Below are 70507 nucleotides of genomic sequence, written 5' to 3'. Positions count from 1 at the left end.
AAACCCAGAGCCCAAATTCTCAGTCCTTATTTCAATTCATGGGGCCCCTTAGCATAATATTTTGTTTCCCATTTTACATCTTATTTTCCTGTATAAAATATTCTCAAGGTTAGTTACATAACCAAATGCACATTTTCTTCCCTTCCTTCTTCCCTTCCTTAAAAATGTGTTGAATGTCCCACCACTTTATTGAAGACACCATGCTAGATTCAGATAATATAGACAAAGAATGTCCTATAAGGGACCCATTCATTAATTATGATAAAATTAATTACTTTTATCATAAGTAAGTATTATCATTACTAAGAATATCATTATTTAAAAAAATTTTGGCTTGAATGAATGATTTTTAGGTGTTATTTATTGAGTTATTCTGCTCTTTATTTTCATAACATTGTTCTAAAAGGGCTTTTATCTTATTCTGGGCACAGAATAAGAGCCAATTTATAATACACGACATTCATCTTTAAAAAATTATTATAACACAGTAGGGGCAGTAGGGGGATGCAAGTAGTTTGTGCAAGTCTTTATAGTGGTACAGGCCAGTAGGGGAGAGTTTGGCCAATAAAAAAATGACAATTGTGTCTCTAGATGTAATTTTTCCGTAATTACCCCTTGCTGTCACTTACATTTTTTGAAAACTGGTGAATACATAAAGTAAATATGCATGTGAGGTGTTGGATGAAAGAAGACATTTAATCAGATCCAGAGAAGGTACATTTTTCAACTGTCTGATGTCTTGGGACCCAATCTGGCAGTAGGATCCCAGAACAACAGAGCTAGGGCATACCCAAGGCCTTTGGAAAGGGTGGAACAAGAACTCTTGGGCACGGCATAGAGCAGAGGTGAGCGCTAGCCACCACAGGCAAGCAAGCCTGGAAGGTGCCATTGTCCAGTGCCTTGCTACAGTGAACAGGCGGCCCTTATTTGCAAAATTTAGCAAAAGTTTAATTAAGATTCATGTCTTAATGGTTCTTGGAGTCCCCTGGACTCCATATGTCATCCTAAGCCATTGGCTCATAGCCTGCCACATTTAATGATTTATGAAGTATTTGGCAATATTCAGTTTGTATCAAGGTTGCATTTGAAAACTTGTGAGGTAGAACTATATAAAATTACTGCTATATAATCATTTTGACCCACAAAATGGCAATTTGAGGCACAAAATGCCTCAAGCTATTAGTTTGCTGGTCAATCCTTTGGAATTTAGGAAAGATATTTCCCTATATAAATAGGTTTATGCTGATACAGCCATCAGGCCAATCACAGTAACATATTATCTCACTATCTGAAATATTGCACATCTATTCATAAAACATTAGAATACAAACTGTTATAATGCCAGCAGTGTAATGAAAACAAGCAAAAGAGAACACAATTTAATAAGAATCAGCTTTTATTGTATTTTGTCAGTGCTTAAGGAAAAGCAGCGTTTTTAATTTTTAATTTTTTTCATTCTCTTCTGCCAAAAATCCAGATTTTGATGGGAAAACAAGGAAGTACATGGAACTAGTAAAGGAAACTTACAGGCATTCTGAAGACTTTTAAAGGACATTGACCCTGGTTAATTAAAAAATAGATTGGCTTCACCACCATCCACTTGCTCCTCAACTCTTTGCATTCCGACTTCCATTTCCACACCTTGAGAAAACTGTTTCCTCAAAGGGCACTGTGAATTTCTGGTTGTCAAGGTCACAGCTTTTTGGTCCTCACTCTCCTAAGTCTGTTTGAAGCATTTTACAGTGTAGGGCACCCTGTCACCCTCTTTGACAGAATCTGCGTTCTTGGCTTCTGGGATATGGCCTCATCCTTTTACTTCTTCTGTCTCTCTCCCGGACCATTTCTAAAGAAGCTAGGGAAAAAGTTGAAAGAGAAAGAAAGAAACGGGTGAAAAATTATGAGTAATATTGTGTAAAGTGTAGTTGAGCTCTCAGTAGTGAAAGAAAGAACCGAATTGCATTTTGTGCATAATGAAGACAATGGAAAAAATACTTGGGGTTAATGGTTCTGTCTGCTGACCACCAATAGCTTGATTGCTATCCAGAGAAGCTTCGAAGTAAGAGAAAAAAAAGTATGTAGGTAGTTATTCGAATATTAAATGACTGGTTGCTTCACATAGTGAAAAAGAGCATGAGGACCAGAGGAAAACATATCCACAATCCCTTATATGCAACTCTAAAATCCAAAAACCTCTAAAAACTATTTGGTGGCAACACTTGACCTGAGCAGACATAATGCTCTTTATGATCTTCATTTGTTATGTGTAATGGTCTTTATTTATTGTACTAAATGATACCATCATATTACTGAATGCGGAAATATTCAAGTGTTTGGTGTTAGGATGCTATCCCAGATCCCACTGGGAGTAGACGAATATACAGCATATGTACAGCACTACCTTGCACTGCCTGAATTCTAATACTAACACTACCATTTACTAACTGGCCCCTGGTGAGCAAGGTTTCATAAAAGTGGAGAGGAGGCAATCTAGTGAAAGAACTAGTTCCCATTTCATATCAATAGACTATCTTTAGAAAGGAACTAATAGTTGTTCTATATGCCCAAAGAGTTATTGTGAGAGTAGGATGAAATAATATTAAACCATAAAATTAGTAAAGAAAATGTGATCTGTAAGTGAAAATTTTCTTTATTAAAATTGATATTGAAATTATTCAACCTGAGGCCATAAAGAATAAGGAAAGGGTTTACATAAGGGAAATACTTTGCTATATGAATATATAATTGTTCCTATGATGACTAAATATTTAGAAGTAGGATAACCTATCCATCTGGAAAAATGCAACCACACATCGATCTGCTCTGCTAGGGAGTGTAATGTATCTATTTGAATTTTCAACACAAAGAAATTAAACAAGACACTGCAAAACTCTACTAGTATAGTTGCAAAAAACAAACTGCAGAGAGAGAGAAAGAGAGCACGTGCGAGAGAGATTGAAAAGCTAATTATACCAGTATTAACTTCCATCCAATCAGGTAATGACGCATGTTTTAAAATGATTGCTTTTTTTTCTGACCATGACTGTCGTTGCACCAGTTGACATTTATTGAATCAACTGGCTTCCCAATCAATTCAGTTAAAAAACAGTTTATCTGATGGATGGACAAGCTATTTTGTTAAATTAACTAGTCAATATGGTAAAACTTTGTGGATTGGTCAAATTCTAATGCTACTTAGACTGTCTTATACTGAGGATTGGTGCCTCTGACTTAATCTGCCAGGTATGTGGGGGATGACTCACCTGTTCTATTTCTTCATTGCTTGGGGCTCCTGCAAGCAGGAACTCAAAGGTCCTTGAGAGGACAGAGCCATAAGCCAGCAGGGGAACAATTTATTGCTATGATAAGCCTTTTGGCTTTCATTTGGGACAATTCCAGGTGATATAATGTGCTCTTTTTAGAGCTAAAGAAAATTTAAACCAATGAATGTAAGAACTAACATCTGCTTGCTCAAAAGTGACAGAGGTTTCCCAATGTTAATGTCTCTGCCATCATTGCAATAGCGATCGAGGCCCTTATTAAATTCCCATCACATATTATATTTATTTACTAGATTATCATCTGCACAGCTATAAAGGGGGAATACCAAGGTTCATTTTAGTAGTGCAATGATTGCAGAAAGCCTCAGGTTACAGTTTTGAATGCGTTGCTTTGACACAGCACATTTCAATAGATACAGCAAACAAAACACAATTTACAAAACTTCCCCAAGGATTATGCTAGAGTCCTTTTGTGGGGAGAGAGGTGGGAAGTTGAGGGTATTGTGAGGGGTTAGAAATCAACGTACCTGGCAGTTTTTTTCATAGTTTCATAGTTCTTTTTATCTTTGTGCTAAGAATTAAAATAGATACCTGATATATCTACGTATTCCCTTCTACCACCTTCCTGCGAGATCTATGTGTCTTTCCAGATGGATAGGTTATCTAACTTCCAAGGTTTAGTCATTGAGGATATGAATATTTATATATATATATAAAGTAAAATATGTTTCCTAAATAAATCTTTTTTTTCCTTTAGTTTGTGGACTCGAGTAGTTTCAATATTACTTTGTATAAATAACATAAAATTGTGTTCACAGGTCTCATTTTATTCATTAATTCTTACTGTTTTTCATTATTTCATTTAACTCTAACTACAATTAGTAATACTTGCTTTATCCCTTTGGATGGATATCGTATCTTTTTGGATCTCCATCCAAAGGGATAAGGCAAGTATTACTAATTGCATTCAACAAAAGAAGAAACAGAGGCTAAGCGAATTTAAATATGTTGCCTGAAATCATACAGCATTTAAAAATGTTCATAGGTTGTGTTATAGGATTCATAGTGATTGATTGTTTTTGTTTCTATTTTAAATTATTATTGTTCTATTTTTACCTTATGCCCATTTAAAAAATACTTTGTCATTGACATGATTTGGATGCTTGTCGCTTCCAAATATCATGTTGAAATATGATCCTCAATGTTGGAAGTGGGGCTTAGTAGGAGGTGTTTGGGTCATGGGGTCAGATCCCTCATGAACGGCTTGGTGCCTTCCCGCACGGTAATGAATTCACGCAAGACCTGGTTATTAAAAAGAGCCTGGCACCTCTCCTCCTCCTCTTTCTTGCTCCCTCTCTTGCCATGTGACACGCCTGCTCACCCTTCCCCTTCCACCATTTGGGTCGGGATCCCAAAAGCTTTTACTTCCTGAGAGCCTGGCCAGAAGCAGATGCTGTTGCCATGCTTGCACAGTCTGCAAAACCATGAGCCAACAAAACCTCTTTTCTTTATAAATTACCCCGTCTCAGGTATTCCTTTATAGAGATATAAAATGGACTAAGGCAGTCATCAACTCCTCTTCCTGGAATAACTTGAAGATATCATCTTCACCATACCAGGTGTATACTCAATGGAGAATAAGAACTGGGATTGGAATGTCTGCAAACTCATGACTGAATAATGTGCAGTGGGGTCGCCAGAGTGAATATTGATCCAAACCAAACACAGAACCATGGGCAGTGGCATAGAGAGAAACCAGAATCTTAGACAATTTGGGTGTATTTCACAACTGGACATTTTAAAATGCGGATTATAGTTGTGCTTTAGCATTTACATAGCACTCTGGTCAATTGTTTGTTGGCTATTCCTGTGCTATACCTTGATTGAAGCCATTTGTTGTTTATCATTTTTTCTTTTCTTTTCTTTTCTTCTTTTCTTTCATTTTTTTTTTTTTATTTGAGTCAGAGTTTCGCTCTGGTTGCCCAGGCTAGAGTGCAATGGCGCAATCTCAGCTCACTGTAACCTCCGCTTCTCGGGTTCAAGTGATTCTCCTGCCTCAGCCTCCTGAGTAGCTGGGATTACAGGCACATGCCACTATGCCTGGCTAATTTTTGTATTTTTAGTAGAGATGGGGTTTCACCATGTTGGCCAGGCTGGTCTTGAACTCCTGACCTCAGGTGATCCACCCACCTTGGCCTCCCAAAGTGCTGGGATTACAGGCGTGAGCCACTGTGCCCGGCTGTTTATGCTTTTCTTGTGAGTAATGCAGGGTGTATTTCAGAGGCTCTGGCAAGACTATGTCCAGAACTACAACACTCCTCATCCTCTCGGTATTGAGCCAGGTTTAAGTAGAGAAAGAAAGCGCTGACATATCACGTTAAAACAGAAAACCAGACCATATTATTTCTTTACTCAAACTTCTCCATATCTCCTCATCTCTCCCAGGGTAGAAGCCAAAGTCTTTAAATAGTAACCAGGCCCCACACAATCTTTTCTCAACCCTTGTGAACCCCCTACTATTTTTCATTATAAAAGTTGTCATACATAAAGAGAAGTTGGATGAATAGTACAATGAACACCCATATATCTACCAATTTGATCTAACGATTCAAAACTAACATTATAAAGGGCTTGGAGAGATGGAGTCCTGGGAGGGTTGGAAATGAAAAGAGAGAGGACCTACCAGGTCAGACTGTTAGAGATGGAATGCAAGGTGGGCTAGACTGCCTATTGAACTGAGTTCCTCACAAAGTGGGAGTGGGCATGGTGGAGGGGCGGGGGAAGAGGCCACACTGGGCTGTGGTCAGGGATTATTCCCAGAGAAGCAGTTGAGTGGAGCCCTGGCAGCCCATGTCCTTGCCCTTGGTCAGGGCCACACTCAAACCCTCCCCAGCAGAGCATCTATTCTATAAACCCTCCAGAGACGCAGATTACACAACATCCTTCAATAGTCTGCGTCAATGTTTCAAACTGTGAAGTGATTCTCCCTGAAGACTAAACATGAGGTTTCACTGTGTTCTTTCAGTACATTTCCTCCTGTTCTTTTCTTGCAAGAAACAGCTATCTGGGCAATATCTCCTATGTATTGACGTCAACAAATTTCAAGGCAAAAGTACTCTGTCATTTTCATCTGTTTTTTAAAATGATAATTATTTTCTTCTTTAATAACCTTACTAGTTCTTCTGAACCTTTACCACATCCCATAGAAAAAGGCAGGGGTTGCAATTGAAAACACACTGACAGATTAGACCCCAGTTCTCTTGCTGGATGACGCAGAGCTAGTTACTAACCTTGATGAGGATTTGAAAAATAACAACTTCCTCTAAGGTGGTTGTGAACACTCAGTGAGGTAAGGTACATTTGTGCCCTGAACGTAGTAAATACTTGAAGTTTTAGTTATCCCCACCGTGTTGTTCTAGTCAGGGCTAATTACCTGGACTGACATTTTATGTTTTATTTCGTTATTTCTGATTTCTTTCTTTTTTTTTTTTTTTGAGATGGAGCCTCACTCTGTCACCCAGGCTGGAGTGCAGTGGTGCAGTCTCAGCTCACTGCAACCTCCGCCTCCCAGGTTCAAGCGATTCTCGTGCCTCAGCCTCCCAAGTAGCTGGGATTACAGGCGTGTGCCACCAAGCCTGGCTAATTTTTGTATTTTTAGTAGAAACAGGGTTTCACCATATTGGCCAGGCTGGTTTCGAACTCTTGACCTCAAGTGATCTGCCCGCCTCAGCCTCCCAAAGTTCTGGGATTACAGGTGTGAGCCACCGTGCCTGGCCTATTTCTGATTTCTACTTGTTATGGAGACCACAGCTTATACATACATATACGTGTCCAAAAGGATTAGCTATTTGGTGCTTGAATGCCTTGGGAGCTTTGCTACTAGGAATAGGTGATTTACTATTCTCCTTGGCCCTGACTGAGATGTGGGGAGGTGGAATCATGCACACGTTAGTTGCTGAGACCACTATGTTTGTAGCACTATGTAGATCAGAGCTCCTCAATCTTGGTACTTGACATTTGGGGCCAAATAATTCTTGGTTGTGGGAGGCTGTTGTGCATACTGTATAATGTTAAGTAGTATCCCTGTTCTCTACCAACTAGATGGATGCAGTAGTACTCTCCCCTCAGTGTGATAACCAAACATGTCTCCTGGGAGACAAAATCACCCTGGTTGAGAACCCCTGTTCTATATCTCTGATACAGTGCTTTGAAGAGCACAGATTACTGCCATACCAACTGAGGTTGTCATCTGTGAGTCTGTGATCTCTAATTATTCTCTATCCTGAATATTCTGACCTTACTGAGAAAAACATGGCCTATTACCAAGATAGCATAGAGCACTAGTTGTCTCCTTTCAGTGAAAATCAAGAAGAAAAAATGCAGTATAAGAAATGCAAGGACAAACTATGTAATTCATGCAAGTTTGATGTCATCAATGGAACCAAAGATTTTTATGCTTCCTTATGCTTTAACTGTCCCTCTCTTTCATGCCTCTGATAAGAATTCTCTCAAAAAGCCCTTTCTGACTACAAAGATTCGGGCCTGAGGACAGATTGCTAAAGTTCAAATCCCAGTTCCATTGATTTCCAGCTGTGTGACCTTGATTCTGTGCCACGGTTTCCTCATCTAAAAAATGGGAATGATGCTATTACTCACCTCTTAGGGTTTTGTGAGGATTTAGTAAGGGAGAGCATGTAAAGCAGTTAAACTCTGTTTGGCACATAATAATCACTCAACAAAGTTTGGATATTATTATTGGTAGAAGTAGTAGTAGTCTCTATAATTCAGAGTCTCATCTCTGTCACAAAGCCTGCCGGACTCTTGGAGCCCACTTTGACCTCTTATATCTCTGAAATCATAAAAGGTCTTATAATTTTATAGATCAAAACTTATTCACATTATCTTTTATCTGGGCCATCTGAATAAAATTTCCCAATAGCACAAGGATGTATTAGCCATAAATTACATGTTCTACATGATTTGCATTTTCTCATCCACCTCATAAATTGGGTAAGTAGTTGTTAACACCATTTAGGGGGGTCTATATACCTGTACAAAATTGGATAGTGGTTTGGGGAACTCTCTCCTCTCTTATCAGAATTTCCTCCTCCTCTTGTCCTCTCTTAGTCTAGTTATTTCATATGTAGTCAGTAGGTAGAGACATCAGCATGATATTGGTACTAACATGGAAGCTCCCCTGAAGACTGAGGCAAAATTCATAAAGATGATCTAAGAAGGTCAAAAAAGCTTTGGACAATACCAACTACCAAATCCAGTGAAAAGGCTAAGCAGAGAAAGACACTCACTATGAGAGTTCCTCCAGGTATGTTCTCAAATTTCCAATTTTTATAATTGCTTCATGACTTCATCCTTGTAGAGGTTGCTCAGTCCTTGTCTGCCCTTCAACCAATGTTGAAAAACACTGGTAATCACCGAGATCTAAAAATAACATCTTGTAGCATGATGGCAATATCCAAATTTCAAGGCAACAGGGCCCCAATTCCTTTCTGCATTGAATCCAAATTAATATTATTAAGACCTACCACATTTTGACTGTCCCCAGAAAAGATGCAAGGCTTCCCTAGAATTTGCACTGTGTAATTTCTAGGCACTGAACATATTTTGCAGCCAAAGAACACTCCTGATGGGATTGAAGACAGGTTGGTAAATCTTAGGAAGGTCTTTGGTGGCAAAGAATGAAGTAGGAGTAAAGCTCTTATACAACTTAGCTTCTAGTTTTTATATATTCATTGTGACATTATCAATGTGACATTACATCTATGACATCATCAAAACCAAGGGATTTTTATTTAAAATATGATACACTATAAGACCTCAGAAAAGTTCTTACAATTTCAAGGGCATGTATTCATGTGGCATAAAATTGAAGCCCTTACCCTTTGACTTTTGACTTTCAGATTGGTCCTCTTTGAAGTTCAGATATTAAGCACCTGAAAATTTACAAAGTAACTTACCCATTCCATATGTCTGTAATTTTTGGAAATGAGATGGTTCTATGACCTCTCATATCTTCCCCCACATCTCCCTCACTAACCACTTGCTTAGGTTCTATATACAGAGAAAACAAAGGGGTCCTTCAATCAAATAAACAATAGCATCCTTGGGCAGGGGACCAGTCTTATAGAATAATCTAGAGCAAAACTTCAAAGCCCCAATTAAGATCCCTTCTCTTACTATAGACCAGACCAGCAAGCTTCCCTCTGAGCCTCACCGGAGTCCTTCTACCTTTCCAGAGCTCTGATGTCTCCAAAGTAGTTCCCAGCCTTGAAGCTTACAATTTCTCATGCACCACTGGTGTTAATAAGTTCTTATCTGGGACATTGTGTGTCATAGAGGGGCACAAATGGAAAGAGAATTTTATACCTTGTAGAATAATTATCATATATTCTGCCATGCCATTCTGTCTTTGCAATCATTATTTTTTTCTCTCTCAGGACTTTAGGCATATTATTTTTGTGATGTACTAATATGACGACTTGTTAACAAGAGTGGCATGTCTGAGAACTCCAAGTCATAATCATCTTATCCTAATTCTCTTGATACATTGTTTGGGAAAAAAATGCATCCAACATGGCTGCCAAAACAGCTTCTCGGTTTAGCCAGTATTCTGGCCTCTTTGCATGTGTCTGTGACTACTTGGCTATCTCATCTTTGCTGAAGTTAATGGCTGGTTATTAGGACCACACTTAATAAATAGCAGCTCTTCAAGGAATGACATGGACTCTTGATAGCATTCTAACCTCTTGAATTCAGAGCCCTCCAGATTGTGGAATAAATTAGCAATGCTGGAATTACCAGCCCTATGTTTTGCTGTTGGAAGAATCAATATCGTGAAAATGGCCATACTGCCCAAGGTAATTTATAGATTCAATGCCATCCCCATCAAGCTACCAGTGGCTTTCTTCACAGAATTGGAAAAAACTACTTTAAAGTTCATATGGAACCAAAAAAGAGCCCGCATCACCAAGTCAATCCTAAGCCAAAAGAACGAAGCTGGAGGCATCACACTACCTGACTTCAAACTATACTACAAGGCTACAGTAACCAAAACAGCATGGTACTGGGACCACAACAAAGACATAGATCAATGGATCAGAACAGAGCCCTCAGAAATAATGCTGCATATCTACAACTATCTGATCTTTGACAAACCTGACAAAAACAAGCAATGGGAAAAGGATTCCCTATTTAATAAATGGTGCTGGGAAAACTGGCTAGCCATATGTAGAAAGCTGAAACTGGATCCCTTCCTTACACCTTATACAAAAATTAATTCAAGATGGATTAAAGACTTATATGTTAGACCTAAAACCATAAAAACCCTAGAAGAAAACCTAGGCAATACCATCCAGGACATAGGCATGGGCAAGGACTTCATGTCTAAAACACCAAAAGCAATGGCAACAAAAGCCAAAATTGACAAATGGGATCTATTTAAACTAAAGAGCTTCTGCGCAGCAAAAGAAACTACCATCAGAGCAAACAGGCAACCTACAAAATGGGAGAAAATTTTCGCAACCTACTCATCTGACAAAGGGCTAATATCCAGAATCTACAATGAACTCAAACAAATTTACAAGAAAAAAACAAACAACCCCATCAAAAAGTGGGCAAAGGACATGAACAGACACTTCTCAAGAAATTTATGCAGCCAAAAAACACATGAAGAAATGCTCATCATCACTGGCCATCAGAGAAATGCAAATCAAAACCACAATGAGATACCGTCTCACACCAGTTAGAATGGCCATCATTAAAAAGTCAGGAAACAACAGGTGCTGGAGAGGATGTGGAGAAATAGGAACACTTTTACACTGTTGGTGGGACTGTAAACTAGTTCAACCATTGTGGAAGTCAGTGTGGCGATTCCTCAGGGATCTAGAACTAGAAATACCATTTGACCCAGCCATCCCATTACTGGGTATATACCCAAAGGACTATAAATCATGCTGCTATAAAGACACATGCACACGTATGTTTATTGCGGCACTATTCACAATAGCAAAGACTTGGAACCAACCCAAATGTCCAACAACGATAGACTGGATTAAGAAAATGTGGCACATATACACCATGGAATACTATGCAGCCATAAAAAATGATGAGTTCATGTCCTTTGTAGGGACATGGATGAAACTGGAAACCGTCATTCTCAGTAAACTATCGCAAGGACAAAAAACCAAACACCACATGTTCTAACTCATAGGTGGGAATTGAACAATGAGAACACATGGACACAGGAAGGGGAACATCACACTCCGGGGACTGTTGTGGGGTGGGGGGAGGGGGGAGGGACAGCATTAGGAGATATACCTAATGCTAAATGACGAGTTAATGGGTGCAGCACACCACATGGCACATGGATACATATGTAACAAACCTGCACATTGTGCACATGTACCCTAAAACTTAAAGTATAATAATAAAAAAAAAATAAAGAGTGTTTACATCTCCTGAATCTTGATCTACAATACTTATTTTTATAGGCCATTTTATATTTATATCCTAGAATACTATTATTTTATGGAATATTCCACTTTGATATCCCAATTAGAACAATATTCCACATCTCACCATCTAGGGATTCTGATAACCACAGCTATGGGAAAATCAGTGCTAGTTTATGGCCACAGATGGGCCAGCATTGGGTAGGAGTGAAGAATTAATGTCATATTAAAATAAAAAGTAGATGAATAAATTTCAGAATACATTTTTATAAAATGAAAATTATTAATGAAACCAAGTGGAGGGATTTCCATTGCTGTTACCTCATTCCTTGACACCCACTTTCAGTCATCAATGAGCTTTGGCATCATGGTAGTTGCAACATAAATATGGTTCTTTTCATACAATGCTTGAGTGTCCTCATTTCCCTTGTTGCCTAAAACATGAATTGTGGGCTGAGATATCTGGCTCAGGGAAAAGACTAACCAGTGTTCAACATTTGGCTTGGCTACTTAGTAAATAATAGTATGACCTTGGGAGAAGAAGCAGCTTGATTGAGGTAAACTTCATTTATGCTCTCACCACCCCCGCTTTTTTTTGAGATGCAGTCTCGCTCTGTCACCCAGGCTGGAGTGCAGTGGCACGATCTTGGCTCACTGCAACCTCCACCTCCCGGGTACAAGCGATTCTTCTGCCTCAGCCTCCTGAGTAGCTGGAATTATGGGCGTGCACCACCATGCCCGGCTAATTTTTGTATGTTTAGTAGAGACAGGGTTTCACCATATTGTCCAGGCTGGTCTCAAACTCCTGACCTCAGGTGTCAAACTCCACCCACCTCAGGCTCCCAAAGTGCTGGGATTACAGGCCTGAGCCACCGCGCCTGGGCCTTTCATTTTCTTCATCTATAAGAAAGTAGTAACAATACCATTTTTACAGGATCATTTGGTGGATTCAGTGACAACACATGTAAGACATTTAGCCCAGTGCCTGACTTACAGTAATCATGCTGTTTTTCTCTCATGTCTTTTACCATAGTAACGTGAATCATAGCTTCCAAATCTCATTTTGTTCTAGAAAATTTTTCCACCTTTTTTTCAGTTGATACTAATCTCTATCCATCACATTCTGTGGATGGGCAAAGAAACAGATGAAATATGCCATATGAAAATGAACTATGCTACACACAGGGTAGACAACTGAGCTTCTTTCCCTCTTCTTCCTCCTTACTACTGAGTTGCTGAACAATGTCTGTATTCAATAAATATTTATTGTGTGTACCTATTATGCACCAGCCACTTTTCTAAGCAGCTGAAGATATAGCAGTGAACAAAATAGAGAAAAGTTCCTGCCCTCTTGGAGCTTATATTTTAGTGGGGAGAGACAGATAATAAAGGAATACGTTAGTAAAACATGTAATTATGAGTACAGTGTAGCAGATGGTGGTATCATGAAAAAAAAAAGGATGGAAGTTGTATAAATAGTGCCACTATATGTGTATGCAGTGGTGATAGGGAGGATAAATTTTAATTAGTTGATTGGGTAGCTTGAGCTCTACTCCTTGACTCATTAAAAAAGGGAATTATAATATTTAAAAAAATTCAAGTCGTCAGATTGACAGGAGGCAAAAACAGTGTTTGGTAAAATTCAGACTTTATATCCTTGACCGGCATTCCTGGGACCAATGCTGGACTTAGTAAAACTGGCTCTATTGAGTTACTGTTCTGCTAGTTCTCTGTGAGGTCTCTTCTTCCAACTTGATAGAAGGGACTCTACGAGTGAATAGGAAGGTTGAGGTTGGAGTCTGTAACTAGCCTTGACCAAGCTGCACTGATGGCTCAGACCAGACAAATCCCTTAGAAGATGAGGAGAGAGGAATACAATGAGGTCTCCAAGATGAGCCTGCTAGACCTCAAGAAGACAACTGCTGTTGAACATTTCCAGTTGGATCAAAAAACATGACTCTTACACACAATCCATAGACTGAGGTGGAGGCCAATAAAATAAAGGGGTATTCTAAGATATTTAGAGTCAATTAGGAAGCATTGACCAAAGTATAAAATTCTTCGGTCACCCTCAGACTCTAGCTGAGATGCCAGAGCTGGTTCCACAATAAGTCTTCTATGCCTTAAATTCCCACCAATGTTGCAGCCTTGACCTGGATTGGGTCTAAGCCCTTGACTTTGACTATCTGTCATGTCAGCTGACTTTCCTGAACTGGAACCTTGCCTCAACTTAACCACCCTATTCTTCTGAGATGTTTCTACTTTGCCATAAACCAGTGAGGACTACAATGCTCTGGCCAAGATCCTGAAACTCCCGATTCTCCTTCCTGTTCATTCCACAGATGGCTTTTTTTTTTTTTTTTTTACTCCTGGGATACATGTGCAGAACGTGCAGTTTGTTACATAGGTGTACATGTTCCATGGTGGTTTGCTACACCTATCAACCCATTATCTAGGTTTTAAGGCCCGCATGCATTAGGTATTTGTCCTAATGCTCTCCCTCCCCTTACCCCCCACCTCCCAACAGGCCCCAGTGTGTGATGCTCCCCTCCCTGTGTCCATGTGTTCTCATTGTTCAGCTCCCACTTATGAGTGAGAACATGCGGTGTTTGTTTTTTTTGTTCCTGTGTTAGTTTTCTGAGAATGATGGCTTCCAGCTTCATCCATGTCCCTGCAAAGGACATGAACTCATTCTTTTTTATGGCTGCATAGTATTCCATAGTATTTATGTGCCACATTTTCTTTATCTATTCCATCATTGATGGGAATTTGGGTAGGTTCCAAGTCTTTGCTATTGTGAATAGTGCTGCAATAAACATACGTGTGCATGTGTTTTTATAGTAGAATGATTTATAATCCTCTGGGTATATACCCAGTAATGGGATTGCTGGGTCAAATGGTATTTCTGGTTCTAGATCCTTGAGGAATTGCCACACTGTCTTCCACAATGGTTGAACTAATTTACACTCCCACCAGCTTGTAAAAGCATTCCTATTTCTCCACAGCCTAGCCAGCATCTATTGTTTCCTGACTTTTTAATAACTACCATTCTAACTGGTGTGAAATGGTATCGTATTGTGGTTTTGATTTGCATTTCTCTAATGACCAGTGATAATTAGCGTTTTTTCACGTTTGTTGGCCACATAAATGTCTTCTTTCGAGAAGTGTCTGTTCATATCCTTCGCCCACTTTTTGATGGGGTTGTTTGTTTTTTCTTGTAAATTTGTTTATGTTCCTTGTAGATTCTGGATATTAGACCTTTCTCAGATGGATAGATTGCAAAAATTTTCTCCCATTCTGTAGATTGCCTGTTCACTCTGGTGATGGTTTCTTTTGCTGTGCAGAAGCTCTTTAGTTTAATTAGTTCCCATTTGTTGAGCTGGGCGTGGTGGCTCACGCTTGTAATCCCAGCACTTTGGTAGGCTGAGGCAGGTGGATCACCTGAGGTCAGGAGTTTGAGACCAGCCTGGCCAACATAGTGAAAAACCCCGTCTCTACTAAAAACATACAAAAAGTTAGCTGGCCGTGGTGGTGGGCACCTGTAATCCCAGCTACTAGGGAGGCTGAGGTAGAAGAATCGCTTGAACCTGGGAGGTGGAAGTTGCAGTGAGTCGATATCGAGTCATTGGACTCCAGCCTGGGCAACAAGAGTGAAACTCCATCTCAAAAAAAAAAAAATAGATCCCATTTGTCAATTTTGGCTTTTGTTGCAATTGCTTTTGGTGTTTTAGTCATGAAATATTTTGCCATGCCTAAGTCCTGAATTGTATTGCCTAGTTTTTCTTCTGGGGTTTTTATGGTTTTGGGTTTTGCATTTAAGTCTTTAATCCATCTTAAGTTAATTTTTGTATAAAGTGTAAGGAAGGGGTGGGCTTTCTGTTTTCTGCATATGGCTAGTCAGTTTTCCCAGCACCATTTATTAAATAGCGAATCCTTTCCCCATTGCTTGTTTTTGTCAGGTTTGTCAAAGATCAGATGGTTGTAGATGTGTGGTTTTATTTCTGAGGTTTCTGTTCACAGATGGCTGTTTTAAGGAGAGTTGTTTCAAGTAACTTTCCCCTACTATTTATCCTTCCAATTTCCCTCCTGAGGTCTAGACTTTAATAATTTTCAGTACACTGGGATTTTGAAGAGGTAAGATCTTTTCTTTTTAGTTTTAGCTGAGAGACAATATTTGACTAACCATCTCTAGCTGACAATTCTCAAATTTGTATCTCTATTCTTGACCTCCCTGCCAAACTCCACATTTGTATATCCAATTGCCTTCTCAACATCTACACTTGGGTTGCTAATAGATATCATAAACTTAACTAAACTTCCAGTCTTCCCTTTAAGCCTATTTTACCAGCAACCTTTCTCGTCTAAATTGATGTTAATTTCATCCTTCTGGTTGTTCAATCCAAAAACCCTGGAGTGATCTTTGACTCTTTCTTTCATAGCCTACATCCAATTCACCAGCAAATCTTGTTTGCTTTACTTTTTTTTTTTTTTTTTTTTTTTTTGAGATGGAGTCTCGCTCTGTCACCCAGGCTGGAGTGCAGTGGCGCGATCTCGGCTCACTGCAAGCTCCGCCTCCCGGGTTCACGCCATTCTCCTGCCTCAGCCTCTCCAAGTAGCTGGGACTACAGGCGCCCGCCACCACGCCCGGCTAATTTTTTGTATTTTTAGTAGAGACGGGGTTTCACCGTGGTCTCGATTTCCTGACCTCGTGATCCGCCCGCCTCGGCCTCCCAAAGTGCTGGGATTACAAGCATGAGCCACCGCGCCCGGCCTGCTTTACTTTTAAAATGTATTAAAAATCCAATCACGTCTCATCAACTCTACTGTTACCACCAAGCCACCATTATATTTCATCTGGATTATTCCAACAGCTTCCGCAGTGGTCTCTCTGCCTGTAGTCTTGCCCCATATGTGGTTTGTTCTTCATATAGTGGCCAGAGAGATTCCTTTTTTTTTTTTTTTTTTTTTTTTGAGGCAGGGTCTCACTCCTGTGGCCCAGGCTGCAGTGCCATGGTGTGATCACGGCTCACTGCAGCCTCAACTTCCTGGTTTCACATGATGCTACTACCTCAGCCTCCCAAGTAGCTGGGGCTACAGGCACACACCACCACACCTGGCTAATTTTTTGTAGTTTTAGTAGAGACAGTGTTTAGCCATGTTGGCCCAGGCTGGTCTTGAACTCTTGGGTTCAAGAGATCCTCCCGCCGTGGCCTCCCAAAGTGTTGGGATTACAGGTGTGAGCCACTGTGCCCGGCCCAGGATTTCTTTTAAATGTAAGTGATATCGTGTAACTCTTCTGTTCAAATTCTACCATGCATCCCATCTCACTTAGGATAAATGCTCATGTTTTGCTTCTAAAGTCTTAGATGTAAATTTATACTAGTAATTTCCTTGCTCTAGTGCTATCTGATATTTTGTACAGTGTAGGTATCAAAATAAATTACGGTTACTGTGGCAAGCACTGTACTATCATAAATTCAGGCCAGTAACAATCAGTATAACCTTCTTGGAATCCAATGTTTATTCTCACAAATTTGAACTCTGTCTATTGAAACTGTTTATCAATTTGGTTAATGAAGATTATCTTTGCTGTATCTTTAGTGTTTGAAATGTTTGTTTTCTGGTGCCATAAAGAAATAGTATCTGAACATAGATTTATTTTTTTTAGTAAGGCTATTTTTATACTTTCTGTAGAAAGGGTCCACTTGCCAGTAGTTTTGTTACGAGAGTATACCGAACAAAGGAGATAGGGTTATTTATAACTTGACGTATCTACCCTACTGTTGTGTCTGGTTTTTATTGGCTGGAACGGGACCTTACATTTTGTATTTGTCTTGATTGGCTAGAAACTTAGAACTTTTTAAAAGAGGCAAAGGCAGAGGAGAACAAAGGAAGGAGGAAGTAACTTGTGGAATGTTGAGAAAGGTAAAAACCCCTTTAAATAAGGAAGAGGAACAGGCTATGACCTAATGCTTGTTTGGAGCAGTATTAAGGATGCCAGGGCAAGTATTTAGGTTAAATTGTGGGAGCTAAGAACATAACGTACATTGTTATTTTTTATTATGGCTAGCAGCTATTTAAGAATGTTAGCACAGATTTTTTAGTGAATTTTGCTTCTAAGAGAAGCTATTATTTATTCCTAATTAGACAGGGAGGAAAGTCTTTGAAGAGGAACCTCTACTTTACTTTTTACATTTAGGAAAAAAGGGACTGCTATGCAACTGAAAATGTAAACAGGAAAGAGCTTTAACTTTTCCTTTGGGCTGAAAGCCCAACTAGTTATTTATTTTCTGTAAAGCACGTATAAATTCACTTTGTGTGATAAACATGTGGTCAAAATCAATTGTACTGAATGCAAATAGTTCTTGACCATGCAAAGTTTTGAATTTCTCAATGCATTGTATTCCTGCTACCCTTCCTTGTTCTGTCAGCAATATTAATCAATAAGAAATTGAACAAAACATCCTTTCTTTTCTGATGTTTACCAAAGTTATCCACCCAACTTGGGGAACTGGAAGAGGTTTCTCCTATAGCTATTTGGCAACCTCACCATTTGTGACTCAGTTGGAAGGATATAAAAGGTTGAACAGTAAGGGAAATATGGATTTCAAAGTCTATGTACTTTGCTCTAGCAGAATAAAGACCCACCCTCAGATTTCAGCCTATGAAAAGGGAGGTTTCTAGTTGAACTCCATGGTTATCTAGTTTCCATTTAGGTTTTAGCAGATAGCAGATCAGAAACAGGGAGGGGACTTGTGGAGGGCAGGGCTACTGAAAGTTGATACTGTGACTGTGAACTCAGAATGTGCAGAAACAGCAGAATTAATAGCAGTAAAGCTGTTGAACCATTTAATGTAAAGCCTTGAAGACATTGTCACGTTATAGCTTAGCCAGTAAATTTTATTTAAGATGATGACACTGAGTCATCTGAAATATAACCCTAAACTAATGTCCAGGCAACATCCCAATCAGGATGGACTATATTGAAGAAAAATTTCTACCTAAAATGGTTTAAAAATGTATAACTGGTGTAATCAAAGCAGTACATTTTAATTTTGCTTATGGGGGCCTGCTTATTTTCAGAATATGACAGATTGATGAGGACTTATTAGACATGCATGAAGTTAGCAGATAACTGAACCCATGACTCTGTGGAGAGAAAAGGTGTCTTAAGCAATCTGGGATCAAAGTGCAGCCCCATTGCCTATCAATTGTGGAAGTTTGAATTAATCATGGGAACATTTGGTTTCCTTAATTATAAAATGGATCTCACTATTTCTACCTGTAAAGTTGTTGTGAAGAGTTTATATACAGGACCAGGTACAAAGCATATGCAACCAACAAATACAACATCTGTAAATATTGAGAGGGAGTCATTTACCTTTATGACTTTCCCCTTCTTCCTCAAGATAGCGTTGACAGACTCAAGTTTTCTCTTCTCTGTATGTAGGAAGTTTTATACCAGGACCTGACCATGATTGGGTGATGAAAGCATGCTGAGAGGTTCTCCATGGCCGGGCTCATGTAGACTACTGGCTGACTCCCCTTTCCTTTCATATATGACTCTACTCATTCCATTGGTGAGCTCCTCCATCCTGCTGTTTCAGCACAGACTAGCAGACTTCTCCTACAATGCAGGATCCTACAGTCCAAATAGACCTTTGAGTCAAACTCCTAGCCAATCTCTGTCTGCTGCAGTGTCTTTGAAAGATGACCTTGCAGATGGTTTGATTAAACATTCCAGTGTGGAAGTTCTCTAATTATTACACAGCTCCTTTCATTTTCAGTGGCTTTTATTACTAGGCTTACAGCATTACTCTCTGTGTTCTTATGTATTAATTCATGTAATATGACATCCCTATGAAATGGATATAAAACTATCATTGGCTTTGAAATAAATTAGGTGCAGGGAGGATATTACCTGCCTAAAGTCACACAGCTAACAAGTGGCAGAATAAATCCACTATGCTAAGTCTTCTTCTAAATGACAGTACCATGATGGAAGAAAGCTGTCCACCCTGTCTTCTCTTCCATATCTAAACCATTCTCCAAATTATATTATTTTAGATCCATCTGCTCTCTTATTTATTTTCCTCTGGATACTCTCTTGTGTGTCTCTAAAATTGTAGTTCACAGAAATGAATGTGATAGTCTAGATTATTTTGTATCTAATGCTTATATTAACAAAGTCTAATATAGTATAAGATGTAATTATAGGCCCAGTACTTTTTACTGGGCCTCCTAGTTGGATCTTGAAGCTCATACTAAGCTTTTATTCAACCAGCTTGACTGGGCTGCTGCAGTAGCTCATTAACTAGTCTCCCTGCTTCCATCCTTACCCCTTTGGTGTCCATTCTCTAAGCAGCAGCCAAAGTGACCCTGCTAAAGCTTCTACTAGATCACTTCTCTGCTTGAAGCCTTTCAGTGTCTTCCCATGTTGCTGAGAGTAAAGCTGAAGTCTCACAGTTAATTGTCTTTAAGACCCCCCTGGTGTGACCCTAGTTTCTTCCTTGACTTCACCCCCTGCCACTTTCCCCTGCACACTGAGCTCCAGTCACAAAGACCTCTGATGTTCTTGAAATCTGCCTACATCCTTTACGCTTGCTGCTCCCTCTCCCTAGGAAAACTTCTTCACCCAGAGATCCGCACAACTTTCATCACTTCTTTCGGGTCTTTGCTCAAACGTCACCTTCTTAGAGAGGCCCTCCTTATAGAAAATCCCTCTCCCCACCCCATAATTCTCTATCCTCCATTTCTTGCTTATTATAAGTCATGGCATTTATCACTAACTATTTTTGTCTTCCCTCTATTCTCACCTCACATAATACAATATTTATTAGCTTATGTTCAATATCTGGAATAGTGTTTGGCATATAGTAGATAGTCAATAAACAATGATTGAAGCAAGATTTTTGTTGTTTTGGACATGAATTGTTGTTTATCAGAGGACTGTCTAATCTTGTACTGTGTGATTGTTTCAGGGGACATTTGGATCTAGTCATAGCATTTTACATTTTGTTAAATCCCTTATTGAAAAGGAAGATGCACTATGTCTTTGGATATATTTTTTTACTATTATATTCTATCAGAGAGGAGATAGGGCAGGCAGCATCTGACTTATTCCTAGTGAATTCCTAATGGACCAGAGATATATTTTTCCAAGTGCAAATCGCATTCTAAAAATTTTACTTTAGGCCGGGTGCGGTGGCTCACGCCTGTAATCCCAGCACTTTGGGAGGCCGAGGCGGGCGGATCACGAGGTCAGAAGATCGAGACCATCCTGGCTAACACAGTGAAACCCCGTCTCTACTAAAAATACAAAAATATTAGCTGGGCATGGTGGCGGGCGCCTGTAGTCTCAGCTACTCAGGAGGCCGAGGCAGGAGAATGGCATGAACCCGGGAGGCAGAGGTTGCAGTGAGCAGAGATCGCGCCACTGCACTCCAGCCTGGGAGACAAAGCGAGACTCCGTCTCAAAAAAAAAAAAAAATTTACTTTATAGCTTTACTAGGTGTTAAAGTCAAACTTCCCTTTACCGTTATGAAATCCACCCCCTCCCCCAATCTTTTTGAAACACAGAACATCTTTCCTGCATCTTTGGTCTTCTAATTTTTTCTGATTCTCCAGTTTTTCTCAAAGACAATACATTCCTTTAGACCAATTGTTTTTCTGGGTCTCATCCCCCGAATCTTCAGTGAATTCTTTCCATTCTCGGAATGGGCTCAGAGAGAACGCTTCTGGGGAACTATCAGACCATTGACATCTTCTCAAAAAAGTGTGAACAAAAATTCCAATAATTCAGTCAGTGCTTGCAGTTGGCCATTCTGGGCTAGTTTTTCTACAGAATCACTGTAGACAATTCTCCCTTTTCTCTTGCTTCTCAAAGTTTCTTGGCTTCTAGCATTTTCCTGCCTCACTGCTGTCCCAGGCTCCTTGTTCATTTATTCTTAGCTTTCAGATTTTATATTTGCTTTCTCCGTTTTAGTTTGATCAAGTTAATCGTATTTTCTGCTTCAGCAAATTGAATTTGGACTACTCCCATTTTTTCCACTAAACCCACGTGTTTCATTTAGGAACTTACCTGTGTAGAAATTTATTTCCACTTTTATTACAGTAACATTTCAACTTTTTCTTCAGATACTCGTGTGCTGTCCTCTTTCTTGCCTGTTTTTTCTCCTAATGTGTGCAAGGAGTGAGTGGATCTAGGCTTCCTGGAATGTGAGAGGAGCCTTTCTGAAATTTCTGCACTGATTTTTTTTTTTTACCCTCATCTCACTTTCATTTAAAATTCTTTATTATTATTACTTATATTTGTGAACTGCTTTATTTCTTAAAAGGAGAGTATATTTTGATTCACATCAAGGGAAGTAAGAGTCCACCTCTTTTTGATGCAGTGTAACTAAATCTATCATCTTCACTGAGGCACAAGGCCCTCTGTCACATTTTATCTATGCCTCCACTATTGCTTTTAGACTGTTGACTACAAGTTAGTTAAGAGCCTATACTCTAGAATCAGAGTACATAGATCCATGTTCTGATTCCATCATTTGTTAGCTGAGTGAGGTATAGCAATTTACTTAAACTTAGTTTCATAATTCATAAAATGGTGAGAAAATATTTGCCTATAGGTTTCTTGTGATGCTCAAATGAGATATTATAACACAAAGCACTTTAAATAGTTACTTATAATTGTTTTTTTCCTATTCTACAATAATATACACAACTTTGGAATAAGGAAAAGCAGCGGACATTTTTTTAAAGGCTTGATTATTGCAATGTCACCTGAACCTGGAAGACTTGTTTTTCTAGGTGAAGAAATATTTTCTCTGTGTCAAAGTTTCACAATCATCGTCAAGTAGGCCCTTGAACCCTGCCATTTAAAGTGCTTCTCTCTTTGATCTGTGGCACTCATACATACACTCTGGCAGTGAGGACACTGAGCTCGCTTCTGAAATTTGACAAGATAACCACTAAAATCTCTTTGAATTCTATGTTGTGATCCCATGGCTAGAGAGGATCAGGAGTTGACATAGACACTCTTTGGATTTCATACCATGTGGGGGCTTTCTTACTTCCACGTGACCTTGACTGAGTTTTGAATAGGTAAGTGAAAGAGAAGGAGGCACTCAAAGCAGTCAGCCACAGAACCAGCGTGAGAAATAGGAAATGAGCCTTTTTAAGTTTTGCAAAGGCAGATCAGGAGAGTTGACCTGTGGAGTGGAGAGTAGTCATAATTTTAAAAAATGGCCATGGAAATTAAAACTGATCGGAAATGGCTAGGCACGGTGGCTCACGCCTGTAATCCCAGCACTTTGGGAGGCTAATTTGGGCGGATCAGGAGGTCAGGAGATCGAGACTATCCTGGCTAACACGGTGAAACCCCGTCTCTACTAAAAATACAAAAAATTGGCTGGGCGTGGTGGCAGGCGCCTGTAGTCCCAGCTACTCGGGAGGCTGAGGCAGGAGAATGGCGTGAACCTGGGAGGCAGAGCTTGCAGTGAGCTGAGATTGCGCCACTGTGCTCCAGCCTGGGCGACAGACCGAGACTCAGTCTCAAAAAAAAAAAAAAAGAAAAAGAAAACTGATCAGAAATATAATTCCATAAAGACAAGGGCAAAGTCATGTATTTGGAAGGGAAAATGTTACCCAAGTAGAGAGTTTCTGGGAATATGATCTTGAAATAAAAATAAATGAGAGAAAACTATTAATGAAATTGTCTGAAAACCATACAAACACCAACATTATCTTCATGATCCCTAATTCTAGACCTCTTTGGTCACTGTAAAATTATAACATTTTCCGTGTATCTTTAACAGCTTTCTAGGAAAATATTAACCAAAAGTACCAGTTTTGATTTGGCCATAAAGTGACAGGAGAGGTAAGGTTCTCTAGGATTAAAGAATAACGTTTTCTTATTTGATGTACTTTAAAAAATTATTCTAAAATCTGTTACATATCTGTCCTCTCCAGGATGAACTTTATATTGGCTCAGCAGATTGTTTACTGTGTTCTTCTTCTTTTTCTTTTTTTGGTCTTTCCTGCTCAGTGCCCAACCCAAGTTCAAAGGCTGATAAGAGAGAAAATCTCATGAGGAGGTTTTAGTCTAGGGAAAGTCATTCAGTGGATGTGATCTTGGCTCACAGGGGACGATGTCAGGCTCTTCCTGGCTCCTTCTCAGCCTTGTTGCTGTAACTGCTGCTCAGTCCACCATTGAGGAACAGGCCAGGACATTTTTGGACAAGTTTAACCATGAAGCCGAAGACCTGTTCTATCAAAGTTCACTTGCTTCTTGGAATTATAACACCAATATTACTGAAGAGAATGTCCAAAACATGGTGAGTTCTCATGGCTCTATTGGGCTATTTGTTGCCTCTTAAAGATTAGATTACTGCCCATGAAACTGAAAAGGGAAATCAAAAAAATGCTCTGAGTTGTGAGATTAGATGTTTGCCTCCATATGCCTGATTTTGGAGTCCCAGATAACTAAACTTGATTGACCCTGGGGTTCATTCAGAAAATCGTTACAAAATAATTCACTGGTGTCAATCCAGATGCTTGGAAACAAGTGAATATTCTTTATAAAGTTACCACCATAATTCTCATCACAGTCAGGATTTCAAAGCATTTCATGGAAATGCCATAAGTTATTGAGTTAATAATTTCCTTTAGCCTACAATATCAATAGGAATATCTAAAGATTCTCTACAAATGATATATTAACTGAAAAATGCAGCTGGAGGCTTAGTGAAAGAACTAGTAATTAAGCTAATCAGGGCTTGGGTGAGGCTGGACTTGGGAATTCCTTTCCTCTTTGTCACAGACCTCCAAGGGACTTCAAAAGGTCACAGAATCCAGGCAGAGCCCTCCAAAACAAAAACAAAAACAAACAACAAAAAAACTATGATTAAACCAGTTCTGACAAATATCAGAATGCTATGGGAAAGCCAGATGCTTTAACAAGTGCAAGGATTTAGGAATTTCTTCTCTCACAGATCCCAAAACAGTATCTTTAAGTGGTGATCCTTATGTCAAGCTGTGAGAATATACCTCAAAATAATAGAAGGCATCAAAACTTGATCAGTATAGTGTCATAAAGCTGCTGATGTAGAAGTGTGGAGAGGTCCATCAGATAGAGATATGGAAAAAAAAGCTTGGTTAAAACAGGTTTCCAAAGCTCTCTCCCTTTCTCTGCCATTGTGGTATGTGTGGTTGACTCCATTTCTCATCATGTTTGGTTACAAGACTTTCAGGATCAAGCAATTCCTGGCCAAAAAACAAAAGCAAGGACACGTTGTAGCTATTTCTTGGTGAGTTATCAGAAGCCGTGAGGAGACAGCATGAGGCCTATACTTTTTTTTTTTTTTTGAAGGGTCTCACTCTGTTGCCCAGGCTGGAATGGAGTGGCATGATCATGATTCATTGCAGCTTGACCTCCTGGGCTCAAATGATCCTCCCGCATCATTTAACATTTTTTTTGTAGAGATGAGATCTCACTTTGTCTCCCAGGCTGGTCTTGAACTCCTGGGCTCAAGCGATCCTCTTGCCTCAGGCTCCCAAAGTGCTGGGATGGCAGGCATGAGCCACTGCACCTAGCCTACCACACTTACTCTTTGTGTGGTCTCTAGAGCTTCTTCAGCCCCCCTGCTGCCAGGGCCCCTAGGGTCTTGGGCATGCCCCATTTCTGAACCTATTCCTGTCTCCAGGGATAGAGTCACAGTGAACTCAGAGCAGGGTAGTTCTAAACTGCTATTCTGTATATACCCAAGGAAATTTCATCCCTGTCTCTAATGAGTCTGTCCCATGCCCCTTAATACACACGAACACCTACACACAGGTACAAGTCGGGGAAGATCACTGTGCAGCACATAAAATAAAATTCAGGGGCAAGCACTTTTTTTTCCCATGAGACAAAGTTAGGAAAAAATAAAAATGTTCATACAGATTAAAAATTTTAAATGTTAAAATATTAAACCCCCAATCTAAAATAAAGAAAAAATAATTTCTTAAATCCTAAGCTTGAGTTATGGAATTCACATTCTTATAATTTACATTACCTATTTTGTTAAATGGAAGACTTTTTTTTTTTTAATATGCAAGTACCTGGGTATATTTAGAAAGTAACCAAGGCAGCTTTTGTCTTTGAACCCGATGTGGTTTTGACAGCTCTATCTGGAAATTGAGCCAGCATATGGGAGCCAAGGGTGAAAGTTTTCCTGGGAGATTTTTGGGCTCCAAGGTACTGGATAGATGCTAAAGATTCCATTCAGTTTTTCATTTTCTGTCTTCATGGAACTCTCACACCTACAGGGGAAGAAATGGTTTAGAGGTTACTAAAAGTATATAGCCTGGTTTAGGTGATAGTGAGCTATAGAAAAACAGAAAATAAGTTGTCAATATTTTAAATCTCAAACAACTTCTTACAAAAGGATTTTAATAGTTTAAATACAATTATCACAAGTTGGGTAAAGACCGCCAGACCTATGGCCTGATAAATCACATATTTAATTTATGCATATAGTTAGGGCCAAAAAGAGCAGAGTATGTTTTTGAATGCTTTAAAATATAATTTAGGATTTTACGCCTACAGTCATTGAAATTACAAAGGATCTCTCTCAAGTTGGGAATATGCTATCCATTGCAGTTATAGATGGGGTTTAGAGAGTGTTTTAATTTCTTGTGATTATCTCAAACAATGTGTGCCTTACTCCCAAAACTCCCTTGTATGGCTACAGAAACTGTTACAGTTTTAGTTGCTTCTCTCCTGCCTTTGTCCAGAGGTAGTGTGGAATGCCACCAATTTTATCTGTAATGGTTCCTTTCAAGCCTGGGGCTATGTAAGCTGCTATATATGCTTCATTCCATTCATCATTCAGCCTAAATATAGCTATCAACCACTAAATTATCTGATAGGTATGCATGAACTGACTGATTCTTTGCATAACTGCTAAGCTGTCTGTTTTATTTAGGCTTGGGAGCCCTAGGGTAAGGATACGGAATAAATTGTAAATAATATTAAAAGAATAACTTGGCAAGGAATAATACCTCTTCAGGGGCCAAAATGCAAGGCAACACAAAGTGATTTTTTTGGTGATATAATTATAACACACGTAGGATGGTAGTGATAAATAAAATAAAATTGGATAGCCTCAAAATTCCTACATGTAGTATGATAAACAATGTTCTAAGACTGAGGCCTTTGGGAGGTTGTGAGTTATTTCCTGTAGATTGAGAGTAAAATTATTCCTATAATTTGGTATGAAAGTTTTACCAGAAATTTTGCTTCACAGTAAATCATCTGGATTGGGTGAAGCCAGGTAGGGATTGAGAAGTGAGTCAGGTGGGTTGCACAGATGAGTCTGTGCTGCAGACCAAACTCCTCTTCCCATAGCTCACTTCTTCTCACTCCTGCATGTTAGAGAGAAGACTAGAATGTGTCAAATACAACCTATAGGATAATAGTTGAGAGCATTAGCTTCGGAAGTAAACACTGGGTTGATGCCCTGGTTCTTCTAATTTCTAGCTGTGTGACCTAGGGAAAGTTACCTGCTGTGTGCCTCATTTCCCTTATTTGTAAAGTTGAGACAATAACAACTCCCTCACAAGGTTGTTGTGAAGATTAATCAAAAAGCAGTTTCTGAGAGGTTGTGAGTGTTCAGTAAAGAAAGAAATTGCCTTCTTTTTTTTTTTTTTTTTTTTTGAGACAGATTCTCATTCTGTCATTCAGGCTGGAGTGCAGTGGCACAATCATGGCTTACTGCGCCTCGACTTCCCCAAGCTCAGGCAATCTTCCCACCTCAGCCTCCTGAGTAGCTGGGACTACAGGTGCGAGCCACCACACCTGGCTAGTTTTTGTATTATTTGCAGAGATGGGGTCTCGCCTTGTTGCCCAGGCTTGTCTCAAACTTCTGGGCTCAAGCGATCTTCCCACCTCAACCTCCCAAAGTGCTGGGATTATAGGCATGAACCACCACACACAGCCTATTTTCCATTTTCACTGCCACTATTTTCTCTATCTCTTGTGTGGCTCATTACTGCCACCTCTGCGCACCATTTCCATCATGTCACATGTGTAGTCAAAACCCTCAGTGACTGCCTAATTCTCAGAGGGTAAAAGTGAAATTCCTTGGCCTGGAAAGTGCAATCATGCCTGAAGTTCTACCTGTGGGAGCTGTACTAGTTATCTATTGTGTAAAAAGTTACCACAAGCTTAGCAGATTAAAACAACACATATTTATTATCCCACAGTATCTGTGGGCTAGGAGTCCAGGCACAGTTCAGCTGGATCTTCTGCTTCTAAGTCTCATATGGTTGCATTCAAGGTGCTGGCTAGAGCTATGGTCTCTTCTGAGGCTTGACTGGGGATGGATCTGCTTCCAAGCCAATGCAATAACTCAGAGGCCGTCTTTAATTATTTGCCATGTGGCCTTTTCCATAGGGTAGCTCACAACGTGGCATCTTGCTGCAACAAGCCAGCAAAGGAGAGAGTCTTCTATCAAGATTAAAGTTAAAATCTTGCATAACATAAACATGAACATCCTGCCACCTGTGTTGTATGCTATTGGTTGAAAGTAAATCACAGGTCTGCTCATACTTATGGGGAGGGGATCACACAAGGGTGTGACCACCAAAGGCAGAGATCATGGGAGCATTCTTAGAGTCTGTCTGCCACAGGGCCAGGATCAAATGCTGGTGGCTGATAGCCAGCTCCACTGTTTATTTCTTTCAGCCCCTTTCTGTATGTACAAAAAAGGAGAGAGAGTGATTTTCTACCTCATAGTGTTGTTAAGAAAATCAAATGAGGTAAATTATTTTGCAAAGTATTCTCTACTCATCTGACTCCTACCTACTTTCAGGTCTGTCTTAAGTTGCAACTTCTGCATGAGGGCTTGGCCAAATATAGTCACCTGCATGAATTTCCTCTTTCTTGTAACAGAAACTGCTTGGCCCACTCATAATTTATACATTATTATATACTCTTATGTTTCATTAATGAAACGTTTATAATGCATATCTTATCTGTCTGATAAAATTGAAAGCAATCTAAGGACAACGATTTTTCCCCTATACATAACAAAATATAAAATAAAACATAACAAAATATAAAATAAAACAACATAATAATAAAAAATAAATAATAAAATAACTAACATTTGTTGAATGATTAGGATGTGTTAGGCACTCTTGTAAGCATTTCATTTTTTTGTTACTTCTTCGAATCCTTACAACAGTCCTTGGAGGTAAGTCCTATTATTACTTTCATTTTGCAGATAAGACAACTGTGGCTCAGAGAGGCTAAGGTACTTGAGTCCAGGAGCGGAATTCTCACTTTCCTCACACGTTATCTCTTTTGTGTGGTCTAGAGCAGTACAATATACCAAGTAGTTGCTCATTTTTGTCTTTGGTAAATGGAAATGAATTTGTACATTGAGAAAAGACTACACTAGAGTAGTTTGGAGAAGTCCACTTTCCAACTGATGTTCAAGATTCAGGAGGAGGGGAAATGTGTCCTGGCATCATCACTTGCTTGATGATTTCTTTTGCTGGTAGAAAATCACCATAGCTACCAATGGCCATTTTCTGGGAAGCCTTTATTGGGAATCCTAACTTAAGATCAAAATCCCTGGGCTAAGTCATGGCAGCTAGGAGGTTACTGTGAACCGGTTCTCATTTCTTATGGTTTCCATTGTTATTAGGGGGCTGTATTCTCATTAAGTCCACTCTGAGCTTTACTGGATTCTCTTTTTAGAGCACTCATCTTTGAATTCTTGGCCAACTCATCTATGTCACAGCACTAAGGCTATAAATTCCAGGGCCCCACAATGTGAATTATCTGTGAGAATTCATTTCCAGTTCTGGGGACAGGACCCTTGGGAAAACCAGGCAATAGGCCAGAGAGAGAGAGAGAGAGAGTGGTCAAAAGTGGCCTGGTCACTCTTAACCTAAACGTTGACCTTCAGCAGAGTAGAGGACTAAATCACTCAGGAAATATTAAATGTTTCACCAGATATTCTTTCAACTATATCTTCTGTTCTATCTCTTCAAGCAATGCCATTCCAACTTCAATTTTCTTTTATGTCATTTCAGAATAATGCTGGGGACAAATGGTCTGCCTTTTTAAAAGAACAGTCCACACTTGCCCAAATGTATCCACTACAAGAAATTCAGAATCTCACAATCAAGCTTCAGCTGCAGGCTCTTCAGCAAAATGGGTCTTCAGTGCTCTCAGAAGACAAGAGCAAACGGGTACGTTTGTGAACATTTTAGCATTGATCCCAAGAGTTGAAATATTTGGGAAATATTAAACATTAATATCACCCACAGCAGCTGCCTTTATTTGAAAAAATAGTAATGCTGATGTTAGAAAAAGCTCTCTCTATGCCTAGGTAAGGTGTCCATATAATTTATTATTCAAACTGGAATCTTTCTGAGAGTGAAAGACACTGGTAATAATTATATTCAAACACAGAGTTAAACTGAGATTGTCCCTGGCACTGTGGTGTGTATGGACACCCCCTAGTGTTAGGTCACCTTCCTGAAGGATCAGGCGGCCTGAAGAATATAGTTAGTTTATGTCAATGGTTCTCAATTGGGGGTGATTTAGCCCTCCGGGGATATTTGACAATGTCTGGAGACGTTTTTGGTTGCCACAAATGGGGATACTGTTGACATCTAGTGGGTAGGGATGCTGCAGAACATTTCACAATGCATGGGTTGGCCCCCAACAACAAAGAATGATCTTGTCCACAATGTCAACAGCAAACTATTTTTTCTGTAAAGGAACAGATGACAGTAAATATTTTAGGTTTTGTGTATTTAGGTATTGTCTGTGTTGCAACTAGTCAACTGTGCTGTTGTATCAGGAAATCAGCTGTAGCTAATATATAAATGAACAAGTATGGCTGTGTTCAAATAAAACTTTACAAAAACAGGCAGCAGACAGGATTTGGCCTGCAGAACACAGTTTGCAGACCTCTGATATAGCCTATTGAAATATTTTTAATCTAAAATATTTAGCTATTTAAAAAGAAAGTCTTCTTTCTCAGTTGCTTGTCCTCTGGAACTTTGTATGTTCTAATCTGTGAATATAAAAATAAAAGTGCATCAAAAAGGCAAAGATAAAACCATGTGAAATGTATCTTTCTACAAGTTAACATTTATTTTTCTGCATTCTTTGGGTCCAATTATCCAACTAATTATCAATCCACTTTACCTTATCCATTCTATGTTTCTCCATTTTTTCCCCCAGCAAGGACACTATGAGAAACCTTGCCCATTCGCATATAGACAGCCTGGTCTAGTCTAGGTGGAACCTAGAAATTCTATTTTTTTAAAAATCCCCAGATAATTCTAATGTACAGCCAGGACCGAAAACCACTGAAATGCATGTAAGAGCTTAAAGTGTTTGGGAAGAGGAGGGACTCAAGGGTGCTTAGATTCGATGGAGAGGAAGCAGTGGAGATTGAAGAAGAGGTAGAGAGAGACCATGAGGGGTTTTGTGCCATGGTAAGGAATTTAGGTTTATTCCTTTGGACTATGGGATCGTGTGGAAGTTTTAAACATAGGATCTATTTCATGTTTTAGGATGACTCTCAAGGCAGAACCAAAGGGAAATAGGAGAAGGAGAAACATATCCTTTAATCCAGTGCTTCTTAAATCAATCTGAGGGAGAGAACCATTTCCTTCCTTCTTTCCTCCCTTCCTTCCTTCCTTCCTTCCTTCCTTCCTTCTCTTCCTCCTTCCCTCCTTCTCTCCTCCCTCCCATCTTTCCTTTCTCCCTCCTTTATTCCTTTATTTCCAATACATTGCAGATCAATACTTGCTTAAGTTCATTGATTACATGATTAGATGTCATGGAAATATCAAATTGTTTTCCAAAGTTTATAAACTTTTATTCTCTTAATTCCTGTACTTATCACAGAATGGAAACGAACTATTTGCTCACTTGCACTGGTCCACGGATTACACCTGGAGTAGCACTGCTTCACTCTATCACCTTCACTTTATCTGCAGGGTAAAGTTTAAAAACTTTAATGTGGCATAGATGGTCCCTCGTGATCTGGCCCCTGCTTATCTCTCCATTCTCATGTCTTTCATTTTCCCTAATGAACACCATTGCTCCAGTTTCATTCAACATCTCACTGTCCCCTGGGAATGCTTGGTCTTTTCCAACCTCCTTCCATCTTTTAGACTCTTCCCTCTACCTCCCTTCTCTACATGACCAATGCCTACTTCTTCTCCAAGACACAGCTCTTATCTTCCCTTCTTTTTGGACCCATTCTTGAATCTCCAGGTTATTAGTTATTAATTTCTCCCTGCTCCTATACTACTGCATCACTTTTTGGTGACAGTTATAGCACTTGTCATTCTGTTATGTATTAATAGTTATTGATTTCATGGCTGCCTCACTGTCCTATGACTTTATGGTCTTTGACTTGTTCATTTCAGAATTGTCAGAGTGTAGGACATATTACAGGTTCAATAAATGCTGAATGAAACAAAAAATGCACTTCTCTGTGTATGTGTAGATAAGAAAAATTCTTTGGGTTTTGGTAGATCTGGTTATTTCAATTACTCCATATATATTTATTATGTGCTTATAGCACTTTGTGCTAGTTGACAGTGGGGAAATTTAACTGGGCTATTCCTTCTCTACGTGCAGAAAGATACATGGCAAAGAAGTAAATTGCTGTATTTTGAGTAATCAAAAAATCATGTGGCCTAAAGGATATCTTTATATTAGCATTCTCTTCAGCAAAATTTCCATTGTTAACATTGTTTATTATCTTAAATTTGCAGTTGAACACAATTCTAAATACAATGAGCACCATCTACAGTACTGGAAAAGTTTGTAACCCAAATAATCCACAGGAATGCTTATTACTTGAACCAGGTAGGCTACTAATTTTGAGTAGTGATTATGAAATTTACTTTTCTCCCAAGTTTTATAAATGATTGCAGATATGTGTGCTTCAACACATAGATGCTCTTTTAACTTTTAGTAAAACTTTCTTGTAAATTGTATCATATTTACTTAATTTAATCAAGTCAATAAGCAAGTTATTTCAGTGGTTTATTTTCTCTGCAGACATATTTTGGAACTATAAGGGCAAGGAAATGAATGAATCATGAGATTTTATTTAACCACTTCATGACCTGATGTCTGCCAACCTTTTAATTCTTTAAAGTTCATGTAATTCTTTACAAATAAAATTTTTACAAATGCATCTTTTCTTGTCTTTGTGTGCTTTGGGATAACAGGTTTGAATGAAATAATGGCAAACAGTTTAGACTACAGTGAGAGGCTCTGGGCTTGGGAAAGCTGGAGATCTGAGGTCGGCAAGCAGCTGAGGCCATTATATGAAGAGTATGTGGTCTTGAAAAATGAGATGGCAAGAGCAAATTGTAAGTTTGCTGATCTGTAGCGGTCCTGAAGCTCTCTGTGTGGCCGCGGGGCTATTTCTTCTGCATTACCAAGCCTGCCGTTTGATATCAGGGACACCCCTCCATTAACAATCATTTCCTGAACAATTCAGATTACCTGTTTTCAAAAGAAATTACTGGGGAAAAAGAAAAGGTGCACTGGCATTCTACAATTCAAGAAGCTCAAGAATGAGACTCAACTACAAGGCCTAAAATAAATTATCGAGGAATTATGAATTATAAGTAATCTAGGAAGATCTCAGGCCCCTAAAAGTTCCTGAAGGAGTCTGGGGATTAAGGAGGGGATCCCATTTCTCAGGATGAAAGACAGAGTCACTGTCTGTTGTCTAAAGCCCCCACAGTTCACTTTCAAAGGTCATTTGTATGTCTACCTTAGGGCGATACCCCAGAAAGAAAAAAAAAATCAGATTAATTTAGGCTGGAAATGTATTATTTTCTGCAGTTGTAATTATATCTCAAATTATGTGGTCATAAAAAATCTTAACATAGGAAGGAATTTCCATATCTCTTAACTTACTCTCTTCCCTGAATAGTGAGCTGAAGTCATGGAATCATGATTCACATTGTGCTTTGATGATTTACTGCCCACTGAGGTTGAAGAATTTTTTCCCGCATTTGTTTTAAAATTTCTTTCACTGCCACTTAAATTCAATATTCTTAAGCCTTAGGCAAGCTGGAGACAATAGCTTATCACCATTTTTAAAACAATATCCTGCATGTCCTTTCATCCAAATATTTATTTCTCTCCTCATCTTCCTGATCATTAATTGCCAATGTGAATGTAAAAATAAAAATTATTAAATTATGTTTACAAACTTTATTAGCTAATATCCTAACAGAAGCTTGTGTTTCCTGGTGGTGAAATACTAAAGGAAGCACACAGAAACATGCTATTGATACATATAATTTGCAAACAAACACAGGTTCACTGTGGCAAAGTCTAAGATGAGTTGGGTCTGATCTAAAAATAAAAGGCCCTGAACAAAAGAAGAATTTAAAAACTTAGAGATCCAGTCATATTTTTAAAGCTAAAGATACAAACTGATGTATCAAGAGAGTACACACCCAGAGTTAAGAGACTAGGAGTGTGCTTCTTTGGCTTACCAGCTGTGTGATCTTGGACAAGTAAGATTTAACCACTCTAAGCACAGGTTGTTGGTGGGAATATAAATTGGTGAAGCTGTTATGGAAAAATAGTATGAGGATTCCTAAATAAATTAAAAATAGAATTACCATATGATCCAGCAATCCCTCTTCTGGGTATATACCTAAATTAGATGAAATTACCACTTAATAAGGATATCTACACTGCCATGTTCACTGCAGCATTATTCTCAATAGCCAAGATAGGGAAACAACCTAAGTGTTTGTCAAGGGATGAATGAATAAAGAAACTGTGGTACGTATATGGAATGGAATATTATTCAGCCTTAAAAAAGAGGATATCCTGTCATTTGCCTCAACATGGATAGACCTGGAGGACATTATGCTAAGTGAAATAATCCAGACATAAAAAGAAAAATATGGCATCATCTCACTCAAAAGTGGATTCTACAAAAAAATCAAATATACAGAGAAAGAGTAATAGTGATTACCAGGGGTGAGGTGGAGCGGGGTGGGATATGGGGAGAAGTGGGTTAAAGGATACTAAGTAGCAAATATGCAGTATGAACAAGTCTAAAGATCTAATGTGCAACATAAGGACTGTAATTAGTAATAATGTTTTGTATTCAGGATTTTTGCAAAATGAGTAGATTTTAGCTGCTCTTCCATGGGGGGATAATGCTTAACTATGTGAGATGATGGATATGTTAATTTGTTCTACTATAGTAACCATTTTATTATATAAGTATCTCATAACATCATGTTGTACACCTTAAATATACGCAATAAAATTTATTTAAAAATAAACATAGGCTGTTACTCTGCACAGTGGGAGTTATAATAATGACAATCTTGTATGGTTCTTGTGCTTATTAAATAAAATAATACATTTAAACTCCTGGCACAGAGCAAGTGCTTAAACAGAGATTACTTAGTGTTATTATTCGTTTGCATCCCTTTGAGTTGATGTTTATTACAATAAAAATGTGATAAGCCTTTAAATTTCTTTTAACCTCCCAGCAAGGCTAATCTATGTATATTGTGCTTTCTCTCTTTCTTTCCCTTATGTTCTTCCCTTTCTCTTTAAAAAAAAAAAAACAAACAGATTATGAGGACTATGGGGATTATTGGAGAGGAGACTATGAAGTAAACGGGGTAGACGGCTATGACTACAGCCGCGGCCAGTTGATTGAAGATGTGGAACATACCTTTGAAGAGGTAAGCAAGGAACTGTACACAGAAACAGTTGTGGGGCAGTGTATGGGAAAGAGGGACAGTGACTAAAGGCATTCTGGCTCATTCTTAACACATTGGTCAGCCATTCCCAGGCCTCATAAAGTTATGGAATATTAGAGTTTGAAAGATTTTAGAGAATAATAGGACAGCCCCTACAGATGATCAGAATTGCGCTAATCAGTCACTGACCATTAATTACCAATAGAAAGACTATAAGAATGAAATATTATAAGAAGAAATGGTCCTTTAGATTATAAGTAGGAATGATCTTCTTGAGCTACCTGGGGCTGGCACTGTCTTCCTGTGTTAGCAGAGCTGTAGACTTTGCTTCCTTCCTCAGGACAATTGATACTATTACTTTGAGTAAGCTAGTCTTCATAGGGAAGAGAGAGTTTTGTGAACAGAAATGTCCCATGGATGTTTTTCCTTCATTTTGTCCCCATGCCTCCCCTTTACCTGAACCTTCAAACTTCTGATGTGAGTTACCTTGTCACAGCCATAGTTTGGCAGAGCTATCAAAAACGGAAGTAAGCCAAACAACTCCCCAAAAAGGAAATTGGGAGAAGACTTGAATAAGTACATCATCAAAGAAATTACACAAATGGCAAATAGGCAAATAAAAAGTTATTAGGGAAATGCAAATTAAACCTATGATGAAAATCCACTCCACACCCACCAGGATAGCTATGATTAAAAAGACAGACAATACCAAATATTGGGGAGAATGTGGAGACGCTGGAGCCCTCTTACACTGCGGGAAGAAATGTAAAATAGGACAATCTCTTTGGAAAACAGTTTGGCAATTTCTTAAAAAGTTAAACACACACTTACCATGACTCTTAGGTTTCTATATGAAATAAATGAAAACATATGTCCTTATCCATAGAAAGACATACATAAATGTTCATATCAGCAATATTCATAATAGCCCCAAACTGGAAAACCCAGCTGTCCTTCAACTAGTGAATGGATAAACAGACTCTGATATACTCAGAGTAGCCGGAGATAGGAGTGGAACTGACTACAAGAAACCTTTTGTGGTTATAGAAATATTAAAAAACTAGATAGTGGTGATGGTTTCCTGGTAGTTTTAATTTATTGAAACTCATGGAACTACACACTTGAAAATGGGTGAATTTTATAGTATGTAAATTATACCTCAATGCAAAAACAAAGGAAGTAGGTAACAATCTTAAAAATGAATATATACTTTTTGCATCTGCTTTTATTTTGGGACCTGTGTTCTCCCAAGTATGTTTATTGATTTATGCAGTGGAGTTATCATCAAGTTCTAGGAAGAAGGAATACTTTTAAATTTTCCAGAAATTTGAGAGAAGAAGAATTATAATTTGGGGAAATTCTACTTGTTTAAAGAATCTCCTATTTCTAGTGTTCTGGAATGGAAATTAGAATTGATTACTCTTGGTCTTAAACTTTCTTCCTGGGCTTTTCAGATTAAACCATTATATGAACATCTTCATGCCTATGTGAGGGCAAAGTTGATAAATGCTTACCCTTCCTATATCAGTCCAATTGGATGCCTCCCTGCTCATTTGCTTGGTAAGAATCCCCATGAATTCTTCGTGTACTTGGCTCTTTGTTATTTCTAACAATAAAATTGCCTTTTTGAGTGAGACTTAATATAAAACTTTTGAAAAATTCTGTAAGTGGTTAGTAACATTGTAGAAACCGCATTTTGAAAGCATTTTCTTCAACCAAAAGTCTATTTTAAACAATTCTCTATTGTATTACTTTTTTGTACATAAAGAGTTATTATTTTGGCTGCAATTCAAATGATAAAGGGTTTTTTCAAGATAACTAGAGAAAGAATTACAGGCTCAAATGAGAGTGGAAATGGGGAAAATAATTTTTAGTATTCAAGTTGGTTGGCTAAGCTCTTAAGGTGGAATTTGAGATTTTAGTATCATATTGTCAGAGCTTGGTTGGCTGGGGGTGGTCAGGGGTAACAGAAGGTTATATCTTGGGCAAAAGCTTCCTAAGTTCATTCTAGACCTCACCAATTACTCTTGCTGAAAAGTGCTTGGCTTGGAATCGTATGAGTGAACAATGAATGAAAGTGACCATCTTCTCCTCTCCCACCGCAGCAGCTGAGGCCAAATAAAATATAAATATTTGAAAATTTCATGCCATGCATACATAGCATTTCTACTGTAGTCAAACTAAGTTGCTGGAAGCTAATCTCCTTCACAGCCAAACCTCGTGTCTGTCAGCAGGAGAGAATGCGGAGAAAGGACCTGTGGAGACTTTTTAACTCTAAAGTAATATGGAAATCCTTCCTACAATGTCGATGGCAAGCATTATTTAGTAATTCAGTTTCTGCTTAAACCTGTCTGGTGTGATGGGATAATTTCTTCCTTCCAATGTAGACTAATATACTGCTACATAGAACCAATGTAATACAATTCTACCTTATGTGGAACTTAAGCAACACCCCTCTGATGCCTTCCATTCATTAGTCCTATTTCCATGCTGTGAGGTTACCCGGAATGTCAATTCTTATTCTACAAGATGACCTTCCAGATATTCATAAAGAACCATCATATAAGATACAGCATAGTACCTGGTGCAATACATTTTAGTGACTATTATTGTTATTGTCATGTTTACACTATTTTCTTTTGTCAAGTTAAATATCTTATACATTATCAAGCATTCCTTAAAACCTCACTTTTCTATAATTGTTCTCATTTCGATGAGCTATACTTTGTCAATGTCCCTCCTCAATTTTCATGCTCAGAGATGAACAGTTACTCTAGATGAGGTTTGACCAACATAAAGAAAGACATGGTACCATGACTACCTTTGTTCTAGACACTATACTTCTATTGATTTAGTTCAAGTTCACATTTATGCTTTAGAAGCCAGGTCCTACTATTTGTTGGCTCATTTTTGGTCTTTTACAATGTGGACTGTGCTTTAGCCTGATGTCACATATATGTTTTTATGATGGATAGGTTTTTCTTTAAAATTTAAGCATAGGAGTTCACATGTATCACTACTAAATTTTGTGTTTCAAAATATAGGTTTAGGGAGTACTTTTTTTTTTTTCAGACAGAGTCTTGCTCTGTCGCCTAGGCTAGAGTGCAGTGGCTGAACTCAGCTCACTGCAACCTCTGCCTCCTGGGTTCAAGCGATTCTCCTGCCTTAGCCTCCTGAGTAGCTGGGATTACAGGCTCAAGTCCCCATGCCCAGCTAATTTTTGTATTTTTAGTAGAGACAGGGCTTCACCATGTTGGCCAGGCTGGTCTCGAACTCCTGATCTCAAGTGATCTGCCTACCTCAGCTCTGCAAAGTGCTGGGATTACAGGAGTACTCTTCATGAAGTTTGTTGCCCCATTTTTTTGGCACCAGGATTCTGGTCCTGCTCTTAGATTGACTTTTTCTAAATACATCTTCTTTTTTATGGTCCTTGGCCTTGGAATACAACGTAACATTTGTTTGAGATGTTTACAAAGTCACCAAGTTAAGTACACGAATATAGGAATAAAAGTGGAATTTAGTTACCAGTTAGTAGAAGTTCCTGAATGATGATCTTATATGATCTCTTTTGAAGCCAACACTAGGAATTACTAACAGCTTAATTTGTAATATTTTGTACCATGGATGGTAGATTATAGAAATCTCTTTCTAATTTACAGTATCAATGATGGTCCATGTATTTAATGAATTATGTCTACATTTCTGCTGTGTTGTCATATACTAACAGATTCTTTTTAAAAAATAGGTGACATGTGGGGTAGATTTTGGACAAATCTGTACTCTTTGACAGTTCCCTTTGGACAGAAACCAAACATAGATGTTACTGATGCAATGGTGGACCAGGTAGGAAAAAGAGCCCTTAAAAACTAAATCTAAATTCTCAACTTCATTTATTTTTATGTCATCCTATTTTTATTTTTATGTGAAACCATGTAAATAAAAAATTTAAGCTAATTGAAGTTTATTTCTTATGTAGCTATATTTTCATGGAAAAGCAGTTTACAATGGCCTCAGATACCTTGAATTGCAGGTGTAGTATTGATCTCATTGGAAGGTATTTAAAATGGAGATTACCTGAGTTTTCCATTAAGCAGTAAGATGTAGAATTGTCAACTGGTTGGTATCACTCTTTCCAAAGTTTGTCATTGCTAAGTAACCAGCCAGTAATCTCTATGGATAGTAAAAACAAGAATATTATGAGGGGATTTTTGCATATTTAAAAAGTTATTAGTGTTAAAAATATTACAAGAATCTTTAAAACAATTTTAAGTAACATCTTCATTACTACTTTGATTTAATTATTTAAATGTGCTAGGTTCCTCAAAACACAAGTAAGTACATAGCCCATAGACCCAATAAAGCAACTACACAATCGAGACTACAAAGCAACCAGCTAACAACAGCACGACAGGAACGCTTTACCTAACAGACAGAGAGTGGCAAATTGGAGAGAAAAACAAAATCTAACCTTCTACTGTCTTCGAGATTCATCTCACGTATAATGACACCCATGGGCTCAAAGTAAAGTGATGCAGAAAGATCTATCATGCAAATAGAAAACAAAAAAGAGCAGGGGCTGCTATTCTTGTATCAGATAAAACAGACTTTAAACCAACAACAGTAAAAAAGGACAAAGAGGGTCATTACATAATGATAAAGGGTTCAATTTAACAAGAAGACTTAACTATCCTAAATATATATGCACCCAACATTGGAGTATCCAGATTCATAAACATAGCAGTTTTAAACCTAGGAAAAGACTTAGACATCCAGAAAATAATAGTGGGGGACTTCATCACCCCACTGGCAGTATTATACAGATCATTGAGGCAGAAAACTAACAAAGAAATTCTGGAAATTCTGGACTTAAACTTGACACTTGACCAATTGAACCTAAGAGACATCTATAGAATATTCCACCCAACAGCTATGGAATATACATTCTTCTCATCTGTATACGAAACATACTCTAAGACTGGCAACATGCTCAGTCATAAAGCAAGTCTTAATAAGTTCAAAAAATTAAAATTATACCAATCATATTCTCAGACCACAGTAGAATAAAAATAGAAATCAATACCAAGAGGAACTCTCAAAACCATGAAATAACCTGGAAACTGAACAACTTATTTCTGAATGACTTTTGAGTAAACAATGAAATTAAGGCAGATATCAAAAAATTTTTTGAAGCAAATGAAAACAGAGACACAGCATACCAACAACATATCTGGGATGTGGCAAAAGCAATGTTAAGAGGAATGTTTATAGTGCTAAATGCCTACATCAAGAACCTAGAAAGATATCAAATTAATAATCTAACACCACACTTAAAGGAACTAGAAAAACAAGAACAAACTAGTTCCAAAGCTAGAAAAAAAGAGATAACTAAAATCAGGGCAGAATTAATGAAATTGAGACCTAAAAAATAATACAAAGGATCAACAAAATGAAGTCAGTTTTTTAAAAGGATAAACAAGATGGAAAGACCTCTAGCTAGATTAACAGAGAAAGAGAGAAGATCCAAATAAGCACAATCAGAAATGACAAAGGTGACATTGCAACTGATCCCACAGAAATACAAAGGATCCTCAAAGACTCTTATGAACACCTCTATGCACACAAACTAGAAAACCTAGGGAAAACAGATGAATTCCTGGAAACACACAACCTCCCAAGACTGAATCAGGAAGAAATTGAAACCCTAAACAGATCAATAATTAGTTCTGATATTGAATCAATAATTTAAAAACCTACCAACCAAAAAAAAAAAAGCCCCAGACCAGATAGATTCACAGCTGAATTCTACCAGACGTACAAAGAAGAGCTGGTACTAATTCTACTGAAACTATGCAAAAAAATTGAGGAGGAAGTTTTCCTCCCTAACTCTTCTATGTGACAAGTATCATCCTGATACCAAAATCTGGCAAAGACACAATGAAAAAAGCAAACTACAGGCCAATGTATTTGATGGATATAGACACAAAAATCCTCAATAAAATACTAGCAAACTGAATCCAGCAGCACATCAAAAAGTTAATTCACCATAATCAAATAGGCTTTATTCCTGGGATGCAATGTTGGTTCAATATACACAAATCAATAAATGTGATTCACCACATAAATAGAATTAAAAGCAAAAACCATATGATTATCTCAATAGATGCAGAAAAAGTGTTTGATAAAATCTAACATCCTTTCATAATAAAAATCCTCAACAAACTAGGCATCGAAGGAACATACTTCAAAATAATAAGAGCTATCTATGACAAACCCACAGCCAACATCGTACTGAATCGGCAAAAGCTAGAACCATTCCCTTTGAGAACTGGAAAAAGTCAAGGATGCCCACTTTCACCACTCCTATTCAACATAGTACTGGAAGTTCTAGCCAGAGCAATCATTTAAGAGAAAGAAACAAAAAGCATCCAAATAAGAAAAGAGGAAGTCAAATTAACTCTCTTTGCTGACGATGTGATTCTTTATCTAGAGAACTTTAAAGACTCCTAGATGTGGTAAATGACTTCAGTAAGGTGTGAGGATACAAAAATGAATGCACAGAAATCAGTAGCATTTCTATATACCAAAAATGTTTAAGCTGAGAGCCAAATCAAGAACACAATCTCATTTACAATAGCCACAAAAATTAAAACACCTAGGAATACACCTAATCAAAGAGATGAAAAATCTCTGCAAGGAGAAGTACAAAATACTGCAGAAAGAAATCATAGGTGACACAAACAAATGGAAAATCTTCCCATGCTCATTGATTGGAAGAATCAATATCGTTAAAATGGCTATACTGCCCAATGCAATCTACAGATTCAATGTTATTCTTATCAAGTTATCATCATTTTTCACAGAATTGGAAAAAGCTATTCAAAAATCCATATGGAACCAAAAAAGAGCCTGAATTGCCAAAGCAATCCTAAGCAAAAAGAACAAAGCCAGAGGCATCACATTACCTGACTTCAAACTATACTACAAGGCTACAGTAACCAAAACAGCATGGTACTAGTACAAAAACAGACACATAGACCAATGGAACAGAATAGAGAACCCAGAAATAAAGCCACACACTTACAGCCATCTGATCTTTGACAAAGTCAAGAAAAATAAGCAATGAGGAAAGGACTCCCTATTCAATAAATGGTGCTAGGAAAACTGGCTAACTATATATGGTTATGCAGCTTCGCTTTTTATTCTGCAGTGGACTTTTCCCAGGAGTATGTTATGTATGCTAAAATGTTCAGTGCATTGCTTCTTACAGATTTAAAACTATTAACAAGCAAAGGTTCAGCAATGCATAAACAGTAAATTATGGTGCAATTGTCTGAAGAAATTTTATAAGGCAAATAGAAGTATGATGCAGAAGAATGAAACTAGAGCCCTACCAATCATCATATACAAAAATTAACTCAAGATGGAATAAAGACCTAAATACAAGACCTCAAACTATAAAAATCCCAGAAGGAAACCTAGGAAAAACTCTTCTGGACATTGGCATAGGCAAAGAATTTATAAGTCCTCAAAACCAATTGCAACGGAAACAAAAATTGACAAGTGAGACCTAATTAAACTAAAGAGCTGCTGTACAGCAAAAGAAACTAGCAATGCAGTAAACAGACAACCTACAGAATGGGAGAGAATATTTTCAATTCATCAGAGAAATGCAAATCAAAACCCATAATGAGATACCGTCTCACACCAGTCAGAGTAGCTACTATTAAAAAGTCAAAAAATAACATGTTGGTGAGGCTGCTGAGAAAAGGGAACACTTATGCACTGTTGGTGAGACTGTAAATTAGGTCATCCACTATGGAAAGCAGCTTGGAGATTTCTCAAAGAACTAAAAATAGAACTACTATTCGACCCAGCAATCCCATTATTGTGTATATACCCAAAAGAAAATCTTTCTACCAAAAAGATAGCTGCACTCGTGCGTTTATTGTAGCACTATTCACAATAGCAAAGACATGGAATCAACCTAGGTGCCCATCAGTGGGAACCCAGGATGAAACAAATGTGGTACATATACACCATGGAATACTATACAGTCATAAAAATAATGAAATTATGTCTTTTGCAGCAACATGGATGTAGCTGAAGACTGTCATCCTAAGTGAATTAATGCAGAAACAGAAAACCAAGTATCACATGTTCTCACTTATAAGCTAATCTTGGGTATACACAGGCATAAAGATGGGAACAATAGACACTGGGGACTCCAAAAGGAGGGAGGGAGTGAAGAGCGGCAATGGCTGAAAACTTTCCTATTGAGTACTATGTTCATATCTGGTTGATAGGACCAATAGAAACCCAAACGTCAGTATCACACGATATACCCTTGTAACAAACCTGCACATGTACTCCCTGAATTTAAAATTAAAATTAAAATTAAAAAATTATCAGGCCGGGCACAGTGGCTCACAGCTGTAATCCCAGCACTTTGGGAGGCCGAGGCGGGTGGATCACGAGGTCAGGAGATCGAGACCAGCCTGGCCAACATGGTGAAACCCCGTCTCTACTAAAAATACACACACAAAAAAAATTAGCTGGGCATAGTGGTGCGTGCCTGTAGTCCCAGCTATTTAGGAGGCTGAGGCAGGAGAATCACTTGAACTCGGGAGGCAGAGGCTGCAGTGAGCCAAGATCACGCCACTGCACTCCAGCCTGGGTGACAGAGTGAGACTCTGTCTCAAAAAAAAAAAAATTCTCTGTGTTCCCTTCTGTTGATGAAATGATATTATGGTTATAATTATGTATATTTGTTCATTCAACTAAAATTCTACATTTCTGAGTAGAATATCTAATCGTACTTCTATTTGCCTTATAAAATTTCTTCAGATAATTGCACCATAATTTACTATTTGTGCATTGCTGAATCTTTGCTTGTTAATAGTTTTAAATCTGTAAGAAGCAATGCAATGAACATCTTCACATACATAACATACTCCTGGGAAAAGTCCACTGCAGAATAAAAAGTGAAACTGCAAGGGCCTCTAAACTCTTGTAGCTATTCTAGCTCCACTTTGAAGTTGAGCAGCAGTATAGGGCCATCTTGATGTAGATTTTTAGTCTTTCTAAAGGGTTTTCACACCCATCTCTTCTATTGTCATCTCTGACTCAGGATAGGTATTCTGACAGCTCCATGCTATAGGTGAGGAAACTGAGGCTCAGGTAAATGATTTGCCCAAAGTCACAAAGACAGTCATTGGCAACTAAGGATTGAACTCAGAACTCCTAATAATTTCAGCCTGGTTTTCTGTTCATTCATTCATTGTTCATTCAACAGATGTTAACTGTATTTCCTAATCTATACTGTTTTGGTATAGGTTCATTCTACTTAAGAATGTCATACTCATCAATACCAATTGCCTGACAGTAAGTCCTTAATTTTTAAACCATCTATAGGCTCATATCCTGTTTCTTATTCCCAGGGCTGGCAGAGGAGAAAAACCAGACTTGGCTGGTCTTTGAGATCAGAGGAAGTTTTCTGTTACTAAAACTGATTCATAGACTAGCTGCCAATTACACAAACTTAGCTCACCTCATGTAGGTCTTATCTCCTAAGCCGGCTTGGTCAGCTCCTGAGACACTTGTTCCCAGGAGAGTTTTCTGGGTGGCACATGCCTACTGCTGCCTCTTTTTAGTTCCAGAACATTGTGAAAATTTGGACTTCCTACAGATCATGAAGCCAAGGCCCAACTACCCACTGGCTGCTATGCCACATCTGGGCCTTTTTGATTCCAAAAGCCTATGCCTTCAGGTCCACCTTATAGTTTATGTCTTCCACCGAGTCTAATACAGGGCCTTTCCCCTTGAAGGAGATCAATCAATGATTATTGGCTTGAGTAGAAAAGTTGTGTTTTACTTGGAATATAAAAAATTAAAACAAGAAAACAGTATTAATAATCACACTCAGTCTACTGTTAACATTTTCATGTACTACCTCATTAAGTGGTTCATATATTCTACTTTTTTAGTTACTATTAAATTGTATTTTATAATATCAATTAAAATTCTCAGATTAAAAAAATTTTATGGATACATACTAGGTATATGGGGTACATGAGATGTTTTGATACAGGCATGCAATACATAATAATCATATCATGGAAAATGGGGGCATCCATCCCCTTAAGCATTTTTCCTTTGAGTTACAAATGATCCAATTATACTCTTTTAGTTATTTTTAAATGTACGATTAAATTATTATTGACTATAGTCACCCTGTTGTGCTGTCAAATAGTAGACTTTTTTTTTGACAGGATCTCACTCTGTCACCCAGGCTGGAGTACAGTGGCACGATCTCAGCTCACTGCAACCTCTGCCTCCTGGGTTCAAGCGATTCTCCCACCTCAGCCTCCCAAGTAGGTGGGATTACAGGTGTGCACCTCCATGCCTAGCTAATTTTTGTATTTTTAGTAGAGACGGGGTTTCGCCATGTTGGCCGGGTTGGTCTCAAACTCCTAGTGTCAAGCAATCTGCCTGCCTTGGCCTCCCAAAGTGCTGAGCCACCACACACAGCCTCATTCTTTCTATTTTTTTGTACCAATTAACCATCCTCACCTGCCCCTGCCACCTTCCCACTACTCTTTCCAGCCTCTGGTAACCATCCTTCCACTCTTTATGTCCATGAGTTCAACTGTTTTGATTTTTAGATCCCACAAATAAGTGAGAACATGTAATGTTTGTCTTTCTGTGTCTGGTTTTTATTTCACTTAATATAATGACCTTCAGTTCCATCTGTGTTGTTGCAAATGGCAGGATTTCATTTTTTTATGGCTGAATAGTATTCCAATTTGTATGTGTACCACATTTTCTTTATCCATTCATCTGCTGATGGACACTTAGGTTGTTTCCAAATCTTGGCTATTGTGAATAGTGCTGCAACAAACATGGGAGTGCAGATATCTCTTCAAAATGCTGATTTCCTTTCTTTTGGGTATATACCCAGCAGTGGAATTGTTGGATCATATGGTAGCTCTATTTTCACTTTTTTGAGGAACCTCCAAACCGTTTTCCATAGTGGTTGTACTAACTTACATTCCTTCCAACAGTGTAGGAGGGTTCCCTTTTCTCCACACCCTCAGCAGCATTTGTTATTGCCTGTCTTTTGGATATAAACCAAAAAATTTTTCATAAATATAATTTGGGTGGCTGCACATTATTCTGTTTTTCAAAGGTATCATTATTTATTTAACCATTCTGATGGTCGTTTCAACTTTTTTCTCTATTAAAAATAATTCCCAATGTAATTGTTGAATCTAATTTCTGATAATTTTTTAGGTTAGTTCCTTAGAGACTGCATTGCTGAGACAAAGAGAAAAATTTCAAATGCTATCCATATGTGTTATCAAATTACCTTTTGGAAAGGTTATGCCAATGTATATATCCAGCAGAAATAATGCTGCTATTTTAAAAATGATATTAGCACTTTTTTCCATTTTAAAATTTTATTGTAAATTGACATTTGTTATTGTATATATTTATGGGGTACAAGGTGATTTCATGATTTATGAATACAATGAAAAATAATTAAAGCTAATTAACATATCAGTTACTTCACATACTTTTTTTGCAGTGAGAACATTTGAAATTTACTCTCTTAGCAATTTCAAAGTGTACAATGTTCTATTATTAACTATATTTACTATGCTGTGCAATAGATCTCAAAAAAATAAAACCAACTTATTCATCCTGTTTGAGACTTTGTACGTTTTGGCCATCATCTCCCCGTTGCCCCCACCCCATAGCCTCTGTAACCACCATTCTACTCTCTGCTTCTACCAGTTCCATTGTTTTAGATTCCACACATAAATGAGAACATGTGGTATTTGTTTTTCAGTGCCTGGCTTATTTAATTTAAGAATGCTGTTATTTTGATGCTGGAATTAATACTGTTCTCTTTTCCAAGGCCTGGGATGCACAGAGAATATTCAAGGAGGCTGAGAAGTTCTTTGTATCTGTTGGTCTTCCTAATATGACTCAAGGATTCTGGGAAAATTCCATGCTAACTGACCCAGGAAATGTTCAGAAAGTAGTCTGCCACCCCACAGCTTGGGACCTGGGGAAGGGCGACTTCAGGTAGTGGGGCTGATACTTACACAACTGATACTCAATGGGAGAGAACAGAGGCAGGCTGAAGTTTAACTCGAATTCTTTCTCTGCTTTTCTGAGCACAGAAAAGATAAGTTAATTCTCCTTGAACTAAGGCTGGGAGTCCAGGAGAGCACATTTGGGTTTTCCCAGGAAAAGAGGATTGCCAGCAGGCTCTAACTTGAACCTTTGGACAATCTGCTTTCTTTGAAATATTATGCATCCATTGGCATTGTATGGTAATGGGGATGGTTGCACCCATATCAGGAAAGATTTCGTGCTAAGATTTTTGGAAGATGGACATATGAATCACACATTGATCTTCCTCTCCATGTTTCACTCTTGTGAGTGAGACAGAATAGGTGAATAAATAAGCTTGGATCGAAGGGAGAAAGCAGTACATGTCGTAAGAGAGACACAGGGCATGCTCTATGGAGAACTGGAAGAAAACTGACCACACTTGCAATAGGAGATAGGATCAGACCGTGCTTTACAAGTGGGATTTGAATTGGATTTGGAAAGACAAGAAGGATTCAGATACACAGAGTTGGGAGGAGGACCCAAGCTGTGAGAACAGCAGGATCAAATACAGAGAGGCAGGACCTGACCTGCATACTGAAGTCAGCAAGTTAGGCTAGAATGAGAAATAAGTGAAGGAGAGTTTGTGTAATGTGGCAGAATGAGCACAGGCTTCAGAATCCTAGGTGTGTCACTTAATGACTATGCAACCTTGGACAAGGTATTTAACTTTCTTTGGTTTCAGTTTCCTTATTTTATAAAGTAGAACAGTAATTCCCAGGTTGCAGGCTTGTGAGAGCCTTAGGTTGGATTCCCCAGCTTGAAAAGAAGATCGTTTTACAAGTGTTTCATTGAGGAGAGCTCTGAGGCAGAGGGGAATGAGGGAAGCAGGCTGGGGCAAAGGAGGGAGGTAAGTAAGGATGTGATCTTTACTGGAAACTTGGCCTCAGCCTTATCCCATGAAGCTCTCTGAAGCATAACTTGAGCCACAGACTAGGCCACACCTCAAGACAAGGGGGCTAGCCTTTTATATTAGGCAGTCTTTGGCTGTGGACTGCCCCAGAGTATGGGGGAGCATAACCCCCATTTGGCCAAAGGCAGTGAAGGGAGCAGCTGTAGGCCCTTAACAGCTGTGACTCAGGCAGCTAGGGGATGGTGGATAACGTCTTGGCAGGCCCCCTCCAGCATTGACTAGGGTAGGGATTGGATCCACAATCCTTTTCTGTAAAGGGCCAGATAGTAAATAGTTTAAGCTTTGCAGATCTCTGTTGCAACTACTCAGCTCTGCCCTTGTGACATGAAAACAGCCATAGACAATACACAAACAAATGGATGTGGCTGTGTGCCAATAAAAATTTATTTATAAAAACAGTGGCTTGCCAGCAGGCCATAGTTTACTGATGCCAGTGCTAGAATGGGGCTTAAAAATGAGAAAGTATAAGTAGGTTTTCAAGCACAGAATCTTACATACAGTAGGCAGTAAATATATAGTAGTTATTTTTATAATTATTTCAAAAGAGAACAGGGAGGAACCAAATTAGAAAAGTAGGTTGGGGTTGTGAAAGGAAAATAGATTTACTGAGCATGAGATGAATACATAACTGAATATTTCCTTACCTTCCCCCTTTCTCTTGCAATGTGTGGATTACCATGCCCTCCCACTATCCCCTCCAGCTCACTTTTCTCCTATAAATGTTGAAGCCCTCAAAATTATTTTTGGAGAAAGGCACAAACCACAGACTGTTTCTATAAATTCTGTGTTCTTTTCTTCTTGGCATGTTCTTAACCTTGGCAAAATAAACTTGTGAATTGATTGAGACCTATCTCAAATAGTTTTTGGTTTACAGGGTCATATTGGTGTATAAAAGGTGGCTGAATTTATTCTTGAGCAATAAGGAGGCCTCGCAGGATATTGGAGGGGGTGGTGACATGATCCAAGTGGTATGAAATAAATTTGGGAATCTACTGATATATGACCCCTACACCCACCTGAATGAAAATGCTCTTGCTAAGTTAAAAAGGACCACCATCTCATTGCCAAATGCAGTTCTTATCCCATTGGGCTATAGCAGCATTAGACAAGATTTACAAGTTGTCTTTCAGATGCTTTTTTTTTTTTAACCGACTTCCACATTTTCATTCTTTTCCAGATTTCATTGACCTCTCTGATTGTACTTTCTCCGTCTCCCCTGAATAATCTTCCTCTCCCCAGTCCTTAGGTACTTGGACCTTCTAAAGGTTTATCTTTGGTCCTCTTTTCTTGCATTCGATTCCTGCTCCATGGCCCATCATATCTATTTCCCAACTTACATGCTAATGATTCCCAAGTTTCAATTTGCAGCCCCTTCTACTATTTCTCTATCCTGGCAATACCAAACAGCGTGCAGTGTCCTGAATGCCATATTTCCACCCCCCTGCCCCTAAGCCTTTCTCACTGGGCAGTAGGAACGTCAACTTCCATGTCATCTACCGGGCAAACTCCTGCACATTGATTAAGGTCCAAATTGCTCATTGCATCCTCAGTCATGCCCTTCTTGGTGCTTCTAGGGGACTGTGCCTACATTCACTCATTTTTATGCTCAAGGCTGTGTGTACTGATCACTTATAGAGTACTTGCCTCAGAGTTCTTGTAGCAGAGAACTCTGCTTATCTGTCTTCCTGTTAGTCTATGAGCAAGAGAACAGGATTCAGCCATGCCCATTGCTTTATATTGAGCAACTAGTACTGTTTCTAGGACATAAGAGGTGGGTACTCAAGATTCACTGGTGAATAAGTCTTGGAAAGATGAGGCATGCTACCAAAACCCCATACAACTCCACTGTAAGGGTTAAATGAAAGTCAGTGAGATTCATTTTCATCTTGTCCATTTTCATGCAGGATCCTTATGTGCACAAAGGTGACAATGGACGACTTCCTGACAGCTCATCATGAGATGGGGCATATCCAGTATGATATGGCATATGCTGCACAACCTTTTCTGCTAAGAAATGGAGCTAATGAAGGATTCCATGAAGCTGTTGGGGAAATCATGTCACTTTCTGCAGCCACACCTAAGCATTTAAAATCCATTGGTCTTCTGTCACCCGATTTTCAAGAAGACAATGGTATGGACATTTTCTTGTGGCTTGTTTTGGAGGTTCTTTAATCTGTTACGGGCAAAGGTATTTATTATCTTATGTAGGAAATATTTACTTTTTGCCACATAAGGTATAAGGTGTTTACGGGTAACTGGAAATTACTACTGGTGAAAAAATTTAAGTATATATCAGAACATGTCAACTTTTGGTTTTGTATTATTGAAAAGGGAATAAGAGAGGTAACTGAATGAATGGACTTGGGATCCTGTGAAATATCTAACAGAAGTTTTTTTCTTAAAGATGATGAAACAGTCTCACAGAACTGAAATGGCTTGTCCAATTAGTGTCAGCATTCTAACTAGACCCCTCTGGTTCTAGGTAAAAATTTCCCAGAACTTTAGAGTTGGAATAGATTCTAAAAACCATTTTATAGAGGAGTAAACTGAAGACAAGAGAGGGAAAGTAGCCTGAAGTCAAAACGCAATGTAGTGGCGGAATCAGAACAACAGCCCTAAAGTCTTTTCCATAATATTACGCAAAGCAAAGTATAGCTTTAAATTTTGAAATTCTTAAAGAACAGGTGGTTTAATATCAAGATTAGAAGGGATTGAAACATTTTGTTCATCCTGCTGAAGCGTGAATTTCCCCTGTAACATCCCCTTAGATCTGTGCTATCCTTCAACATTTCTGCCTGAGGCAGCCCATTTCCTTTTAGATGCCTTGGACTTGATGGAACATGACAAATGTTCAGGAGATCCAATTTCTTCAGTGAAGATGCCATGGTTTTTGATTCTTCCTCATAAATGGAGGACAAATAGAGCCTAATGCCTTCTTCTCTTCCGCATATTCTCTCCCCTAATTTTAGTTATTTGTGACATAAAGATCAGCTCCTCTGTCTGGAGCATTTGATTGATGAGGTCAAGGTCATGAGCTCCATCCTTGAGTAGACAATTCACTTTGCCTTGATCTGTGGTTCCAGATCCTTGGTGATCCCACAAGGGCCTGGGAGTGGGCCAGCGTAAAGCCTATCATCATGTTTGAAATAGTTACTGTAGGCAGAGTCCTAGTGGATTACAGACTAGTAGCATCATCCTCCCATGAAGAGAGTAACAAACAAAGGTAGTTAACAGTAACCATAACTGCTTCCTAATTTTAAAATATCATTAATTCAAGTCAATGAACAGATATTTTATTGTTTTTAAATATTCCCTGACAGCAGGTAAAAATGGTTGATGACTATGTTTCTTAAGATGGTATTAGATCAGTGATGAAATAATCTGTACAACAAACCCTGTGACACGAGTTTACCTATATAATAAACCTGGACACATAATCCTGAACCTAAAATAAATTTTTTTTTTTTAAAAAAGATGATATTAGACATGGTTAAACCACCGGTTTGGAAAACTCCTGCTTTTTTTCTTGACTCTGCCCCTGATTTGTGAATAATGTTCAATAAATTCCTTTATTCCTTCCATTCCTCCCTCCCTCTTTCTCTTTCTTTCTTCTTCCAAACATATTTATCGAGCACATACTGTGTGCAAGACATTTTTCTAGACACCGGAGACACAGTGATGTGAAAAGTAGATAACATCCCCTGCTTACATTTCAATGCATTTCCTTTGTACACTAGAGATGAACTCCACTGCCTCTTTATGTCACTAATAAAGGATAAAATGAAATAACATGATTTGTTAAAGCATTTTAAATTCTTGGTAAGGAAGATACCCTTACATTTAAAGTACATTGTACTTTTCACCACCCAGTGGATAGTGCCCTCCAGGAGGGCTCTTTTGTTTTATTTCTCCTCCCTGGTTTACAGGCTTTTCACTGAATCTGTTTAGTATTTGTTTATTTAACAAAGACTCACAGAAGGCATCACGTAGCAGACATGGGACTAGGTTATGCAGTCTTAAATGAGACATTAACAGTCACTGACTTCGTGGAGCTTTCCAGAATAAACAGTGTGACTGGGAAAGTGGATGAAATAGCTCTAATGAACTCTGATAAGAGGTATTTAAGGGAGGAAACCGAAACTAATGAAGAAAATGAGGATTAGAAGTAACTTTGGGTTTTATTTACCTGTTCTGTTCCAGGGCTTCAACCTACTCCAAATCCCTTAGCTGAGAAAATAAATATATACATATTATTATGAATACTGTTAATTTTTCTCATGTATCTTTATAGTAAGTACATCTTGAGGAATAATATTTTGAGGTTAGGAAAATTCTCTTTAACACAAAACATCCACTGTCATCTTCATCGTAATATTTATCCTTTTCCATTTTACTTTCAGAAACAGAAATAAACTTCCTGCTCAAACAAGCACTCACGATTGTTGGGACTCTGCCATTTACTTACATGTTAGAGAAGTGGAGGTGGATGGTCTTTAAAGGTGAAATTCCCAAAGACCAGTGGATGAAAAAGTGGTGGGAGATGAAGTAAGTCAATGAGTATGCAATCAGTAAAATGTTTTCTAATGAGTTTGCTGTGTATTTAAAAGCATTTGACTGGCATGTACACACACACACACACACACACAGGCACACATTAACTAACTACTTTTTGTATTTTTAGTTTGTTATATTTTATATTTTAGTCTCCATTTGGATACCATCTCCTCAGATAAAATTTCCTTGGGTCAGGTGACACTACTTCATACTCTATATTCTTAAGTATTGGCTTACTCATTAAACTATGATGTTATGTTGAAAGTGATCAATTTATTCATTTTACATATTCTTTTATCCAGCCTTTTAAACAAAATGGCGACCCCACATTTTAGGCAAAGCATTGAGGATCCAATGCTAATAATTTCAGGTATGGTCCTCAACCCCAAAAAATGTTTAGTTTATGGCAGGATGTGGAAAATTAAACCACTGCAATTTGTAGTGTTGTGATGAGAGGGTACAGGGTCCGTTAGTGTCCAGGGGAGATCCAAAGCCCAACTGGGGGTGTCAGATGAGGAGAGGCATTTAAGCCCTGAGAAAGATGTGGGTGTAGAGGGGAACACAGAGAATTCCAAGCTCGAGAGAACCTGACACATTTGGGCAACAGTGACCATTTCCATGGTTGCAGCACTACATTACTCATTGCCGTGTGACAAGTGCCTCACACTGTGCCTGTCAAATGCAAGTATGAAATAAATAGGTTTTTGGATGAAGGAATTCTAAGAGAAAAAGAAAAAGAAGGAAAAAAAGAAAGGAGAGAGGGAGGGAGAGAATGGAAAAAAGAAAGAAATCTATCTTCTTTTTACCATCATAGACCCTGGTCAATTATTTCTTTCTTTATTTTTCTTATATTTTCTTTTTGAAGTGAAGATCTCCTGTGTAACAAGCAGTTCCACATGCACAGGTTTAAAACAGTACACTTCTTCTGTCAAGATTCTCTCTGTTAACATAAATCTTACTTGGGAGGAAAGACGCAGCACCTATAAGAACTGTTTCCAGTGTTTAAATATTACTGAAGTTATGTCTACAATGATCCTGCAATTTTAAAGAAAAAATGTATTCCATTTAATCAAGGCCAAATACATGATTTTGCTACCTTTTTTTCTGGTTGGATTAATCTTTTGATCCCTCTTAGCTTACTTTAAAGGCACATGGAATCAGATCCTTAGAGTGATTCATTAATGCATCAATTGTTCCTTTGTTCAATAAATATAAAGGAATTCTTTCCGTAGTGTCAGGCACCATGTTTGACACTGGAATTAGAGAGAAGACAAAGACACAGCCCCACCCTCTAGGAGCTCAAGTCTCTAGGGCAAGAAGTTACTATAGGTGAATAATTGCAAAACAGGGAGATAAATGGCAAGGGAGGCACAACTAGAGAAGGCTAAAGGAGATTGAGGGGTTAATTCTGCCAGAAGGTGGATGGGATCAGGGCCAGGCTTCACAGAGGAGGGAACACTTGAGCTAGGTAGGTATGGAGAATAAGTAAGATTTCAATTTTATTAAATTCTCTCTGCCAGGAGTACATGAAGTGTGGTGCCTGAGAGGAATTATTAGGGCTTTCACTGTACATTTTTGGCCATGCAATGCACTTTATGAATTTTATTAAATTAGTCTTTTGAAGACATAGCTATTTTCCAAGGGTATATTCTGGCTGAATTAATTAAAACTAAGAGATAACCACATAATGAGCTTTACTGTCTGATTTTTAAAAATTTTTTATTTATTTTTTATTTTTGTAGGTGATTTTTTTTTACATTGTTTCTATTTCACCCAACAACCATTTCTAATATGAATACCATTGATTGGCTGGACACGGTGGTGCCTGTAATTGCAGCATTTTGGGAGGCTGAGGCGGGCAGATCACTTGAGGCCAGGAGTTCGAGACCAGCCTGGCCAACATGGTGAAACCCCATATCTATTAAAAATACACAAATTAGTTAGATGTGGTGGCACACACCTATAAACCAAGCTACTTGGGAGGCTGAGATGGGAGAATCGCTTGAACCTGGGAGGCGGAGGTTGCAGTGAGCCAAGATCGTGCCACTGCACTACAGCTTGGGTGACAGAGTGAGACTCTGTCTCAAAAAAAAAAAAATTTGATTGATAAAACTGCACTAGTTATGCCCACCTGCTTGTGATGCTTGTGATGGGTGATCCACAGCTAATGTATTGTTTTCTTTTCTCCCCAAAGGCGAGAGATAGTTGGGGTGGTGGAACCTGTGCCCCATGATGAAACATACTGTGACCCCGCATCTCTGTTCCATGTTTCTAACGATTACTCATTCATTCGGTAAATTACAGTTTTCTTGTTTCTGTTTAACTTCTAGGATTTGTGGGCAGCTGTGCTAATAACGACAAAAAGTAGGGACAAATGAAGTGATAATTATAATTTTTCTATTTCCACCCATAACTCCAAGCTCAATACAGATGCTCCTTGCTTTACAATGGGGTTACATCCCAATAAACTCATCATAAGTTGAAAATACCTTAAGAATGCACTGAATACACCTAACCTATGGAACACCAAAGCATAGCCTAGTCTACCTTAAACATGCTCAGAACACTCACATTAGCCTACTGTTGGGCAAAATCATCTAACACAAACCTTATTTTATAATGAAGTGTTCAATATCTCATGTAATTATTTAATACTGTGCTGAAAGTGAAAAACTTTGGGTACTTACCATTAACATATACAGCTGAAAGCACTATTTTAAAGTCGAAAAATCAAAAGTCCAACCTTTGTAAGTTGGGAACTGTCTGTATAGATGATCAATTTCAATTCAATTTAAACTAACACAATTTATTGTGTTAAATTAAACTTGTGTAAGATTTTCTCTCTGTCATCAAGCAATCAATAGTATCATTGGGAGAAATAAAAAGTAGTTTTGTCTTCTCGTTACTGGCAGTTTATTGTACATTGTAATAGAAAGAGAATTTTTAACTCGAAGTCCAAAAACATATGTTCTTCACCTAGTAACCCTAGTCCTTGAATTTGCTGGAGCTCAGTTTATTTGTAAAATGAAAATAATATTATTGACCTGTTATAAGGATGGATTTGCATCATTTATGTGAAAGGGCTATTAATCTGTAAAACACAAAACAAATGTTAGCTAACATTTAACAGAGTAATATTGCCATGTTTATCAACAGATACATAAAACGCAAATAGGTTTTGACGAGTGTAGAGTTCATGTCTGGAGAAAGAGATTTGATCAGTATCTCTTTGGTTACTTGGGCTCCAGATTTAAATATATGCCCCAATCTATAACTCTAAGACAGTAAGTAAACACGGGACTGCTTTTTTGTTTCTTTGTCTCCTGTGCAGATATTACACAAGGACCCTTTACCAATTCCAGTTTCAAGAAGCACTTTGTCAAGCAGCTAAACATGAAGGCCCTCTGCACAAATGTGACATCTCAAACTCTACAGAAGCTGGACAGAAACTGCTGTAAGAAATACCTCAAAATGTTGAACCTCTCCTATATTCAGTATTACTCATTTCCATGCCTAGGTTTGAATTTGATTTCTTTGTTCTAAAAAGAAAATGTTATGGCCTCAAAATGTCCTCATTTACAAACCAAACATTAAATTTGTGGTCAGACAAGAACCTAGACCGTACAACAATTGGATGGGCCACCTCTTTTCTCCCTATCATAACTACAGCCCTCTCTTCGTGGTAATTGGAAGGAAAGAGCGGTTTAGGGAGGAATATATCCGTTAATATGCATTCTTTTCTTATCTGCCAGAAGCAAATTTAGCCAAGTCAAAGAGAAGAAACCATAGATCATAGATGTAAATGTATGTACATCTGGAACCCCTCAAAAGGCCCTGAACCCCCTCTTTTTTGTGTAGCAATATGCTGAGGCTCGGAAAATCAGAACCCTGGACCCTAGCGTTGGAAAATGTTGTAGGAGCAAAGAACATGAATGTGAGACCACTGCTCAACTACTTTGAGCCCTTATTTACCTGGCTGAAAGACCAGAACAAGAATTCTTTTGTGGGATGGAGTACCGACTGGAGTCCATGTGAGTACACCCAGTTGACAAGTTTCACACCCATTCCTTGTCTACTTCGTCTAGTCTCCTTTGGCCCCAGTCTCATGAGGACTTGTGACACAGCTGAGAATGTTTCTTTCTCTGTAGTACCTGCTTCTTTCTCTGCTATGGTGACAGCTGCCATTTTATGGGAGAAAAATCACAACTGTCGAGCACCTATGTATGAGACGTAGTGAAAGCAACTGTACAGACAAACACAGATGCATGCACATGTGTGCATACACATACAAGAGTGTGTATTCTTTCAAGTCTGTTTTATTAGTCTCATCTTTAAAATACATATTATAACTGTCTCCAACCAACTGTACTCGAATCCTGCTTTCCAAAGACAAATACTTTTTTTTAAACAATTTTAATGCTATTATCTCTTCTTTCTGGCTGTCACTTTCATATGTTTAAGTAATTTTCTTATATTGCTATTTTGTTATTGCTCGGTTTTAAACCTTCGCTTTGGTCTACTCTTCCACTTCCATTTCTTGCTCTTCCAATAAGGCCTTATAATGATTTTTAGTAAAACAGTTATCAATGTTTACATCACTATGCCTGAAGAGCCAAGTAATGTACTATTTTGTGTCCTTTCTTATGTGGCTTGTTGTTTGTCTCAAAGTTTCTACTTGCCTGAATTTTTTGGCCTACCTAATTTGCTATCTACGTTGTATTTGTTTTTCTCCCAAATATTTCAACATATCTATTCTTTTCAGTCTCATTTTTTTTCCCTAGAGACTTCCCTCTTGGAGTCTTATATTCTCCTTTCCCAACATTTGTTGTTCTCCTGGGTTGAATCCACTGCTTCCTAGATTCCATGTCTTCTTTCTTGGATTACCTCTTGTTTTTCTGGAGCATAGCCTCCAACTGACTGTCTAAGGAAGGGCACAAGGGGTAGGAGGATCAACTGGTCTCCAAAGTGGTTTTAACCACACCCTGACTTCCATTCCTCTTCTTTTCAGCCCAGTATTATTTTCCCACCCTCACCTGTGCTTGAATTCCAACCCTCTTTTGGATTTTTTGGCTCTTTGTGGGTCTGTGCCCCCTCTGTGTACAAATTAGGTCATGGCTTCCTGTCCCTGAGAAAGCAGTTACCCCTGTCTCATCATTTCTCGTTTTCCAAAAGTCTGTTGATATCTTTAAAAGATCCCTTTACTGTCACTTTAGTGGGATCTTGGAAGGAAAAGGAAATAAGCACATGTGGGCAATCTGTCGTCTGTAACCAGCAGTCTGCTATTTCTCTTTAATCAGATGCAGACCAAAGCATCAAAGTGAGGATAAGCCTAAAATCAGCTCTTGGAGATGAAGCAGTGAGTATTCTGGACAGTGAATTGATTATTTTTGAGTGCACAGTCTTCACTTAAATAGGACACAATAAACCCATTTCAGTGTGAACTGAAGAGAGGCCATGTGGTTCTTTTCAAAACTGTAAGTTCCAGATTCTGGCCTTTGGCTTTGGGTTTTTAAAGTAACCTATTCTTTATTGGATAAGCTATTCCTACTTTTTATTGCCTTGAAGGTGTTATGAACTTCGATGAGAAAACATCTGTATCAATCCTTAAATATCAGATACCAATCCTTTCAATTGACTCTTGTCACCATTACTTTTATTCTAGAAAGAGAATATGGTTATATTTTGAAAGGTAGTTTGTTTTTAGAAGCAGTACAGTTAGGTTTTTTTAGTTTGTTTTATTTTAGTTCATCATCTGTATCCTGGCTTCACTCAGAGTGTGGCCCGTGGACCAGCAGCATTTGAATCACCTGGAAGCTTGTTAAAAATGCATAATTTCAAGTCTAGCCCTGGACCACTTAATCAGAATCTGCATTTTAGCAAGCCTCCAGGTGATTTGTACGTACAATCAAGACTGGGAAGCGCTAATTTAGAACATTGCTTCTCAAACTTGGCTGCACAGTGGAATCACATGGGAAGTTTAAAAAATATTAATGCCTGGGTTATACACCTCCAGAGATTCTGATTTAATTGTTCTGGGGTATGGAGTCAAGAGTTGGGCATCAAGAGTGTTTAAAGCTCCCCAGGTGATTCTAGTCACAGCAAAGTTTGAGAACAACTTATTTAGGGAAATGCATTTTGGGGGTAACAAAATATTTTACAGGAAATTATGTTATTTACACCTTAATGTGAATTATTTACTTAGCTATTGCTCTCTCCTTAACACCTGTCTCAGGTGATCCAGTCTGAGGAAGTAGTAGCTTTGATTGGGAAAAAGGAGAGGAAAGAGTAGTCTCGGGTAGATGGGGCTCAAAAGCCTGAGAGTGGGCATGACACCCTAAACTCTTTGCAGGGTTAGAAGTCAATCTGGGACTATTGGATAAAACGGTCCAAGATGCTACAGCAAATTGTTGTCTGCACTGGATAGATCCAAAGATTGTGTTTCTACCCCCTTACCTTTCCTGAAAAGTTAAACATTGTCCAAGATTCAATAACACTTTTAGTATAATTTTCATAGGTAAGACATCAAAACATAAATAACTCAGGACTAAAAAGATGAACATTCAAGAAAGAAAAAATGAAAATGGAAGTGCATTTCTTTCCAATCGTTAAGAGTTCAAGTTCCTATTTCATAATAATCATTGGGTGATTGTGGGACTATTTCTCTGTCATATTTTTATTAGCACTTCCTTGGCTTAGTAAATTTTAATTAGTCTCAGCGGATCAGGATATTTTCAGTTATCTTTTTTCTTGACATTTATACTCATCCTCTTTCCATGCAGTGAGGGTTGGTAAATAGTGTTCAGGGGGTTTGATGCTGTAATGTTCTGAGGCCAATTCACTGAGCAACAATCTGTTTTGATGAAACGAGATCATATATTTAGTGCATCTACACATCAGGGTCAGAATATCTGCTCAGTTCAAGCTATTTCATGGTGAATTCCAATGGATCTATGGCATTATTTTGAGAACTCAGCCTTTAAAATCTTTTATATTTTATATTTATAGAGATAGTAGCCAGACTGTTATTAGTAACAATATTAATAATATTATTACTATTAAAGGAACTCCTCCAAACCTGGGTGAAACCAAGCTGAAGTGAATGTAACAATTCTTTTGTGAAATATTATAATTTTTAAAGGGAAAGGAGAAACATACAACTAGTGCCATTCATTGATTCCTGCTGCCAGCTACTGGAGGAAAGAGTGAATGCTTTCTTTTAAGTCTTTAAAAGCTATGCAAACATAAGCTATTTGTTTAGCACTGGAAAACAAGAACAAACAGATTAGCTTGCTGTTTACAAAGTATTATATTTCATTCGAACTTCAAGTTTTTCTTTTACACTTATAGATAAGTACATTTCTGAGAACGTACCATAAAAATAGTAAAAACTGATTTTGTCCACAATGTACAGACATTTTGCTACAAAACCCACAATTTTGTTTGACTCCCATCGGTAAACCTACACTCAAGGTGTTAATTTCAGTTTACATCAAACTAAAGTAAAAGGACCCGTGAACCCAATGGTTCCTAAAGCATGGTTGCCTGACCAGCAGCATTACCACCACCTGGGAGTTTGTTAGAGCTGTAAATTATTGGGTTTCATCTCAGGCTTCCTGAATCAGACGCTGTAGGGGTGGACCCAGCACTCAGTGTTTTAACTAACCCTTCAGGTGATACGGATGCACACTTACGTTGAAGGTCACTGACTTAATGAATAGCAAGAGTCTCTGGAATATTAAGAATAATTCTTGAGGAGTATCAGATTATAAATGTGTCTTATGAGTCCAGCTGAGCAGCGTCTTTCTTCTGAATTTGCAGTATGAATGGAACGACAATGAAATGTACCTGTTCCGATCATCTGTTGCATATGCCCTGAGGAAGTACTTTTTAAAAGTCAAAAATCAGATGATTCTTTTTGGGTGAGTTGATTTGCTGGGTTCTCAAATTACTCCAACTAGGATTTCTCTTACTCTTGAGTCTGAGGAGATACTCTGCCTAAACTTTTCTTCAAGGGAAATTGATAAAAATCTCCTTGTAACTTATACTTCTTTGGTATCATGGAATTTGGGCGACTCCATAGAGGGCTGATCGTGCCTTATTTGACTTGTAGATTGCAAGAGTATTGTTCTTACTAAGCAGCTGTCACTTTCTTCTCAGAATGCTCTCACACACCCTCAGCACTGAAAGCAAAAAAAGGCAGAACTTCCTGCCTTCATTGACCTATATTCTAGTATGTATGTTGTGTGTGTGTCTATGTGTGTAATATGTAAGTGAAATATAGAATTACAAGGTACTAAGTGCTAGGGAGAAAAATATAAAAGGGTCTGGGGAGGGCTGGTGTGTGTGTGTGTGTGTGTTGGGCAGGGAGTAGGTCAATTTTAACCAAAATGGTCAGAAAAGACATCACTAATATTTGAACAAGTATATGAAGCAGGAGAGAGAGAGCGAGAGAGCAAGAGAGAGAGAAAGAGAGAGAGAGAGAGAGAGAGAGAGAGAGAGAGCCAGCAATGCAGACAATGGGGAAAGTGTCTCAGCTGGGGGGAACAGCAGGTGCAGACCCTGAGGAAGGAATATCCTCGGCCTGTTAAAGGACCAGCAAGGAGGCCAGTGGCTGGAGCAGGTTAGAAGACAAGTGGAGACGTGGCCAGGACGATGTTAGGGGCATAGAGGAAGGAGGGAGAGACAAAAGGTCATGTGGGCCTTGAAGGCCATTCTAAGGACTTTGGCTTTTATTCTGAGTCAGATGGGTAGTCACTCAAGGGCTATAAGCCACATGATCTACCTTATTTTGTGCTAGGATCACTTGACAGCTGTGAGAGCACAGGCGTGTCACATCATATAGTAGACCCCACTCATTACCTTCATCCATGGGTGCAACACGACATTTTCTGCTGGGTAGGACCAGGTTGTGGGTATAAATCTCTGCGTGTGGTACTGAGCCATCTCTGCCCACCACATTGTTTGCCACAATCCTGGGCCACCAATTATTCCTTGATTCTCCTGCTGTTTTCAGTTTGGAAATTTTCTATCATTGAAAAAGATGTGGGTTTTATATGAAGGCAGAACAAATAGTGCCAAAACTTGATATCACAATTTTTATGTAGTTGATTTCATGTGCTTTGGGCAGCATTAATGTTTTTTTTTTTTGACAATTACATCCTCTTATTGTTTGCCCTCCCCCATGTCTCTACCCTGTGATCCTCTCTAATCTCCTTTTCACCAGCAGGGGAAGTCTTCATTCTCTTTATTGTGTCCTCTGTGCCACAAGTGAAGATATTTGTTTTGTTTCTCTACAGGGAGGAGGATGTGCGAGTGGCTAATTTGAAACCAAGAATCTCCTTTAATTTCTTTGTCACTGCACCTAAAAATGTATCTGACATCATTCCTAGAACTGAAGTTGAAAAGGCCATCAGGTGACATTTTACTTTCATCTAAGGGTGAGGGGGTTAACAAATACAACAACAATAACCAGTATTTTGTGTGTTTTTCCTGTGTGCCAAGCATTATTCTGAGTCATTTACGTGTATGTTACCTCATGCTACAAACTCCATGTAATTCCAGAAGGATCCCACAGCAAGGGAATAATCTTGATTTGAGTTCCCCCAGATGTAGGCCCTTACAAAAGGGAAGGAAAACTACAGATTACATGTTATCAAGCAAGTTACCACTATGGGCAACTAGAGCTCAGTCCTGCTGGGAAATGTGGACAGACTGTGTAGAATGTGCACCTGAATTGTCCCATCAGAGGGCTGAGGAAGCTGGGGTATTTATTTACCACCTCCCATCAGTTATTGGCTGAGAACTGCTTCCAGGTGGCATTAATTTCCCAGCATTTCAGCCCTGCAGGCAGGGCAGATCTTGTGGTCTGAGAATGCTCTCTGGTAAAGGGGAGCAGGTGCTGGTTGAAGAAAGTCTGGCTAGAATTCATGGAAAATAGTAAGTGCAGAAGGGACATGGACAGGTATTGCCATCATTTGCTCTCGGGACTTTGACGTAGGGTTTATTTAACTGCCCAAATCCTGAAACAAGGTAGGCAAGTACAGGATTCCTTATGTATTGCTTGGCCTCTACGCTAGGTAAGGGACTTGCAATGAATGTTTAGAAGAAACAGTACGTCCAATTTGCCTCAATTGTTTCCCACAACAGACAGCAGGAGTGAAGAATGGATTGACCTTGCAGATGGTTTCCTGTCATTATAAAAAGGCTTAATATACCTACTACTTCTGGGCAGCTCACTAGGTGGCCCTCTCGAGCTGCATCAGAGTCCTGTTTAACTTTGCTGGGCAGGGCGTGCCTAGAAAATCTGGCTTGGTTGGAGTATATGACCCAACTGTGCCCAGAGACTCACTCACTGCCTCCAGAAGACTTGTGTCTGTCTCAGGGAAAACTTCCGGCTGAGATCTTTATGAAAAAGCTCAGCCTTCCTGGATACTCAGCTGCAAGCTACAGGGGACCTCAAACTCTCTGTTTCCAGGATGACTCTTTTCAGATCTTTTCTGGCTGAGGATTGCAGGGGTTACCTGACTAATTCTGTGTTGATCTCTCTCCTTCTCTGGTGGACTCTGACCTCCTGATCTGGGCTATACCCAAGGGTAGGAAGATGAGATGCCAGACACTTTGGTCTTTGATCCAGAATGTTCTCCATATCACTGGTTTTTTTTTTCTTTAAACAATCTTTATCCTTTTGCCTCCATAAAAGTCAGCCATCTCCCATCCCAGTGCTGAAGAAACTGACAAAGTTCCCTTTCTTATGTGCCTCCCCAGTGCTACCTCCAAATGCCAATACCTTTTATTTGGAAAATATTACTATAGAGACTTGGTCATAGGACCGATTCATTTGTATAATAGAAGAGGTGTATCCAATTATCCGTTTCCATTATTTGATATAAAGTCATTGTAGATGTACTCTGACAGAAGGGAAATTCTTGTCAAATATACTAACTTTGCCCTTAAACACAGCAGTCACAAATGAATAAATGCCAACCATTTATACATTTCCACACTTGCAACTCAATTTTCCAATGGAGCTGTTGATGAGCCTAATCTAGGTTGCAAGGCATGAAAGATGCATAATTGTCGAAGACTTATATCTTTAATTAGACCTATTTACTTTGCTCTTATTATGATTTTGGGTGTATATTCCTTTTTTTTTTTTTTTTTTTTTTTTGAGACGGAGTCTTGCTCTGTCACCCAGGCTAGAGGGCAGTGGCGCGATCTCGGCTCACTGCAACCTCTGCCTCCCCGGTTCAAGCGATTCTCCTGCCTCAGTCTCCCAAGTAGCTGGGACTACAGACATGCACCATCATGCCTGGCTAGGTGTATATTCTTATGATAAGCTCTATTAAATCCTTTCAGGAACAATGATATAAACAGTAAATAACTACACACAATTTTATTTTGTCTAAGTGTCCCCTTTGCTGTTTTTTGCTTTTGCAAATAGGATGTCCCGGAGCCGTATCAATGATGCTTTCCGTCTGAATGACAACAGCCTGGAGTTTCTGGGGATACAGCCAACACTTGGACCTCCTAACCAGCCCACTGTTACCATATGGCTGATTGTTTTTGGAGTTGTGACGGGAGTGATAGTGGTTGGCATTGTCATCCTGATCTTCACTGGCATCAGAGATCGAAAGAAGTAAGTGGCCTTTCCTAGACTTAACTATCCAAAAATAGAAAGATTTAGAGAACAGTAACTGGAAAATTTTCAGTAAGTGGTAGATTGTATAGCCCAATTACTTAGTTGGACAATTTTGCACCTAAATACTGTGATGCATTCCCTAGAAATTTACTAGATGTCCTCAGCAGTTCATCTTCCTAGTAAGCCCACACAGTGAGTATCTGGCCTGGGATTTATTAGCATGCCCTAGTAAACTCCATCCCAGCCACAGTGTCATTTCCCTCCTACAAAGAGGCACTGCAAACTCGGCAGGTATGGGTGGACTCAGGGAATGGTTCTCACTGCTCTCACTGCTGAATCCTTTTCAGTCTAAAAGTAGGGACTGGATTGCTGGAGACTGGATTGCTGATGGGTTTGAACCGTGAAATTGTTCAAGAATGGGCTGTGAGATTTCTTTGAAACTGCTACTCATGTTTTTGATTATTTGTTTGTTTGTTTGTTTGTTTGTTGAGACAGAGTCTTGCTCTGTCACCCGGGCTGGAGTGCAGTGGTGCAATCATAGTTCATTGCAGCCTCGATCTCCCAGGCTTAAGTGATCATCCCACCTCAGCTTCCTGAGTAGCTGGGACTACAGGGGTGCGCCACCACGCTCAGCTAATTTTTGTAGTTTTTGTGGAGGCAGGGTTTTGTCATGTTGCCCAAGTTGTTCTTGAACTCCTGAGTCCAAGCAATCTGCCTGCCTCGCCCTCCAGTGCTGGGATTACAGGCGTGAGCCACCGTGCCCTGCCCAAACTGCTACTCTTTACTCACTTTTATTTCTCAGGGGTAGCTCAGACTCTATATCATTCTCTCAGTTCATGGTTAGGCACGCTCTAATTTGTTCCTGAACTGAAGGTCAAAGTTCATTGAGGATTTAAATTACTAGAGACCTGATTTCTAGTCTTGCTTTGCTACTAGATGTTTTTCTTCTGTCCTTACGAAATTGACTCTTGCTGGGCTTATGGAATGAAGGTTAATATTTTATAGCACCTAACAAAACTCTATGCACACCTCAGGTTGTTTAAACATATTCTTGATTGAATCTCTATGTGTGCTAGTCTATTTTGCTCAATTTTCTTCACTATAGAGATTTTTCGGTTCCCCAAAATAGCTTCATCTAAAAAGTTAGGCATTCAGTGTGTAATACATTCATATGGTTAAAATTAAAAAATACAAAGGTGAACATGAAGAATCTTCCTTACTACCTTTTGCCTCCAAGTTCTCTTCCCAAAGCCAAAGTTATCAGTTCCTTGGAGATACACACACACACACACACACACACACATATATAGTCTTTTTTTCTTTTTTCTCGGACATATATATATATATATATCTCCTTTTTAGTATACAAATATATACTTTTTTAGTGTGTATATATGTGTGTATGTGCATATGTATATCTCATTTTTTAGTATACAAATGTTAGCAGGCTATAAACAATGCTCTGCATATTTTGTTTTCCACTTAATGGTTTTTTAAAATTTTTATTTATATGGGTGTGATCCACCACACCCAACCCACTTAATGTGTTTTAGAGATCATTACACATTAGTTGCACAAAAAACTTCTCCTTTTTTCTGGCAGTATAATTTCCCATTTCATGAATGGATTGTAATTTTGATAAACAGTCATCTGTTGATGAACTTTTATGTTGTTTCCAAATATTTGTGTTTACTTAAAAAAAGGTGATGGCTTAACATAGGTAATTTCCTGAGTATGCCAATATACCTGTAAGATGAATCCTAGCAGTGGGAAAGCTGGGTCAAAGCATACGTGCAATTGCTAATTTTGATAAATATTGCCAAATTGCCCTCAATAGCGGCTGTACCAATTTATACTCACATCAACAGTTTATGAAACTTCCTGTTCCTCCCGCCCAGCCTCCTTAACACAGATTGCCCTCAAACTTTTTGATCTTCATCAGTCCGATTGATTTTAACATAAGCATATTAAGGCAACCTTGCTCTACTTAACAGGAAAAATAAAGCAAGAAGTGAAGAAAATCCTTATGCCTCCGTCGATATTAGCAAAGGAGAAAATAATCCAGGATTCGAAAACACTGATGATGTTCAGACCTCCTTTTAGAAAAATCTGTGTTTTTCCTCTTGAGGTGATTTTGTTGTATGTAAATGTTAATTTCATGGTATAGAAAATATAAGATGATAAAGATATCATTAAATGTCAAAACTATGACTCTGTTCAGAAAAAAAATTGTCCAAAGACAACATGGCCATGGAGAGAGCATCTTCATTGACATTGCTTTCAGTATTTATTTTTGTCTCTGGATTTGACTTCTGTTCTGTTTCTTAATAAGGATTTTGTATTAGAGTATATTAGGGAAAGTGTGTATTTGGTCTCACAGGCTGTTCAGGGATAATCTACATGTAAATGTCTGTTGAATTTCTGAAGTTGAAAACAAGGATATATCATTGGAGCAAGTGTTGGACCTTGTATGGAATATGGATGGATCACTTGTAAGGACAGTGCCTGGGAACTGGTGTAGCTGCAAGGATTGAGAATGGCATGCATTAGCTCACTTTCATTTAATCCATTGTCAAGGATGACATGCTTTCTTCACATTAACTCAATCCAAGTACTATGGTGATTTGCCTACAGTGATGTTTGGAATCGATCACGCTTTCTTCAAGGTGACAGGTCTAAAGAGAGAAGAATCCAGGGAACAGGTAGAGGACATTGCTTTTTCACTTCCAAGCTGCTTGATCAACATCTCCCTGACAACACAAAACTAGCACCAGGGGCCTCCGTGAACTCCCAGAGCATGCCTGATAGAAACTCATTTCTACTGTTCTCTAACTGTGGAATGAATGGAAATTCCAACTGTATGTTCACCCTCTGAAGTGGGTACCCAGTCTCTTAAATCTTTTGTATTTGCTCACAGTATTTGAGTAGTGCTGAGCACAAAGCAGACACTCAACAAATGCTAGATTTACACACTCCTTATGCTTACTTATGTGCTGGGGCTTCTTTACGTTTTGTCTGCTTTTCAGTTCTATGAACAAAGTTATCATCTGAGTGTCTGGGGCTCCTGGCCTTCTAAATGTCTTGTGATATATTGCAAATTCTCAGATTGCTTTATTGTACAGAGCGATTGTAAAACGGGTCCCAAAAAAGTTATGTACCGAGTGTATACACCATCAGATTAGGAACCAAACCTGATGCTGCTTTTATATTTCTCACAGTCACTACCCCAGTGTGAGCACAGCATTTCTTAGATACCTGAAGATTGGTTAAAACTAGATGAAATAGATTAACATATCTAAACTCTACGCATTAACTCATTCTATGTGGTGACCAGCATAATGTTACAATGACTTTGTACTTCATAAATTCTCTATGGTAATGGTGGATCAATTAGCCAAGTGAAGGGAAGATGACTTTCATAATCTATTAAATAACCTCAAAATAAGGGTCATTTGGGGCTCTTTGATGTCTTAATTATCTGATACCCAGGTAGCAGAGATAGAGTTCTTTGTTATTTTACGAGATACAATCAACATTTCGCATCACCATCTGCATCATCCTGCCATTCACTGGGCCCACAGCTTGGGGCAACATACAATATAATTTACTCCTCGGCTAAGCAACCATTTCATAGACAGTTTTTTCTTTTATCTTGCGTATGTCCCATCTTCTCTAATATATCATGAAAATCTTCTGTCAAGCTACTGCTATCTAAACATCCTTTGTAGTTGCCACAAGGTCTTTATGAAGTTCATAAACTTGGTTCAACACAGTGCAAGAATAATTTCTGCAGGAACCAATTTCATCATCTAACACCTTCAAAAGAGCCTCCCTAGACATGGCAAAGGACCCATGTGCATGTGACATAGTGTCCAACTGTAACACAGAAAGAAAAACCTGCTTATTTCCGTAACTTAATTTTGGGGTTTTCTCCAGAACAGTTCTCACTGTGCCCACCAGGTAACGCTTGTGGTCCTTCTCCTGTGTAGCAGCATCCTCTGAAAGGATGGAGACTCTACAAAGAGGGACTGGTGCCTGGGCCTAGGGTGGAAGTTGGCAAACAATGGCCCATGGGCCAAATCCCTCCCATCACATTTTTTGTTTTGTTTTGTTTTGTTTTGTTTTATTCTGTTCTGTTTTGAGACGGAGTCTTGCTCTGTCGCCCAGGCTGGAGTGCAGTGGCGCGATCTTGGCTCACTGCAACCTCTGCCCCCTGGGTTCAAGTGATTCTCCTGCCTCAGCCTCCCGAGTAGCTGGGACTACAGGTGTGTAGTCCAGCTAATTAGTACAGCTAATTTTTTGTATTTTTTAGTAGAGATGGGGGTTTCACCATTTGGCCAGGCTGGTCTCAAACTCCTGACCTCAGGTGATCTGCCTGATTTGGCCTCCCCAAGTGCTGGGATTACAGGTGTGAGTCATTGCGCCCGGCCACCCCACCACCTGTTTTTGTCTGGCCTGTGAACTAAGAGTGATTTTTACATTTTTAAGTGGTTGAAAAAAATTAGAATAAGATTTCATGATAAATGAAAATGATATGAAATTCAAATTTCAGTGTCCATAAATAAAGTTTTATTGGAGCCCAGCCACACCCATTCATTTTCATATTGTCTAGGGCTGCTTTCATGCTACAGAGCAGAGCTGAGTAGTTGAAGTAGAGACGGCATGGCCCACAAAGCCATTTACAGACAAACTTTGCCAAACCCTGGGCTATAAGGAAGCAAGGATTAAATGAAACTGCAAATGCAAAAGGGCCGTTGTGGAGCTCACAGACCAGAGAAACGTAGTGATCAGGCCAGAAAGGGCAGGTGCTAGCTTCCTCTTCTCTGGTGTCTCTCAATGAGCTATTCTTCCTCATTTGAGACCCTCCTCCCTCCACATTTAGGTAAAGATGGGGCCTTAGGTCCAATCTCTCCTCTTCATAAACCCACTCCCAAGATAGAATAAAAACTGAGAAACTCAACTTGCTAAATCTACTGTGTTGGAATCTTAATGAACTCAAGTAGATATGAGGTGAGTTTTGCCAGACCCTCTTGACTTTGTGTTTGACTTCTGGCAGGTCAGAAAATGCTCAGCAAGGCAAGGAGGCATCTGTTGGATGTTACCTGGCAAGTGATTTATCTGAACTTGCTCTGCAGCCTGCCCTTTGGGAAAGTTTCTTACCACATAGTCTTCCTTTTTCTTCACTGCCAAAAGAGTGTAGGCTGACACTTGGTTTAAGATAACAACAGTAAATTCTGCATATCATCACTAAACACAGTTATACAGCATTAAAAAATCATTATGCACGTTTGAAATACTATGAATAGGGCCGGGCGCGGTGGCTCACGCTTGTAATCCCAGCACTTTGGGAGGCCGAGGCGGGCGGATCACGAGGTCAGGAGATCGAAACCACGGTGAAACCCCGTCTCTACTAAAAATACAAAAAATTAGCCGGGCGTGGTGGTGGGCGCCTGTAGTCCCAGCTACTCGGAGAGGCTGAGACAGGAGAATGGCGTGAACCCGGGAGGCAGAGCTTGCAGTGAGCCGAGATTGCGCCACTGCACTCCAGCCTGGGCGACAGAGCGAGACTCCGTCTCAAAAAAAAAAAAAAAAAAAAAAAGAAATACTATGAATAGTGTTCTTTTACTTGGCTCCTCCTAGCGTCACTGGACTTGTTTTCTGATAAACCTCTAGTGGTACCTTAAATTGCTGCCTGACT

The 70507-nt window shown here is 38.8% G+C and overlaps 1 protein-coding gene across 1 annotated transcript; it reads left to right on the top strand.

Moving 5' to 3' along the window:
• Window positions 1-22649: 22649 nt before the first annotated feature.
• On the top strand, window positions 22650-67784 carry ACE2 (angiotensin I converting enzyme 2). Its single transcript, XM_003261084.3, has 19 exons — window positions 22650-22849; window positions 23793-24081; window positions 29831-29989; window positions 32543-32636; window positions 33005-33148; window positions 35397-35509; window positions 36982-37087; window positions 39273-39370; window positions 47445-47614; window positions 50522-50748; window positions 53018-53162; window positions 55366-55464; window positions 56503-56625; window positions 57030-57202; window positions 58469-58527; window positions 60990-61090; window positions 62468-62584; window positions 64612-64806; window positions 66804-67784. The coding sequence occupies exons 2-19, from the start codon at window positions 23896-23898 to the stop codon at window positions 66910-66912; spliced, it is 2418 nt and encodes an 805-aa protein (XP_003261132.2). The 5' UTR covers window positions 22650-22849; window positions 23793-23895; the 3' UTR covers window positions 66913-67784.
• The last annotated feature ends 2723 nt before the right edge of the window (window positions 67785-70507 follow it).

This window comes from Nomascus leucogenys, chromosome X (assembly GCF_006542625.1).
Source record: "Nomascus leucogenys isolate Asia chromosome X, Asia_NLE_v1, whole genome shotgun sequence".
In the NCBI taxonomy this organism is placed as follows: domain Eukaryota; kingdom Metazoa; phylum Chordata; class Mammalia; order Primates; family Hylobatidae; genus Nomascus; species Nomascus leucogenys.
This window is presented reverse-complemented; position numbering and strand designations above follow the sequence as displayed.

Excerpts from the sequence above, each read along its gene's own strand:
- ACE2 (XM_003261084.3), top strand. The coding sequence starts at position 23,896 with ATGTCAGGCTCTTCCTGGCTCCTTCTCAGCCTTGTTGCTGTAACTGCT. Across the intron at positions 47,615-50,521 it reads CTGGGGAAGGGCGACTTCAG|GATCCTTATGTGCACAAAGG; the intron begins GTAGTGGGGCTG and ends ATTTTCATGCAG. Across the intron at positions 61,091-62,467 it reads AATCAGATGATTCTTTTTGG|GGAGGAGGATGTGCGAGTGG; the intron begins GTGAGTTGATTT and ends GTTTCTCTACAG.